Genomic DNA, 72089 nt, shown 5'->3' with positions numbered 1-72089 from the left:
TTTTAGTTTTTTACCTTTTTTTAGTTTTTTTAGTTTTTTTAGTTTTTTAGCTTTTTTAGTTTTTTTTTGTAGTTTTTACCTTTTTTAGTTTTTTTCTTCTTTTGTATTAGTGTGAAATAATTCAGACGTCATATGCGGACAAACATGACGTCACCTGATCCACAGATCCACACACAGACAACTTATTTTTATATATATAGATATATCTATCTGTATAAAAATAAGTTGTCTGTGGATCTGTGGATCAGGTGACGTAAAAAACGTAAAAAAAGGTAAAAAACTAAAAACTAAAAAAAAACTGAAAAAACTAAAAAAAGGCAAAAACTACAAAAAAACTAAAAACTAATAAAAAAAAAAAAAAGCTAAAAAACTAAAAAACTAAAAAAACTAAAAAACTAAAAACTAAAAAAAAACCTAAACTAAAAACTAAAAAAAAAACTTAAAAAAAGGAAAAAACTGAAAAATAGAAGAGAAAAAGAAAACTAATAAAATTAATAAAAATAAAAAAAAATAAAAAAGGAAAAAAACTAAAAAAGTAAAAAGAAAAAACGAAAAAAAACTGAAAAAGCTAAAAAAAAGGTAAAAACCAATAAAAAACTAAAAAGAAAAAAAGGAAAAAAACTAAAAAAATTTTCATCTAAAAAACTAAAAAAAATAAAAAAGGTAAAAACTAAAAGAACTAAAAAAGAAAAAAAAACTAAAAAAAGGAAAAAAACTGAAAAATAAAGGAGAAAAAGAAAACTAAAAAAATATAAATAAAAATAACAAAAATTAAAATAGAAAAACTTCCAAAAAAACTAAAAAGAAAAAATAAAAAAGCTAAAAAACCTAAAAAAAGGTCAAAACCAATAAAAAAAAACTAAAAGGAAAAAAAGAGAAAAAATTAAAAATTTATTTCATCATACACCAATTCAAAAACGAATGTATACCGGCATGACGACCGGGACACAGGGAATATAAATGACGACCGGGACGCAGGGCTACAACTACAACGGTGACGCCGGGGGCACAGGGGGGACATAAATGACGACGGGGACACAGGCAATGTTCGATTAGCAATCACCATCAACAAAGCTCAAGGGGCAACAAAGCTCACCATCAAACAAAGACGAACGGGACGCTCAAAGAGAAATTACAGACTGGAACACTGGGACACAAATGACGACCAGGATACTGGGAATATAAATGACGACCGGGACACAGGGAATGTTCAATTAGCAATCACCATCAACAAAGCTCAAGGGCAATCATTAGAATCATGAGGTATAGGTCTGAATATGGATTGTTTTTCCCATGGACAATTATATGTTGCATGTTCAAGAGTCGGTAAACCTGACAATCTAAATAAATGACGACACTCAAAGAGAAAGCGACCGGGACAAAAGGAATGTTCGATTAGCAATCAACAAAGCACCGGGACACAGGGAGTATAAATGACGACCAGGACATAAGTAAAAAAAAACTAAAAAAACTAAAAAAAAGGTAAAAACTACAAAAAAACTAAAAATCTATCTATATAAAAATAAGTTGTCTGTGGATCTGTGGATCTGTGGATCAGGTGACGTAAAAAACGTAAAAAAAGGTAAAAAACTAAAAAAAAAACTGAAAAAACTAAAAAAAGGCAAAAACTACAAAAAAAAACTAAAAACTAATAAAAAAAATAAAAAAGCTAAAAAACTAAAAAAACTAAAAAAACTAAAAAACTAAAAACTAAAAAAAAACCTAAACTAAAAACTAAAAAAAAAACTTAAAAAAAAGGAAAAAACTGAAAAATAGAAGAGAAAAAGAAAACTAATAAAATTAATAAAAATAAAAAAAAATAAAAAAGATAAAAACTAAAAAAGTAAAAAGAAAAAACGAAAAAAAACTGAAAAAGCTAAAAAAAAGGTAAAAACCAATAAAAAACTAAAAAGAAAAAAAGGAAAAAAACTAAAAAAATTTTCATCTAAAAAACTAAAAAAAACTAAAAAAGGTAAAAACTAAAAGAACTAAAAAGAAAAAAAAAAACTAAAAAAAGGAAAAAAACTGAAAAATAAAGGAGAAAAAGAAAACTAAAAAAATATAAATAAAAATAAAAGAAATTAAAAAGATGAAAACTTCAAAAAAAAACTAAAAAGAAAAAATAAAAAAGCTAAAAAACCTAAAAAAAGGTCAAAACCAATAAAAAAAAACTAAAAGGAAAAAAAGGGAAAAAATTAAAGATTTATTTCATCATATACCAATTCAAAAACGAATGTATACCGGGATGACGACCGGGACACAGGGAATATAAATGACGACCGGGACGCAGGGCTACAACTACAACGGTGACGCCGGGGGCACAGGGGGGACATAAATGACGACGGGGACACAGGCAATGTTCGATTAGCAATCACCATCAACAAAGCTCAAGGGGCAACAAAGCTCACCATCAAACAAAGACGAACGGGACGCTCAAAGAGAAATTACAGACTGGAACACTGGGACACAAATGACGACCGGGATACTGGGAATATAAATGACGACCGGGACACAGGGAATGTTCAATTAGCAATCACCATCAACAAAGCTCAAGGGCAATCATTAGAATCATGAGGTATAGGTCTGAATATGGATTGTTTTTCCCATGGACAATTATATGTTGCATGTTCAAGAGTCGGTAAACCTGACAATCTAAATAAATGACGACACTCAAAGAGAAAGCGACCGGGACAAAAGGAATGTTCGATTAGCAATCAACAAAGCACCGGGACACAGGGAGTATAAATGACGACCAGGACATAAGTAAAAAAAAACTAAAAAAACTAAAAAAAAGGTAAAAACTACAAAAAAACTAAAAATCTATCTATATACAAATAAGTTGTCTGTGGATCTGTGGATCTGTGGATCAGGTGACGTAAAAAACGTAAAAAAAGGTAAAAAACTAAAAACTAAAAAAAAACTGAAAAAACTAAAAAAAGGCAAAAACTACAAAAAAAACTAAAAACTAATAAAAAAAATAAAAAAGCTAAAAAACTAAAAAAACTAAAAAAACTAAAAAACTAAAAACTAAAAAAAACCTAAACTAAAAACTAAAAAAAAAACTTAAAAAAAAGGAAAAAACTGAAAAATAGAAGAGAAAAAGAAAACTAATAAAATTAATAAAAATAAAAAAAAGATAAAAACTAAAAAAGTAAAAAGAAAAAACGAAAAAAAACTGAAAAAGCTAAAAAAAAGGTAAAAACCAATAAAAAACTAAAAAGAAAAAAGGAAAAAAACTAAAAAAATTTTCATCTAAAAAACTAAAAAAAACTAAAAAAGGTAAAAACTAAAAGAACTAAAAAAGAAAAAAAAACTAAAAAAAGGAAAAAAACTGAAAAATAAAGGAGAAAAAGAAAACTAAAAAAATATAAATAAAACTAAAAAAAATTAAAAAGATAAAAACTTCAAAAAAAACTAAAAAGAAAAAATAAAAAAGCTAAAAAACCTAAAAAAAGGTCAAAACCAATAAAAAAAAACTAAAAGGAAAAAAGGGAAAAAATTAAAAATTTATTTCATCATATACCAATTCAAAAACGAATGTATACCGGGATGACGACCGGGAAACAGGGAATATAAATGACGACCGGGACGCAGGGCTACAACTACAACGGTGACGCCGGGGGCACAGGGGGGACATAAATGACGACGGGGACACAGGCAATGTTCGATTAGCAATCACCATCAACAAAGCTCAAGGGGCAACAAAGCTCACCATCAAACAAAGACGAACGGGACGCTCAAAGAGAAATTACAGACTGGAACACTGGGACACAAATGACGACCGGGATACTGGGAATATAAATGACGACCGGGACACAGGGAATGTTCAATTAGCAATCACCATCAACAAAGCTCAAGGGCAATCATTAGAATCATGAGGTATAGGTCTGAATATGGATTGTTTTTCCCATGGACAATTATATGTTGCATGTTCAAGAGTCGGTAAACCTGACAATCTAAATAAATGACGACACTCAAAGAGAAAGCGACCGGGACAAAAGGAATGTTCGATTAGCAATCAACAAAGCACCGGGACACAGGGAGTATAAATGACGACCAGGACATAAGTAAAAAAAAACTAAAAAAACTAAAAAAAAGGTAAAAACTACAAAAAAACTAAAAAGAAAAAAATATATAAAATACGATGGATATATAAATGACGATGGCGACTCAGGGAATGGTCGATTAGCAATCACCATCAACAAAGCTCAAGGGCAATCATTAGAATCATGAGGTATAGATCTGAATACGGATTGTTTTTTCCATGGACCATTATATGTTGCATGTTCAAGAGTCGGTATACCTGACAATCTATTTATATGCACAGACAATGGGACATTATATTTTTCAGGCAAGCATTCATTTCGTCTGCAGGAGTTAAACTACGTAAAAATTGCGAATATACAACATTCTTGGCTTTCCCATTGTTTGTGCATATACAAAGCAATATTAATATTGCTTGCGGGAGATTTCAGGCAAACATTACCTATAATAATACCCAGATCAACTCCTGCAGACGAAATGAATGCTTGCCTGAAAAATTCTAATTTATGGGCACACGTAAAAATATTAAAATTAACTACAAATATGCGTGTCCGATTGCAAAACGATGACTCTGGTCAAACATTTTCAGATCAATTGCTGGCAATTGGAAACGGAAAGCTCCCAGTAGACTCAATTTCAGGACGTATACAACTACCTGCTGATTTCTGTAATTTAGTGACGTCCAAAAATGAATTGATTGAAAAAGTATTTCCGAATATTCTAAAAAATTATAAAAATAATAAATGGCTAAGTGAAAGAGCGATTCTCGCACCCAAAAATATAGACGTCCACGAAATCAACAATGTTGTTTTGACCAAGATTCGAGACCAGGCAGTCCTTTACAAGTCAGTCGACACAGTTTTGGAACCAAATGAAGCGGTTAATTATCCATCTGAATTTTTAAATTCCATAGATCTTTCAGGGTTTCCACCATACGTGCTACAACTAAAAATAGGCGTACCAATAATACTTTTAAGAAATATCAACCCACCAAAGCTTTGCAATGGCACGCGACTTGCCGTAAAAAAAAAACAATGGAAAACCTAATAGAGGCCACAATCTTGACAGGGCCTTTTGAGGGTGAGGCTGTTCTTATTCCTCGCATTCCCATGATTCCAACGGATATGCCTTTTCAATTCAAAAGATTGCAATTCCCAATTCGATTACCATTTGCAATCACCATTAACAAAGCTCAAGGTCAATCATTAGAAAAATGTGGTATAGATCTTAATACTGATTGTTTTTCCCATGGACAATTGTACGTTGCATGTTCGAGGGTCGGTAAACCTGACAATCTATTTATATGTAGTGACAATTTGACAGCGAAGAATGTTGTATATTCGCAAGTTTTACTCAGTTAATTTGTATTGTATCTATCTATCTATCTATCTATATAAAAACGAGTTGTGTTTATGCATGTTTGTTTGTTTGTAAAAACATATATATCTACCTATATGCACAGGTGGGACACAAGGACACAACTACAATGGCACGTAACTAATATGGCGCGTAACGACTTACGTGCGCTGGGGGATTTCAGATAGGATTGGTCAATTTGGCACTTAAGGTATCCATTTTCGAGCATCTACAATTCAATTATCGTAATTGTTCAAGTAATAACACTTCAACGCCAAAAATTTCCAATTTATATTTCATATATATATATTTAGGTAAAAGTAATAAAAAAATAAGTGTGTTTATCAAACAGTTCGTGGTAACGAACTGTAGTAAGGAGCGACCCGGCTCAATAGTAACCAAAACTCTAAAAAATTGAATTTTGATATCAATAGCTACATCAAAAGAATCGCATTTTAATGCTGGTTTTAAATATATAAATTTTAGTCTTAAATATCATCAAGTTTAGTCTTAAATATCAAAAGTTACGAGCTTGAGAAAATTTGCCTTATTTAGGAAAATAGGGGGAAACGCCCCCTAAAATTTGTAGGATCTTAGCGAAAATGACATTATCTGATTCAGCGTATCAGAGAACCCTACTGTAGAAGTTTCAAGCTCCTATCTACAAAAATGTGGAATTTTGTATTTTTTGCCAGAAGACAAATCACGGGTGCGTGTTTATTTGTTTTTGTTTTTTGTTTTTTTTTTTCCCCAAGGGTCATCGTATCGACCAAGTGGTCCTAGAATGTCGCAAGAGGGCCCATTCTAACGGAAATGATAAGTTCTAGTGCCCTTTTTAAGTGACCAAAAAAATTGGAGGGCATCTAGGCCCCCTCCCAGGCTCATTTTTTTCCCAAAGTCAATGAATCAAAATTTTGAGATTGCCATTTTGTTCAACATAGTCGAAAACCATAATAACTATATCTTTGGGGATGACTTACTCCCCCACAATCCCTGGGGGAGGGACTGCAAGTTACAAACTTTGACCAGTGTTTACATATAGTAATGGTTATTGGGAAGTGTGCAGACGTTTTCAGGGGGATAGTATTTTGTTTGGGGGTGGCGCTGAGGAGAGGGGGCTATGTTGGAGGATCTTTCCTTGGAGGAATCTGTCATGGGGGAAGAAAAATTCAATGAAAAGGGCGCAGGATTCTCTAGCATTACTATAAGAAAACAATGAAAAATAAACATGAAAACGTTTTTTCAAATGAAAGGAAGAAGTAGCATTGAAACTTAAAACGAACAGAGATTATTGTGCATATGAGGGGTTCTAAAAATACTTTAGCATAAAGAGTGAGGTATTTAGGAGGAGATAAATACCTCGCTCTTTATGCTATAGTATTTTTAGTAATTTCAACTATTTTTTCTACGGCCTTTCCGATTCAGGGGTCATTCTTAAAGAATTGGGACAAAACTTACGATTTAGTGTAAAGAAGGAGGTATTAACGAGGGTACAAACCCCCTCATATACATATTAAAATTAAAGAATATAAAAGTTTGTTACGTAAGTTAATTCTAAAGTTACGTATATTTTTTGCTAATAAAAAAAATTCATTAAAATTAAAATTAATAGTTGCCTTTTTATGTAACCGAAAAATTGCATGGCAACAAGGCCTTCTTCCCCATCCGATATTTCTCAAAATCGTATGATCAAAACTAAGAGAAAGCCATTTAGCCAAAAAAGGAATTAATATGCAAATTTCATTTGAATAGTTTTACGTGTGGAGAGTCAAAATCAAACATGCATTAATTCAAAAACGTTCAGAAATTACATAAAAAAAACTAGTTTAAAACTTTTTTAAAAACGGAGTTTTTAAAAAAAAACTCCGCAATCCTTCGCTCTTTACGCTAAAGTTTGACTCTTTGCCACAATTCTGCTTTTTCAAACAATTATAAGCTTTAGCGTAAAGAGCGAGGCATTGCGGAGGGGACAATCCATTTCATATACGCAGTAATTTCTGTTCGTTTTGAGTTTTAATGTCACTCCTTACTTTCAGTTAAAAATACTAGTTTTTTTTTATGTAATACAAACAGAGTTCTAACGTTGTTCTGCATACTCTTTTGAAAATGCTTGGTTTTTATCTAATTCTGTAAGACTCATTTATGTTAGTTCTTTGCTAACATTGACGCATTCGTCTGTACCTCTGGGAGTTTCTCTTTATTTTATTGCGAGAAAACTGATCACTAAAAGCACAATCGTTGATGAAATGGAATTCTTGTTAGTTGCTCTCAAAGTGTTTTTGTAATTTCTCACGTTCCTCATTGAAGGAAAGGATCATTTTTGCAAGGTCCAGGGTAATTGCCTCAAAAGTTGGTCGGGCTCTCGGATTTTCCTCTACGCACTTCACTGCTAGGTCATGCAGAACTACTGCCTCTTTTGCAAGAATTAGGTTAAGGTGGAACTTCTTCATGTCAATCATTCCATCTTTATAGCTAACTTCCAGCCGGTATATGTCCTGACGCAGCATTTCGCAGAGGAGGACACCAAAGGAATAGACATCATTTTTTATCGATGTCCCCTTCAGAGATTCTGGCACATTGTACATAGAAACTGACTCGTAATCACCCTGAAAAATATTCCCGACTCCTGTATCTGTTACAACTGCAGTTCCGTTAAGATCTAGTGTAATGCAATTTGGAGATAATCTTTGATGAGTAACATTGTTTAGGTGTAAATAAGCCATAGCTGAAGCAATATTTTTGGCAAGTGATGCTACTTCTAAATAGCTAAAGGAGGACTTTTCCTTGAGTTTATTTGATAATTTAACTCCATCTACACACTGGAAAACAAGTTGTTTATTCGATTTTGATTGTTTGCATCTTGTGCACGACGTAACGCCCAAAAAACGTATAAGATTCAGATGATCTAGACGCTTTGTTATTTCTAATTCCCTTTCGAATGTTTCAAAATCCTCTGATATCAAAACTTTTATTATTACGTTTTTGCTCTTATGAGATGCACTGTATGAATCGTAAAAATGCCCATTTTTAATTAGCTTCACATCTTTTAATTCTTTTTCATTAACATGGAAGGTATAACCTTCTATTTGACTCAGTATATTACGGAAAGACGATTCAGAGGCAGGCGAAAAACATTCTTTCGCAATATAAGCTAAAAACCGGTTTTCGTCATTATCACAGAAACTATTTGCCTCCATAAGCTTATCTACGTTTGCTTTTCCTGTTATCAAATGAACCAAAAGCTTCCCATAAGAATTTAGATCTGACTTTTCTGGTTGCAGTTCTTTGTCAGGTTCCACCATCATAGCACTTTTAAAATTTGCAACAACGGAAGTGCCATCGTTTTTTATGAGAATATTTTCACTATTCAAAGCATTAAGTGTGATATTTTTTGAGTGTATATAACTCATGGCCCTAGCTACATCTCTTGCAATGAGTATTTGGCTTAGACAGCCGAGAGGCTTGCCAAGTTTTTCCTTTAGGTTTCCACCCGGATAGTACTTGAAAACCATCTGTTCTCTTATAGATGATGAGGGCAAGTCCTTAATATAAGTGATCCCCAGTAATTTCACTACATTTTCACTTTGGGAAGCACTAAGTATATTAAATTGCTTATAAAATTCTTCACTGCTTTTAACAGAAACATCGTTATATACAACTACATCTGATTTTTCATAAGTTCCTCTAAAAAAATTGCTTCCAGGCGTAAGAGCTGCAAGTTTGTTAAATCCTTTGGGATCAAGATATACTTTACAAAGATCAGTCATTTCTGAAGCTACAACTTTGAAAGAAGGTCTGTCATCAGGTCTTTCCTTTACGCATCGTTTTACAATTTCAATAAGCATTTTGGCAAACTCGTCGTTTGGTAAGATCCGTAAAAAGTGTTCAATCTTTACCTGACCATTTGGTAGATACTTACCATGCAATTCCTCTAAATTCTTTTGAAAAATCAATTCCAATAGCAACATTCCATATGAATAAACATCAGATGATGCGTCATATAATTCACCTCTAAATACTTCTGGGGCTGACCGAGGAAACCCGTCAATTTTGCCGTAATCATGCTTATCTCCAAGGTCATCAACAGCTAATCGAAAATCTGAAATCGCCACTGAGCCGTTGTTTTTCAGCATGACGTCATCAGCTATAATACTTCGGTGTATGATCTTTTTAGAATGAAGATATTCCATGCCAATGGCGATTTCTTTTGCAATAAGCATTCTTTCCCTACATGTCATTGGATCCTGGACAGCCTTAGTGATTCGTTGCTTAAGTGTACCCTTTGGTGCATATTCGAAGACAATCTGTTGATATTTTGTTGACTCTATTGAGCGAACGGATGTAACACCATAGCAAGCTAACACATTGTTGTGTTTTAAGCCATCCATCATAACAGCTTCGCGTCTAAAAGCCTCTAATTTGTAACCACAGAAATCCTTCAAAATGACTGTCTGACCTTTGTACGTAGCTTTATAAACGTTAGCGTGGGCACCATGACTAATAAGAGTAAAGTCACTAAATTGCTTGGGATCGATGTAACACTTATAACTCTCAAACGCTTGTTTTTCCATGTCGATAATAATTCATCTAGTGATCCAGATTTCTAAAGGCACAGTGTGCTCTGAGTCCTCTGCCACTAAATCTAGAAATTTTTTTTAACTTATTCAAAATCAGAAGAATTGGTAATATATTTTGGTGTTAATATTGACAGAATTTTTATTGTATTGTTGTAAATAGTGATAATTATTTCTGGTGATTTTTATGACCGATTGTTAAACTGTCGTAGTGGGAGAAAAGCGAAGCGCGATTTATAAGCAGTAGAATTAAATGAATCATTTGAATAACATTTTTTACAAAAATAACTTTGTATTTTTTGTTCAGTTAATATTTCGAATCAAATAAGTTGGGACTCGCCAAACAAGTTATGCAGATTTAAAGAGTTGTAAACATCCTTAGGAGCTGTTGTGGATATTCAGCAATTTAAAAAAAAAATATTGAAAGGAAACAGTTTTCACTGAAGGGTTCCAAAAAGATTTGGAGGTTTCGAACCAAAGCGTAGGAACAGTCGAGCTATAAAATTCCAAATAAAGGAAGGATTTTCGTCAATAACAAGGTTAGGTTTTTGTCTCAAACTATGGTGACTATGCCTCAATCAAGGGTCATTTTTAGGTTTGTGTTTAAACTGTCAAAATGCCGTGGACTTCGATGTCCTAAGGAATAGAAACTGTCTCTCATAGTTCGATATTTGATCGAGGAATGTTTTATTGCCGAAATATTTGATTTTACAATATCATAAAGAGGGTTCTTAGAGGCCAAATGAAAATACTGAAAAAAACACAGAAAATGTGTGTGTCGACTGACGTCATGTTTGTGTGTCGACTGTCGTCATGTTTGTCGACTGACGAAATTACAGACTGGGACACAAATGACGACCGGGACACAGGGAATATAAATGAACACCGGGACACTCAAAGAAATATTACAGACTGAGACACCGGGACACAAATAGCGACCGGGACACAGGGAGTATTAATGACGACTGGGACACAGGGAAACAACTACAGCGGGGACACCGGAGGGCCCAGGGGGGATACATAAATGACAACAGGGACACAGGAAATGTTTGATTAGCAATCACCATCAAACAAGCTTAAGGGCAATCATTAGTATAATGAGGTATAGATCTGAATACGGATTGTTTTTCCCATGGACAATTATATGTTGCATGCTCAAGAGTCGGTAAACCTGACAATCTATTTATATGTACAGACAATGGGACAGCGAAGAATACTGTATATTTGCAAGTTTTACGTAGTTAAAAACGTATATATATATATATATATATATATATATATATATATATATATACTAGCTGTTGTATAAATACAATACCTAGTTGGTGGGGCGCTTCACGCCCCCCAAGCCCCCCCCGCGCGCGTAAGTCGTTACGCGCCATATTAGTTACACTCCATTGTAGCTGTGTCCCTGTGTCCCACCTGTGGAAAGAGATATACATATATATATCTATATATATAAAAATAAGTTGTCTGTCTGTGCATATGTGGATCAGGTGACGTCATGTTTTTGTGTAGACTGACGTCATGAAATTAGTTGTCGTCATTTTTGTTATGACGGTGACGTCATTAAAGATATTTAATCATGAAGTTAGTTTTCGTCATTTTTGCTATGACGGTGACGTCATTAAAGATATTTAAGACATATATGTTCTCGTAGAAATCTATTAATGTTTAAGTTTAAAATGACTGATGAACTTACAATGGCAAAAGCCGACGAAGATGCTCAAAGAGTCTATGCCAAAAAACTTGCTGCTGATAGAGAAAGTCAGAAAAGAAAGCGTGCCGAGGAATCAAAAGAACAGCAAGGAAACAGGCTTGAGGCTGATAGAGAAAGAAAGAACAGAAAGCTTGCCGAGGAATCAAAAGAACAGCAAGGAAACAGGCTTGAGGCTGATAGAGAAAGAAAGAACAGAAAGCGTGCCGAGGAACTACCAGAGCAACGCGAAAGCAGACTTGCTGCTAAAAGAGAAAGTGAAAAAAGAAGGCGTCCCGAGGAATCACAAGAACAGCAAGAAATCAGGCTTGCTGCTGATAGAGAAAGTAAGAAAAGAAAGCGTGCCGAGGAATCACAAGAACAGCAAGAAATCAGGCTTGCTGCTGATAGAGAAAGTAAGAAAAGAAAGCGTGCCGAGGAATCAGAGCAACCTGAAAGTTATCGCCTGGCATTCAGGTACAGCCCAGTCGATGATTATAGCTTGAGTAGATGTGTTCAAATCGGGACAATGTCTAAAATTTGTCCCTATTGCAAGGCCTTGAAATTCAATGGTGAAACAATGGGAATGTGTTGCGCCTCAGGAAAAGTTAAACTTCCTCTATTGGCTGCACCACCAGAACCATTGAAGACTTTCCTTACTGGAACTACGTCAGAATCTAAGCGTTTTTTTTCAAAAATCAGAAAATACAACTCATGTTTCCAAATGACGTCGTTTGGAGCCCAAATCGAAAATCCAGATCAATTTATGTCTACTTTCAAAGTAAAAGGGCAAATTTATCATAGAGCAGGGTCCCTTCTACCATTATCAGGCGAGAATCATAAATTTTTACAATTGTACTTCATCAGTGATAGAAATTCTGAATTGAATGCACGTTGCGAAATTTCTCCCAACGTTGAAAGGACAATCGTTTCCCAATTGCAACATCTTTTCCACGAAAATAATAATTTAGTGCGTCTGTTCAAAACAGCCATCGATTTGATGCCTACTGATACGCATAAAATTGTTATTTCCGCTGACAAAACGCCTCCTGGCCAACATGTGCGTAGATACAATGCTCCAACTATCGACGAAGTGGCAATTGTTATGGTCGGTGATCAGTTTTTACCTCGAGATATTATTCTTCATAAGCGAAACGCTCAGTTGTTAAGAATTGCTGAAACTCATCGATGCTACGATGCCCTACGATATCCTATCATTTTTTGGGATGGAGCCGACGGCTATCACTTTAATATTAAATTGATGAATCCAGCCACTAACAAAGAAATGAATAAAAAATGCAGTGCAATGCATTATTATTCCTATACACTAATGATTCGGCAGGATGAAGAAAATTATATTTTAAAATGCCTTGAATTGTTTCACCAATTTGTCGTTGATATGTATGCTAAAATTGAATCAGAACGTTTGCTATATATCCGCCTGAATCAGACCAAGCTCCGCTCTGAACATTACATTCATTTGCGAGATGCAGTTATAAATGACGGTAATACCACAAACGTTGGAAGATTAACAATTTTACCTTCGTCATATGCTGGCAGTCCCCGTCATATGCATGAATATGCTCAAGATGCTATTGCGTATGTTCGTCTCTATGGTCGTCCAGATTTATTTATTACATTTACATGTAATCAATCTTGGGACGAGATACTGCAGCTTTTACTTCAAGGACAATCGGCGGTTCATAGGCATGACATTACGGCCCGTGTCTTCCGGCAAAAGTTGAAATCACTGATAAACTACATAGTAAAACTTGAAGTGTTTGGGTCAGTGCGATGCTGGATGTACTCAGTGGAATGGCAAAAACGAGGTTTGCCACACGCACATATACTAATCTGGCTACATAAAAAAATTACTTCGAACGAAATTGATGATGTGATTTCCGCTGAAATACCTGATAAAAATGTCGATAAGGGGTTACATGATATTATTGTAAAAAATATGATACAAAGCAATATCCTTGACTTTTAGTATCAAACACAATTACTGGCAATGATGGTTACCCACAATATAGAAGAAGATCTACTGAAGATGGCGGTAAAACAGCAATAATAAAGAAGCGTAACGGTACCACCATCGAAGTAGATAACCAGTGGGTTGTTCCATATTCCCCATTATTATCAAAAACATTTAATGCACACATAAACGTTGAATACTGTAATTCCGTAAAGGCAATCAAATACATATGTAAATACGTCAACAAAGGCAGTGACATGGCAGTTTTTGGCTTGCAGCCCGAAATCAAAGATTTCGACGAAATCGTACAATATCAGGCTGGAAGATACATAAGCAGTAATGAAGCTGTTTGGCGAATTCTTTCATTTCCGATACATGAACGTAGTCCAGCTGTTGTTCACTTAGCGGTACATTTACAGAATGGTCAACGTGTTTATTTCACGGAAACCAACGTGCAACAAAGAGCCCTGAATCCACCGGATACAACATTAACAGCTTTTTTTTCGCTTTGCAAAAATGATTCTTTTGCAAAAAAACTGCTGTATACTGAAGTGCCTTCGTATTACACGTGGAATACTAAAAATAAAGTATTTGAACGTCGAAAACAGGGTAAGTCAGTCGACGGCCAACCTACCATCTTCAAAGATACCACGATAGGAAGACTCTACACCGTTCACCCCAATCAACATGAATGCTTCTTTCTACGCCTGCTTTTGGTGAATGTACCCGGTCCGACATCCTTTGAGTATTTGTGAACTGTAAACGGTACTATACATGACACTTACCGTAGTGCATGCCAAGCTCTGAATTTATTGGAGAATGACCAACACTGGGATAACTGCATCAATGACGCGTGCGAAACTTCAACCCAAAGTCAAATTCGTGCATTGTTTGGCATCATTTTAACAACTTGCTCTCCATCAGCTCCTACAGAGTTAAGGGAAAAATATAAGTCAAAAATGTCCGAAGATATATTCCATCGAAAACAGTTAGAGACGTCAGATATGACTTTTGATTTTACATCAGAAATTTATAACTACACTTTAGTTATTATAGAAGATTTGCGCGTACGTATGGCAAACAAACCTCTTCAGGATTTGGGAATGCCTTCACCTAACCGTATCGCTGCTGTTTCGACATGTGTAGAATTGGATCATGAACAAAGTTACAGTACGAGTGATCTATTGTCGTATGTACAAAATAACATTTCCAAGTTAACATCGAAACAAAAAGACATTTATGATACGATAATGCATTGTGTCGATAACAAGGTTGGAGAAATTTTCTTTTTGGATGCGCCAGGAGGTACTGGTAAAACGTTTGTGATAAAACTGATTCTGGCATCAATTCGATCAAAAAATGATATAGCGTTGGCAATTGCGTCGTCCGGAATAGCCGCAACATTGCTGCCTGGTGGAAGAACTGCTCATTCCGCTTTGAAATTGCTTCTGAATTTGCATTCTACAGAACCTCCCACGTGCAATATTTCCAAATCATCTGGGATGGGTGAAGTATTGCAGCAATGCAAACTTATTATTTGGGATGAGTGCACAATGGCTCACAAAAAATCGCTCGAGGCTCTGGATCAATGCTTGAAAGATTTGAGAGGGAAGTCACACATTAATATTGCTTGCGGGAGATTTCAGGCACACATTACCTATAATACCTAGATTAACTCCTGCCGACGAAATGAATGCTTGCCTGAAAAATTCTAATTTATGGGCACACGTAAAAATATTAAAATTAACTACAAATATGCGTGTCAGATTGCAAAACGATGACTCTGGTCAAACATTTTCAGATCAATTGCTGGCAATTGGAAACGGAAAGCTCCCAGTAGACTCAATTTCAGGACGTATACAACTACCTGCTGATTTCTGTAATTTAGTGACGTCCAAAAATGAATTGATTGAAAAAGTATTTCCGAATATTCTAAAAAATTATAAAAATAATAAATGGCTAAGTGAAAGAGCGATTCTCGCACCCAAAAATATAGACGTCCACGAAATCAACAATATTGTTTTGACCAAGATTCGAGACCAGGCAGTCCTTTACAAGTCAGTCGACACAGTTTTGGAACCAAATGAAGCAGTTAATTATCCATCTGAATTTTTAAATTCCATAGATCTTTCAGGGTTTCCACCACACGTGCTACAACTAAAAATAGGCGTACCAATAATACTTTTAAGAAATATCAACCCACCAAAGCTTTGCAATGGCACGCGACTTGCCGTAAAAAAAACAATGGAAAACTTAATAGAGGCCAGAATCTTGACAGGGCCTTTTGAGGGTGAGGCTGTTCTTATTCCTCGCATTCCCATGATTCCAACGGATCTGCCTTTTCAATTTAAAAGATTGCAATTCCCAATTCGATTAGCATTTGCAATCACCATTAACAAAGCTCAAGGTCAATCATTAGAAAAATGTGGTATAGATCTTAATACTGATTGTTTTTCCCATGGACAATTGTACGTTGCATGTTCGAGGGTCGGTAAACCTGACAATCTATTTATATGCAGCGACAATTGGACAGCGAAGAATGTTGTATATTCGCAAGTTTTACGCAGTTAATTTGTATTGTATCCATCTATCTATCTATCTATATAAAAACGAGTTGTGTGTCCCAATTCGATTAGCATTTGCAATCACCATTAACAAAGCTCAAGGTCAATCATTAGAAAAATGTGGTATAGATCTTAATACTGATTGTTTTTCCCATGGACAATTGTACGTTGCGTGTTCGAGGGTCGGTAAACCTGACAATCTATTTATATGCAGCGACAATTGGACAGCGAAGAATGTTGTATATTATCAAGTTTTACGCAGTTAATTTGTATTGTATCTATCTATCTATCTATCTATATAAAAACGAGTTGTGTGTATGCATGTTTGTTTGTTTGTAAAAAGAGCGTTTGCATATGACGTCATTATTAGTACATACGGCTTTGTATATGCACAGACAATGGGAAAGCCAAGAATGTTGTATATTCGCAATTTTTACGTAGTTTGAAACACATATATAAATCTATCTATATTCACAGGTGGGACACAGGGACACAACTACAATGGCGCGTAACTAATATGGCGCGTAACGACTTACGTGCGCGGGGGGGCTTGGGGGGGCGCGAAGCGCCCCACCAACTAGGTGTTGGGGTGGCGCGAAGCGCCACCCCAACAGCTAGTATATATATATATATATATCTATATATATAAAAATATGTTGTCTGTCTGTCTGTCTGTGGATCAGGTGACGTCATGTTTCTGTGTTGACTGACGTCATGTTTTCGACTGACGAAATTACAGACCGGGACATCGGGACGGAAATGACGACCGGGACACCGGCACATAGGAAATATAAATGACGACACTCAAAGAAAGCGACCGGGACACAAGGAATGTTCGATTAGCAATCACCATCAACAAAGCACCGGGACACAAATGACGACCGGGACACAGGGAGCATAAATGACGACCAGGATATAAGTAAAAAATAAGTAAAAAAACTAAAAAAAAGGTAAAAACTACAAAAAAACTAAAAAGAAAAAAAAACTAAAAACTAATAAAAAAACTAAAAAAGCTAAAAAACTATAAAAAACTAAAAAAGAAAAAAAAAGAAAAATGGGAAAAAATGAAAAATAAAGGAGAAAAACAAAACTAAAAAACGAATGTATGTACAGACCGGGACACCGGGATGCAAATGACGACCGGGACACAGGGAATATAAATGACGACCGGGACACAGGGACACAACTACAACGGGGACGCCGGGGCGCACAGGGGGATATATAAATGACGAGGGCAATTATTAGAATCATGAGGTATAGATCTGAATACGGATTGTTTTCCCATGGACCATTATATGTTGCACGTTCAAGAGTAGGTAAACCTGACAATCTATTTATATGCACAGACAATGGGACAGCGAAGAATGTTGTATATTCGCAAGTTTTACGTAGTTAAAAACATATATATATATATACTAGCTGTTGGGGTGGCGCTTCGCGCCACCCCAACACCTAGTTGGTGGGGCGCTTCGCGCCCCCCCAAGCCCCCCCGCGCGCGTAAGTCGTTACGCGCCATATTAGTTACGCGCCATTGTAGTTGTGTCCCTGTGTCCCACCTGTGAATAGAGATAGATGTGAATATATTTTTTTAACTACGTAAAACATGCGAATATACAACATTCTTCGCTGTCCCATTGTCTGTGCATATAAATAGATTGTCAGGTTTACTGACTCTTGAACATGCAACATATAATTGTCCATGGGAAAAACAATCCGTATTCAGATCTATACCTCATTATTCTAATGATGTGTCCCTGTGTCCCGGTCGTCATTTATATTCCCTGTGTCCCGGTCGTCATTTGTGTCCCGGTGTCCCAGTTTGTAATTTCTCTTTGAGTGTCCCGGTCGTCATTTATATTCCCTGTGTCCCGGTCGTCATTTGTGTCCCGGTGTCCCGGTCTGTAATTTCTATTCGAACAATCCCTGTGTCCCGGTCGTCATTTATATATCCCGCCTGTGCCCCCGGCGTCCCCGTTGTAGTTGTGTCCCTGTGTCCCGGTCGTCATTTATATTCCCTGTGTCCCGGTCGTGATTTGTGTCCGGGTGTCCCAGTCTGTAATTTCTCTTTGAGGTTCCCGGTCGTCACTTATATTCCCTCTGTCTCGGTCGTCATTTGTGTCCCGGTCTGTAATTTCTCTTTGAGTGTTTTTTCTTTTTAGTTTTTTTTAGTTTTTTACCTTTTTTCTTTTTTCAGTTTTCTTTTTCTTCTTTATTTTTCAGCGTCACTATGAAGTACATATCGACGAACCTTTGTTTTTTTAACTTAAATCTGGTAGGCATTGATGACCCTATCCAAGTCAAAATCCCAAACCCAATCATCATCGCTATCATTTTCAGTTTTGATATGTTTTGACTCTCGCTGTCCAGGTGGGTTTTCATCTAACTGCGCGGTTTTGCGTTCTTTAGCCGCAAGCCTGTTTCCTTGCTGTTCTTGTGATTCCTCGGAACGCTTTCTTTTCTTACTTTCTCTATCAGCAGCAAGTTTTTTGGCATACACTCTTTGAGCAGCTTCCTCGGCTGTTGCCATTGTAGGTTTACAATTAAACATTTTTCCGTGAACAAATGTCTTAAATACCATTAATGACGTCACCGTCATAGCAAAAATTACAACAACTAATTTCATGACGTCAGTCGACACAGAAACATGACGTCACCTGATCCACAGACAGACAGACAACTTATTTTTATATATATATAGATAGATGTAGGTACAGTTTCATTTCAGTTTTTTTTTCTTTTTTAGTTTTTTCTTTTCTTAGTTTTTTTCTTTTTTAGTTTTTCTTTTTTAAGTTTCTTCTTTTTATTGATTTGTTTTCTTCAATTTGTCAATGTTCATTCTAACATTGACACTTGGAAGAATCTTTACGTGCCAAGCAAGCTAAAGCTCCAACAATTTATAATAAACCTCAAAACTTTGGGTATCTGTTTTAAGGTTTTCGAATTACCTCAATCTTTTGTCAAAATATATTGAAATATTTGTGCAATTCCCAGTTTTTTTTTAGTTTTTTCTTTTTTTAGTTGTTTAGCTTTTTTTAGTTTTTTTTTCTTTTTAGTTTTTTACCTTTTTATTTTTTTTTACATTTTTTCTTCTTTCAGTTTTTTCTTTTTTAGTTTTTTTTTTGTCTTTTCTTTTTAGTTTTTTTTTAGTTTTTTACCATTTTTCTTTTTTCAGTTTTCTTTTTCTTCTTTATTTTTCAGACGTCATATGCAAGCCCTCAATACAAAATACATACAATTTATTTTTATATATAGATAAGATATAATCTGGCGTAACAGACATAGTGTAACAGACATAAAAGACAGACAACTTATTTTTATATATATAGATTTTTATATATATAGATACAGTTTCTTCTTTAGTTTTTTTTTCTTTTTTAGTTTTTTCTTTTTTTTAGTTTCTTCTTTTTATTGATTTGTTTTTTTCAATTTGTCAATGTTCATTCTAACATTGACACTTGGAAAAATCTTTAAGTGCCAAGCATGCTAAAGCTCCAACAGTTTATATTAAACCTCAAAATTTGGGGTATCTGTTTTAAGGTTTTCGAATTACTTTAATCTATTGTCAAAATATGTTGAAATATTTGTGCAATTCCCAGTTTTTTAGTTTTTTAGGTTTTTTAGTTTTTTTTTTAGTTTTTTAGCTTTTTTATTTTTTTACGTTTTTTCTTTTTAGGTTTTTTCTTTTTTTAATTTTTTTAATTTTTTTTTTTTTAGTTTTTTCTCTTAGTTTTTTACCATTTTTCTTTTTCGAATTACTTTAATCTATTGTCAAAATATTTCGAAATATTTATGCAATTTCCAGTTTTTACATTCTAGTTTGTTTTCTTTTATATATATAGAAGATATAATCTGGCGTAACGGACAGACAACTTATTTTTATATATATAGATATATATATATATATATATATATATATATATATATATATATATATATATATATATATATATATATATATATATATATATATATATATATATATATATATATATTCACAGGTGGGACTTAGGGACACAACTACAATGGCGCGTAACTAATATGGCGCGTAGCGACTTACGCGCGCGGGGGGGCTTGGGGGAACGCAAAAAACTTGCTGCTGATAGAGAAAGTAAGAAAAGAAATCGTGCCGAGGAATCACAAGAACAGCAAGAAAACAGGCTTGCAGCTGATAGAGAAAATAAGAAAAGAAAGTGTGCCGAGGAATCACAAGAAAACAGGCTTGCGGCTAAAGAACGCAAAACCGCGCAGTTAGATGAAAATCCACCTGGAAAGCGAGAGTCAAAACATATCAAAACTGAAAATGATAGCGATGATGATTGGGTTTGGGATTTTGACTTGGATAAGGTCATCAATGCCTACCAGATTTAAGTTAAAAAACAAAGGTTCGGCGATATGTACTTCATAGTGACGCTGAAAAATAAAGAAGAAAAAAAAAACTGAAAAAATGTAAAAAACTAAAAAGAAAAAACACTCAAAGATAAATTACAGACCGGGACACAAATGACGACCGACACAGAGGGAATATAAATGACGACCAGGAACCTCAAAGAAAAATTACAGACTGGGACACCCGGACACAAATCACGACCGGGAATATAAATGACGACCGGGAGGCAGGGACACAACAAAAACGGGGACGCCGGGGGCACAGACGGGATATATAATTGACGACCGAGACACAGGGATTGTTTGAATAGAAATTACAGACCGGGACACCGGGACACAAATGACGACCGGGACACTGGGACAGAGGGAATATAAATGACGACTGGGACACTCAAAGAGAAAATACAAACTGGGACACCAGGACACAAATGATGACCGGGACACAGGGAATATAAATGCTATTTATATGCACAGAATGTTGTACATTCGCATGTTTTACGTAGTTAAAAATATATATTTATATCTATCTCTATTCACAGGTGGGACACAGGGACACAGCTACAATGGCGCGTAACTAATATGGCGCGTAACGACTTACACGCGCGGGGGGGGCTTGTGGGGTGGGGGGGGGGGCGCGAAGCGCCCCACCAACTAGGTGTTGGGGTGGGGCGAAGCGCCACCCCAACAGCTAGTCTATATATATAAAAATAAGTTGTCTGTCTGTCTGTCTGTGGATCAGGTGACGTCATGTTTCTGTGTCGGCTGAAGTCATGTAATTAGTTGTCGTCATTTTTGCTTTGACGGTGACGTCATTCAGGATATTTAAGACATATGTTCACGTAGAAATCTATTAATGTTTAAGTTTACAATGACTGATGAACTTACCATGGCAAAAGCCGATGAAGATGCTCAAAGAGTCTATGCCAAAAAACTTGCTGCTGATAGAGAAAGTCAGAAAAGAAAGCGTGCCGAGGAATCAAAAGAACAGCAAGGGAACAGGCTTGAGGCTAAAGAACGCAAAACCGCGCAGTTAGATGAAGATCCACCTGGACAGCGAGAGTCAAAACATATCAAAACTGAAAATGATAGCGATGATGATTGGGTTTGGGATTGTGACTTGGATAAAGTCATCAATGCCTACCAGATTTTAGTTAAAAAAAACAATGGTTCGGCGATATGTATTTCATAGTGACGCTGAAAAATAAAGAAGAAAAAGAAAACTGAAAAAAAGAAAAAATGTAAAAAAACTAAAAAATACTAAAAAGAAAAAACACTCAAAGAGAAATTACAGACCGGGACACAAATGACGACCGGGACAGAGGGAATATAAATAACGACCGGGACACTCAAAGAAAAATTACAGACTGGGATACCGGGACACAAATATCGTGAACAAAGTTACAGTACGAGTGATCTATTGTTGTATGTACAAAATAACATTTCCAAATTAACGTCGGAACAAAAAGACATTTATGATACGATAGACTCAATTTCAGGACGTATACAACTACCTGCTGATTTCTGTAATTTAGTGACGTCCAAAAATGAATTGATTGAAAAAGTATTTCCAAATATTCTAAAAAATTATAAAAATAATAAATGGCTAAGTGAAAGAGCGATTCTCGCACCCAAAAATATAGACGTCCACGAAATCAACAATATTATTTTGACCAAGATTCGAGACCAGGCAGTCCTTTACAAGTCAGTCGACACAGTTTTGGAACCAAATGAAGCGGTTAATTATCCATCTGAATTTTAAAATTCCATAGATCTTTCAGGGTTTCCACCATACGTGCTACAATTAAAAATAGGCGTACCAATAATACTTTTAAGAAATATCAACCCACCAAAGCTTTGCAATGGCACGCGACTTGCCGTAAAAAAAAACAATGGAAAACCTAATAGAGGCCACAATCTTGACAGGGCCTTTGAGGGTGAGCCTGTTCTTATTCCTCGAATTCCCATGATTCCAACGGATCTGCGCCTTTTCAATTTAAAAGATTGCAATTCCCAATTCGATTAGCATTTGCAATCACCATTAACAAAGCTCAATATCAATCATTAGAAAAATGTGGTATAGATCTTAATACTGATTGTTTTTCCCATGGACACTTGAACGTTGCATGTTCGAGGGTTTGTAAACCTGACAATCTATTTATATGCAACGACAATTGGACAGCGAAGAATGTTGTATATTCGCGTTTTACGCAGTTAATTTGTATTGTATCTATCTATCTATCTATCTATATAAAAACGAGTTGTGTGTATGCATGTTTGTTTGTTTGTAAAAAGAGCGTTTGCATATGACGTCATTATTAGTGCATACGGCTTTGTATATGCACAGACAATGGGAAAGCCAAGAATGTTGTATATTTGCAATTTTCACGTAGTTTAACTCCTTCAGACGAAATGAATGCTTGCCTGAAAAATTCGAATTTATGGGCACACGTAAAAATATTAAAATTAACTACAAATATGCGTGTCCGATTGCAAACCGATGACTCTGGTCAAACATTTTCAGATCAATTGCTGGCAATTGGAAACGGAAAGCTCCCAGTAGTGGGAAAGCCAAAAATGTTGTATATTCGCAATTTTTACGTAGTTTGAAACACATATATAAATCTATCTATATTCACAGGTGAGACACAGGGACACAACTACAATGGCACGTAACTAATATGGCGCGTAACGACTTACGCGCGCGGGGGGGCTTGGGGGCGCGAAGCGCCCCACCAACTAGGTGTTGGGGTGGCGCGAAGCGCCACCCCAACAGCTTGTATATCTATATATATAAAAATAAGTTGTCTGTTATGTCTGTTACACTATGTCTGTTACGCCGGATTATATCTTTTATATATATAAACGAAAACAAACTAATATGTAAAAACTGGGAATCGCATAAATATTTCGAAATATTTTAACAATAGATTAAAGTAATTCGGAACCCTTAAAACAGATACTTAAAATTGAGGTTTATTAAAAACTTTTGAGCTTTAGCAAGCTAGGCACGTGAAGAGGAATTTTTAGTATAAATCTTAAAATGACAGAAGAAACAGCCAAGGAAGCTGCTCAAATAGTTAATTCAAAGAGAAATTTTAGTATAAATCCTACAATGGCAGAAGAAACAGCCATAGAATCTGCTCAAAAGGTTAATGTCAAAAGGCTTGCGGCTAAAGAACGCAAAGCCGCGCAGTTAGATGAAAATCCACCTGGACAGCAAGAGTCAAAACGTATCAAAACTGAAAATGATAGCAATGATGATTAGGTTTGGGATTTTGACTTGGATAAGGTCATCAATGCCTACTAGATTTTAGTATAAAAACAAAGGTTCGGCGATATGTATTTACGTCTGAAAAATAAAGAATAAAAAGAAAACTGAAAAGGAAAAATGGTAAAAAACTAAAAAAAAAACTAAAAAGAAAAAACTAAACAAACACAACTTAAAAATAAAAAAAAACAACTAAAAAATAAAAAAAATTAAAAAAAGAAAAAACCTAAAAAGAAAAAACGTAAAACAATACAAAACATAAAAAAGTTAAAAAACTAAAAAGAAAATAAAACTAAAAAAAGCTAAAAAACTAAAAAGAAAAAAAAACTAAAAAAAATAAAAAACTAAAAAAAAAGAAAAACTAAAAAAAAAATTGGGAATTGAACAAATATTTCAATATATTTTGACAATAGATTAAAATAATTCGAAAACCTTAAAACAGATACCCAAAATTTGAGTTTTATTATAAATTGTTGGAGCTATAGCATGCTTGGCACGTAAAGATTTTTCCAAGCGTCAATGTTAGAACCGGGACACTGGGCCACAAATGACGACCGGGACACATGGAATTTAAATGACAACCGGGACACTCAAAGAGAAATTACAGACCGGGACACCAGGACACAAATGACGACCTGGACATCGGGACAGAGGGAATATAAATGCCGACCGGGAAACTCAAAGAGAGATTACAGACTGGGATATCGGGACACAAATGACGACCAGGACAAGGGACACAACTACAACGGGGACGCCGGGGGCACAGGGGGATATATTAATGACGACAGGGACACAGGGAATGTTCGATTAGTAATCACCATCAAAAAAGCTCAAGGGAAATCGTTAGAAAAATGCGGTATAGATCTGAATACGGATTGTTTTCCCATGGACAATTATTACGTCGCATGTTCAAGAGTTTGTCTGTGGGTCTGTGTGTCGAGTGACGTCATGTTTGTGTGTTGACTGACGTCATGTTTGTCGACTGACGAAATTACAGACCGGGACATCTGGACACAAATGACGACCGGGACACCGGGACATAGTGAATATAAATGACGACCGGGACACAAGGAATGTTCGATTAGCAATCACCATCAACAAAGCACCGGGACAAAAATGACGACCGGGACACAGGGAATATAAATGACGACCAGGACACTCACAGAGAAATTACAGACCGGGACACCTGAACACAAATGACGACCGAGACAAAAATGACGACTGGGACACCGGGACACAGGGAATAAAAATGACGACCGCGACATTCAAAGATATTCAAGATTTTTCCCATGGACAATTATATGTTGCATGTTCAAGAGTCGGTAAACCTGACAATCTACTTATATGCACAGACAATGGAACAGCCAAGAATGCTGTATATTCGCATATTTTACATAGTTAAAAATATACATATATCTATATATATATATATATTCACAGGTGGGACACAGGGACACAACTACAATGGCGCGTAACTAATATGGCGCGTAACGACTTGCGCGCACGGGGGGGCTTAGGGGGGTGGCATGAAGCGCCCCATAAACTAGGTGTTGTATATATACAACAGCTAGTATATATATATATATATATATATATATATATATATATATATATATATATATATATATATATATATATATATATATATATATACTAGCTGTTGGGGTGGCGCTTCGCGCCACCCCAACACCTAGTTGGTGGGGGCGCTTCGCGCCCCCCCCAACCCCCCCCGCGCGCGTAAGTCGTTACGCGCCATATTAGTTACGCGCCATTGTAGTTGTGTCCCTATGTCCCACCTGTGAATATAGATAGATATATATATATATATATATATATATATATATATATATATATATATATATATATATATATATATATATATATATATATATGTTTTTAACTACGTAAAACTTGCGAATATATAGTTTTTAGTTTTTTTTTGTTTTTTACCTTTTTTTAGTTTTTTTAGTTTTTTTAGTTTTTTAGCTTTTTTAGTTTTTTTATTAGTTTTTAGTTTTTTTTTAGTTTTTGCCTTTTTTTAGTTTTTTCAGTTTTTTTTAGTTTTTAGTTTTTTACCTTTTTTTAGTTTTTTTTAGTTTTTTAGCTTTTTTAGTTTTTTTTCTTTTTAGTTTTTTTTGTAGTTTTTACCTTTTTTAGTTTTTTTTTCTACTTTTGTATTAGTGTGAAATAATTCAGACGTCATATGCGGACAAACACGACGTCACTCGACAGACAGACAGACAGACATAACCCACAAACAATTTATTTTTATATATGTTTATTCATATTTTTTTAGTTTTCTTTTTCTCTTTTATTTTTCAGTTTTTTCCTTTTTTTTAGTTTTTTTCTTTTTTAGTTTTTAGTTTTTTTAAGTTATTTACCTTTTTTTAGTTTTTTTTTAGTTTTTTTAGTTTTTTAGCTTTTTTAGTTTTTTTATTAGTTTTTATTTTTTTTGTAGTTTTTGCCTTTTTTTATTTTTTTCAGTTTTTTTTTAGTTATTAAATTTTTACCTTTTTTTAGTTTTTTTTAGTTTTTTAGCTTTTTTAGTTTTTTTTTCTTTTTAGTTTTTTTTGTAGTTTTTACCTTTTTTAGTTTTTTTCTTCTTTTGTATTAGTGTGAAATAATTCAGACGTCATATGCGGACAAACATGACGTCACCTGATCCACAGATCCACAGATCCACAGACAACTTATTTTTATATATATAGATATATATATATATATATATATATATATATATATATATATATATATATATATATATATATATATCTATATTCACAGGTGGGACATAGGGACACAACTACAATGGTGCGTAACTAATATGGCGCGTAACGACTTACACGCGCAGGGGGGCTTGGGGGGGGGGCGAAGCGCCCCCACCAACTAGGTGTTGGGGTGGCGCGAAGCACCACCCCAACAGCTAGTATATAATAAAAATAAGTTGTATGTGTGTTATCTCTGTCGAGTGACGTCATGTCATCATGTCGTCATGAAGTTAGTTGTCGTCATGTTTGTTATGACGATGACGTCATTAAAGTTATTTAAGAAATTCGTTCAAAGACAAATTTCTAATTGTAAGAAGATCGTGGACGGAAAAATGTTTAATTGTAAAATGACTGAAGAACCTACAATGGCAACAGCCGAGGAAGCTGCTCAAAGAGTCTATGCCAAAAAACTTGCTGCTGATAGAGAAAGTAAGAAAAGAAAGCGTGCCGAGGAATCACAAGAACAGCAAGACAACAGGCTTGCGGCTGATAGAGAAAGTAAGAACAGAAAGCGTGCCGAGGAATCATAAGAGCAACGTGAAAACAGGCTTGCCGCTTCAAGAGATAATGCCAGATTAGGAATGTGCAATTTCCATCAACGAAGGCTTGTCGAGGAACTACCAGAGCACCGCGAAACCAGACTTGCTGCTAAAAGAGAAAGCGAAAAAAGAAGGCGTGCCGAGGAATCACAAGAGCAACGTGAAAACAGGCTTGCGGCTTCAAGAGATAATGCCAAAAGAAAGCGTGCCGAGGAATCACAAGAGCAACGTGAAAATTATCGCATGGCATTCAGGTACAACCCAGTCGATGATTATAGTAGATGTGTTGAAATCGGGACTATGTCTAAAATTTGTCCCTACTGCAAGGCCTTGAAATTTAATGGTGAAACAATGGGAATGTGTTGCGCCTCAGGAAAAGTTAAGCTTCCTCAACTGGCTGCACCCCCAGAGCCATTTAAGACTTTGCTTACTGGAACTACGTCAGAATCTAAGCGTTTTTTATCAAAAATCAGAAAATATAACTCATATTTCCAAATGACGTCATTGGGTGCCCAAATCGAAAATCCAGATCAATTTATGCCTAATTTCAAAGTAAAAGGGCAAATTTATCATAGAGCAGGGTCCCTTCTAGCATTCTCAGGCGAGAATAATAAATTTTTACAATTGTACTTCATCAGTGATAGAAATTCTGAATTGAATGCACGTTGCGAAATTTCTCCCGACGTTGAAAGGACAATCGTTTTCCAATTGCAACATCTTTTCCACGAAAATAATAATTTTGTGCATCTCTTCAAAAGAGCCATCGATTTGATGCCTACTGATACGCATAAAATTGTGATTTCCGCTGACAAAACGCCTCATAGTAAAACCTGAAGTGTTTGGGTCAGTGCGATGCTGGATGTACTCAGAGGAATGGCAAAAACGAGGATTGCCACACTCACATATACTAATCTGGCTACATTATAAAACTACTTCTAATGAAATTGATGATGTGATTTGCGCTGAAATACCTGATGAAAATGTCGATAAGGGGTTATATGATATTGTTGTAAAAAATATGATACATGGACCTTTCGGTGCACTGAACGAAAATTCACCATGCATGGCCAAAGGAAGGTGCACAAAGCAATATCCTCGACTTTTAGTACCCAACACAATTACTGGCAATGATGGTTACCCACAATATAGAAGAAGATCTAATGAAGATGGCGGTAAAACAGCAATAATAAAGAAGCGTAACGGTACCACCATCGAAGTAGATAACCTTTGGGTTGTTCCATATTCCCCATTATTATCAAAAACATTTAATGCACACATAAACGTTGAATACTGTAACTCCGTAAAGGCAATCAAATACATATGTAAATACGTCAACAAAGGCAATGACATGGCAGTTTTTGGCTTGCAGTCCGAAATCAAAGATATCGATGAAATCGTACAATATCAGGCTGGAAGATACATAAGCAGTAATGAAGCTGTTTGGAGAATTCTTTCATTTCCGATACATGAACGTAGTCCAGCTGTTGTTCACTTCGCGGTTTATTTACAGAATGGTCAACGTGTTTATTTTCCAGAATCCAACGTGCAACAAAAAGCCCTGAATCCACCGGATACAAAGTTAACTGCTTTCTTTTCGCTATGCAAAAATTATTCTTTTGCAAAAAAACTGCTGTATACTGAAGTGCCTTCGTATTACACGTGAAATACTAAAAATAAAGTTTTTGAACGTCGAAAACAGGGTAAGTCAGTCGACGGCCAACCTACCATCTTCAAAGATACCACGATAGGAAGACTGTACACCGTTCACCCAAATCAACATGAATGCTTCTTTCTACGCCTGCTTTTGGTGAATGTACCCGGTCCAACGTCCTTTGAGTATTTGAGAACTGTAAACGGTATTCGAGAACTGTAAACGGTAATGTCCAAAGATATACTCCAACGAAAACGGTTAGAAACGTCAGATATGACTTTTGATTTTACATCAGAAATGTATAACTACACTTTAGTTATTATAGAAGATTTGTGCGTATGTATGGCAAACAAACCTCTTCAGGATTTGGGAATGCCTTCACCTAATCGTACCGCCGCAGTTTCGACATGAGTAGAATTGGATCGTGAACAAAGTTACAGTACGAGTGATGTATTGTCGTATGTACAAAATAACATTTCCAAGTTAACGCAGGAACAAAAAGACATTTATGATACGATAATGCATTGTGTCGATACTAACGTTGGAGAAATTTTCTTTTTGGATGCGCTAGGAGGTACTGGTAAAACGTTTGAGATAAAACTGATTCTGGCATCAATTCGATCAAAAAATGATATAGCGTTGTTAATTGCGTCGTCCGGAATAGCCGCAACGTTGCTGCCTGGTGGAAGAACTTCTCATTCCGCTTTGAAATTGCCTCTGAATTTGCATTCTACAGAAACTCCCACGTGCAATATTTCCAAATCATCCGGGATGGGTAAAGTATTGCAGCAATGCAACCTTATTATTTGGGACGAGAGCACAATGGCACATAAAAAATCGCTCGAGGCTCTGGATCAATATTTGAATGATTTGCGAGGGAATTCGAAACCCTTTGGCAGCACATTAATATTGCTTGCGGGAGATTTCACGCAAACATTACCTATAATACCTAGATCAACCCCTGCAGACGAAATGAATGCTTGCCTGAAAAATTCTAATTTATGGGCACACGTAAAGACATTAAAATTAACTACAAATATGCGTGTCCGATTGCAAAACGATGACTCTGGTCAAACATTTTCAGATCAATTGCTGGCAATTGGAAACGGAAAGCTCCCAGTAGACTCAATTTCAGGACGTATACCTGACGTCCAAAAATGAATTGATTGAAAAAGTATTTCCGAATATTCTAAACAATTATAAAAATAATAAATGGCTAAGTGAAAGAGCGATTCTTGCACCCGAAAATATAGACGTCCACGAAATCAACAATATTATTTTGACCAAGATTCGAGACCAGGCAGTCCTTTACAAGTCAGTCGACACAGTTTTGGAACCAAATGAGGCGGTTAATTATCCGTCTGAATTTTTAAATTCCGTGGATCTTTCAGGGTTTCCACCACACGTGCTACAACTAAAAATAGGCGTACCAATAATATTGTTACGTAACGCAGTTAATTTGTATTGTATCTATCTATCTATCTATCTATATAAAAACGAGTTATGTGTATGTATGTTTGTTTGTTTGTAAAAAGAGCGTTTGCACATGACGTCATTATAAGTACATAAGGCTTTGTATATGCACAGACAATGGGAAAGCCAAGAATGTTGTATATTCGCAAGTTTTACGTAGTTCAAAACACATATATAAATCTATCTATATCCATAGGTGGTACACAGGGACACAACTACAATGGCGCGTAACTAATATGGCGCGTAACGACTTACGCGCGCGGGGGTGCTTGGGGTGGGGGTGGGGGTTTTGGTCGCGAAGTGCCCCCACCAACTAGGTTTTGGGAACCAAGATTCGAACCAAGATTCGAGACCAGTCCTTTACAAGTCAGTCGACATAGTTTTGGAACCAAATGAGGCGGTTAATTATCCATCTGAATTTTTAAATTCCGTGGATCTTTCAGGGTTTCCACCACACGTGCTACAACTAAACATAGGCGTACCAATAAAATGGTTACGTAACGCAGTTAATTTGTATTGTATCTATCTATCTATATAAAAACGAGTTGTGTGTATGCATGTTTGTTTGTTTGTAAAAAGAGCGTTTGCATATGACGTCATTATAAGTACATAAGGCTTTGTATACGCACAGACAATGGGAAAGCCAAGAATGTTGTATATTCGCAAGTTTTACGTAGTTCAAAACACATATATAAATCTATATTCATAGGTGGTACACAGGGACACAACTACCATGGCGCGTAACAACTTACGCGCGCGGGGGGGGGGGGCTTGGGGGGGGGGGTGCGAAGCGCCCCCACCAACTAGGTGTTGGGGTGGCGCGAAGCGCCACCCCAACAGCTAGTATATATATATATATATATATAAAAATAAGTTGTTTGTTTGTCTGTCTGTCGACTGACGTCATGTTTGTGTGTCGACTGACGTCATGTTTGTCGACTGCAGTCATTATGAGGATTGAGCATTATTACGTCATGAAGTAGTTTGTCGACTGACGAAATTACAGATCGGGACAACGGAACACAAATGAAGACCGGGACACAGGGGATATAAATGACGACCGGGACACTCAAAGAGAAATTACAGACTGGGACACCGGGACACAAATAACGACCGGGACAAATGGGACAGCGTAGAATGTTGTATATTCGCAAGATATGCACAGGTGGGACACAGGGACACAATTACAATGGCGTGTAACTAATATGGCGTGTAACGACTTACGCACGCGGGGGGCTTGGGGGGCGGGGCGAAGCGCCTTTTATTGAGAGTGAATAGATATAAAATTATTTAACAGGATATTTCGAACACATATACAGTGTTCATCATCAGCAGTAAAACTCCTTATTGACAGTGAATAGATATAAAATTATTTAACTGGATATTTCGAACACATATACAGTGTTTATCATCAGCAGTTTTACTGCTGATGATGAACACTGTATATGTGTTCGAAATATCCAGTTAAATAATTTTATATCTATTCACTGTCAATAAAAAGGTATCATCCCTATTTTGAACTGTTTTACTTTCGTCATGGAAAGGCAGTGTGGTCTTCGAAGTTATCTACGTCGAATGTATTCAAGCCGAAGTAGCTGAGTTGGTAAAGCGTAATGTTCCAGGTTCTAGGTCCGAGAGGTTCCAGGTTCGAACCTTGGCTTTAGCATTAATACAAAAGAAGAAAAAAAAACTAAAAAAGGTAAAAACTACAAAAAAACTAAAAAGAAAATACTAAAAAAAAAACTAAAAAAAAATAAAAAAAGGTAAAAAACTAAAAACTAAAAAAGAAAAAAACCAAAAAAAAACTAAAAAAGGTAAAAAGCAAAAAAACTGAAAAATAAAGGAGAAAAAGAAAACAAAAAAAATAAAAATAAAAAATAACTAAAAAAGGTAAATGTATTCAAGCTGAAGTAGCTGAGTTGGTAAAGCGTTATGTTCCAGGTTCTAGGTCCGAGAGGTTCCAGGTTCGAACCTTGGCTTTAGCATTAATACAAAAGAAGAAAAAAAACTAAAAAAGGTAAAAACTACAAAAAAGAACTAAAAAGAAAATACTAAAAAGCTAAAAAACTAAAAAAAATAAAAAAAGGTAAAAAACTAAAAACTAATAAAAAACTAAAAAAAAACTAAAAGAAAAAAAACTAAAAAAAAGGAAAAAACTGAAAAATAAAGGAGAAAAAGAAAATTAAAAAAAAAATAAACTAAAAAAGGTAAAAACTACAAAAAAACTAAAAAGAAAAAAAAACTAAAAAAGCTAATAAAAAAAAGGGTAAAAACCAAAAAAAACTAAAAAGAAAAAAAGGAAAAAAACTAAAAAATGATTTCATCATATACCAATTCAAAAACGAATGTATATACAGACCGGGACACAGGGAATAAAAAAAAAATAAAAAGAAAATACTAAAAAAAACTAAACAAGCTAAAAAACTAAAACAAAACTAAAAAAAGGTAAAAAACTAAATAGTAAAAAAGAAAAACTGAAAAGAAATAAAAATAGGTAAAAACTACAAAAAAACTAAAAAGAAAAAAACTAAAAACTAATAAAAAACTAAAAACATTAAAAAAACTAAAAACTGAAAAAGAAAAAAACTAAAAAAAGGAAAAAAACTGAAAAATAAAGGAGAAAAAGAAAACAAAAAAAAATAAAATAAAAATAAAAACAAAATAAAAAAGGTAAATGTATTCAAGCCGAAGTAGCTGAGTTGGTAAAGCGTTATGTTCCAGGTTCTAGGTCCGAGAGGCTCCAGGTTGGAACCTTGGCTTTAGCATTAATACAAAAGAAGAAGAAAAACTAAAAAAGGTAAAAACTAAAAAAAAAAACTAAAAAGAAAATACTAAAAAAACTAAAAACGCTCAAAAACTAAAGAAAAACTAAAAAAGAGGTAAAAAACTAAAAACTAGAAAAGAAAAAAACTAAAAAAAAACTAAAAAAGGTAAAAACTACAAAAAAAACTAAAAACTAATAAAAAAAACTAAAAAAACTAAAAACTGAAAAAGAAAAAAAACTAAAAAAAGGAAAAAACTGAAAAATAAAGGAGAAAAACAAAACTAAAAAAAATAAAAATAAAAATAAAAAACTAAAAAAGGTAAAAACTATAAAAAAAATTAAAAAAAAAGAAAAAAAAAACTAAAAAAGCTAAAAAAAAGGTAAAAACCAAAAAAAACTAAAAAGAAAAAAAGGAAAAAAACAAAAATTTATTTCATCATATACCAATTCAAAAAAAAATGTATATACAGACCAGGACACGGAATATAAATGACGACCGGGACACTCAAAGAGAAATTACAGACTGGGACACCGGGACACAAATGACGACTGGGACGTGTGTGTCGACTGACGTCATGTTTGTGTGTCGACTGACGTCATGTTTGTGTGTCGACTAACGTCATGTTTGTCGACTATAAATGACGACTGGGACACAGGGACACAACTACAACGGGAACGCCGGGGGGCACAGGGGGGATATATAAATGACGATGGGGACACAGGGAATGTTTGATTAGCAATCACCATCAACAAAGCTCAAGGGGAATCATTAGAATAATGAGGTATAGATCTGAATACGGATTGTTTTTCCCATGGACAATTATAAGTTGCATGTTCAAGAGTCGGTAAACCTGACAATCTATTTATATGTACAGACAATAGGACAGCGAAGAATGTCGTATATCCACAAGTTTTACGTAGTTAAAAACATATATATATATATATATATATATATATATATATATATATATATATATATATATATATATATATATATATATATATATATATATATATATATATATATATATATATATATATATATATATATATATATATATATATATATATATATATATATATATATATATATATATATATATATATATATATATATATATATATATATATATATATATATATATATATATATATATATATATATATATATATATATATATATATATATATATTCACAGGTGGGACACGGGGACAAAACTATAATGGCACGTAACTAATATGGCGCGTAACGACTTACGCGCGCGGGGAGCTTGGGGGAGGGGGGCGAATCGCCCCCACCAACTAGGTGTTGGGGTGGCGCTTTGCGCCACCCCAACAGCTAGTTTTTATATATATAGATAGATACTGTCAAGGAATCTCTCAGATAGCCCCTGCCTGTTTATTCCCTCATAGTCGTAATACCAATTTTTCAGTGATTATGTATTTTCTCTCATATTTTTTTTATAATTGCACCCAACCATTATAATCTTTGCGCGCGTGAGGGTTAGAAATCAATAAATAATGGGTTGAGTGAGGTGTCAAAATAGGAAACACTTTCCTTGATATCAATTAAAAAACCTTCAATGGGTCTAGATAGATTGTGAATTGTCAACTGATACCCCAGCTGTTGCAAGAGAAGCAGCTCGTTATTCAGTATAATATCAGTTGCCTTTTCTTTGTCCCCTCTGAGATTGGTCACAGTGGGTTGGATGAGGTGTCAAAATAGGTAACACTTACCTTGATATCAATTAAAAAACCTTCAATGGGTCTATATGGATTATGAATTGTCAACTGATATCCCAATTGTTGCATAAGAAGCAGCTCGTTATTCAATATAATACCAGATGCCTTTTCTTGGTCCCCTCTGAGATTGGCCACAAAACTTCCAATTGACACATTAAATTCATCCACTTTTGCGGCGAGATAAACACAAGTAGCCCTAAAAAAGCAACACCAATAGCAACGTAGCGTTTAAGCTGATTGAACATTAGAGTCCAAGCCGACAACTATTCTAGGCAGAAATTTTGAATACATTAAGCCTGCTAAACTATTCACAGCAACGAATAATCAAGAGGTCAAATAAAAGATAACAACTCATATCAATAAATATCAATTCAACCATAACTTTCAAAACTAAAAAAATAAAAACTTCCTTTGCGCTCTTCTGTGATTGAATCAGTCTTTTTTTTAATAATACAAACAAGTGTACAAGTTGTAGTTAAAGCATTAGCTAGAATCTTGTAAAGAGCAAACTACATCCAATAGTAGCAAAAAAAATGATATTAAAAAAGGTTTCAAATATAAAAGAGTGCAATGACGAAAACAAATTTATAGGAAATTTGAAAGAGCTCGAAAACGGCAACATTGAAACGGTAACGAATAGAACCTATAACATTGAAATTCCCTTGTCTGAAAATCCTTGAAAGGAATTTTTCAGTCCCCGCTTTGAAAACCTGAGAAAGTTTAATTCAGTCAATACAACCATTTTAGAATATCCTTTTTTCCGGTAGCTGGATAGTGATACATTTTAATAGGTGTTTAAGTAGTTAATGAAAGCCAGTCCTTATACCTATGTATTTTTTGACTTATAAATTGGTCTTCATAGCAGTGAAGTAAAATGCAACTTTTCGCAAAAACACTGCGTCTTTGGGGCCATTTCCACATTACAATATGACGTCATGACATCGCGCTAGAATGTCTCTATATATAAAGCGAATTCTTAACCAAAGAATTAATGGCGAATTTTTCTCAATCAGCTTTTTTCAAATCATTTTTTGTTGAGCTTGTGGTTTTTGTGGCTTCTGGTGGCTCTTTGCAATGTTGAAAATCTCTGTAAAATTCGCTAAAGATACTGGGTTTCAGTGATAGCTGAATGAACTGCCTTTCTATTGGCCAACTTACGAGCAGGTATGGCTTTATAATCATAAAGCTCCAAAACTGGATTAGCAAAATTTCTAATGTAATCTTTGGTCATCATATCACCTAATGTATTGCAGTATTGCATTAAATATTCACTTTATGTAGGTTTTACGCTTAAACCCAACTATTTCCACCACTTCCAACATGTGCTTGGACCCAAACCCAAAGTGTATCGTTTCTCAAAATTCCATAGAGCCAATAGTTTTTTTTAATACTGTGTATTATCCTTACAACTTGGGTTATGTTCATTCACCAGGTGTCTTATGGCTAATGAAGCTGCGGAGCAAATTATTCAACTCTGAGTAGGTCTTTTTGACAGATTCAATCCAGTGTCCTATAAATCTAGTAGTCCTATAAATGGGTGTCATCTCAATGACAAAAAAAAGATAGGTCCCCTTGTAACTTAAAACTACAAGATATTGACCTACTGGGAATTACCACACCTCGACCAGCACCCTTTACCGAGACTTACGCTATTTCATGAATTGATGCTATGTCTAGACACCGGTTAAATAATAACTTGAGAGATCAGAGCTGCAGTATTCATTTCCTTAAATCAGTTTAGTCACTATTGAATGAAGCAGATGTAGTATGTATGCAACCTATAGATCTCCCAAGTGTATATGAAAAACTGCATCAAATCTTTTTAAATTTTCTGACTTGAATCACCATAAAAGTGGTAATGGTACTGTCAAATATGGTAGCGTCATCTTTAGTTTGATCACAAAAGGCACTTAAAATTTGCGCTTGAGTGAACCCATTCCCAAAAGCCTATGACAGCTGGTTCGAAACCATCAACCCAGAAAAAATAAACGCTTCAGTGACAATCTCTCTCGGAAAAAATGCAAAATTCAGTATCATACAAAGTGCAGCTAGAAACATCTGCTTAGACACAAAGACATGTTGAATTTCGCCGTATGAAGTTATGCTCAATGCCTTATTCAAAGATTATGCGAAATTTTCGAGGCTAATAACTTTCATGGTAAATTTAAAAGTAATGCATTTTACATGTTTAGGATTAGCATAAAGCCTCGGTGGCTCGGTAGGTAGAGCGTACGTTTAAAATAAGCATAAATAACAGATCTTTTTGTGTCTAAGAACTAAATCAAAGGACACTATGTACATCCTGGCTGTCAAAATGGTGCCTCAGCAATCAATCAGGAATGATTGAGGGAATTTAGTCAAAACTCTAAGGAAGTGCTGGGGGAATGTTGAACTAAATCAAAAGACACTATGTACAGACAGGTTTTCAAAAGGGCGATTCAGCAATATCTAAGGGACAGCCAAGGGTACTAAATTGAAAACTCCAGGGACTCTTGAGGGGAGGTGTTAAACGAAATCAAAAGAAAATGTATGCATCCAGGTGAAGGGCGTTTGTCCAGAAGAGCAGGAATGGCTGTGGGCATTAAGTTGAAACTTCCAAAAAAAGTGACAGGGCTGTTAGAACAAATCAAAAGGTAAAATGTACATAGAGTTTGCCAAAAACGTGTATCTAAAATATCTCTAATATGGCTGAGGGTATTTAGTTCAAACTTCTAAGAATGTTAATGGGGATAGCGAACTAAATCAAAAGACGCTATTTGCATCCAGCATATCCAAAATGATCTATCTGTAGTAGCAAAGGAACAGTTAGGTCAAAAATTTCATGAAATATTGAGAGAGATGTTGAACCCGATTGAAACACTATCTGTAGCAAACTTTGACTATGATTGCGATTTCTTGTGATAGCGAATACTTGCAACTGTAACTGCAACTACTTGCAACTGTGACTCTAATTACTTGTGCCTGCTACTGCATGTGACTGTGATTACTTGTGACTAGTATATTTCTACAAATATTACTATACTACTGCTGCTGTTAAGATTGAGCTTCCAGCCTTTTTTTTCAAAAGGAAACTGTGTTTCTAGGTTTTTCGAAAATGGCTAGACAAAGCAATCGTACTTAAAAGGATGCATAGGAGATTTGAAAAAAAAAGAAAAAAGAATTAACTGAATACTTTGATGAGGGAAAAAAATGATTATTTAAGTTTTCAATTCCTTTGTGTCAAGTCGAGAAATAAGAGGAATAGATAGCTATTGCAGCGATTATTACTTCATATAAAAAAGCTTGAATACTTTGAACAACAATAGGGAGGAACCTGTTAGGTTATTAGTGGTTGTTTCAGGTGGCCCAGAAAGATTACTATCAAGTTGATGTCGACATCTATCACATATAAAATCGCAATTCTGGTGCAAAGTTACAGTTTGGGTGGTAGTTCACCTTCCATTGACTAAATGATAGTTTTAACATATAACAGTTGTTTTTTACAAAAAAAAGTTGGTTTCTAAATAAAAAAAAGCAACGGAATCAAAAGTAAAACTGAAGTAAAAAAGCAAATGTTAAAATTTAACCTAAAGAGTGGGAGACTGAGGGGAGAGCAGCCCCATCCAAATATGCAGGATAATTTACGTTCAGTTTAAGCTTAAATCTTACTATTTAATTTCGTAAGGAAAACCAGTTTTTTTTTCTATTTGATTCTAACAAAGTTGACCACAAAAAAAAATACTTAGCCAATTTGCATTTAAGGTGAAAATGAAAGCCAGCGTTAATGATAGGCCTATACAAAATAGGCATTGGTTAATTTGTAACTAAAGAGGTCCTTTCAATGGAATAATTACAATAAACATCCATGAAGACAATACTTACAAAATATCTCTTGGATGGTAGTCCATTACAGAGTTCTTGAGATAGAATCTTTTAAAGTAATGAAATCCAGTGCCAACAACTGATGGTGGCATAGCAGGTTTGAAAATCTTGCACAGTTCAAAGAGTTTTTGTTCATAAAACATTAAAATCTCCTTTTCTTCATCGTAAGTCAAGAACTCAGTTGATCTTCCCTCAAGCTAAAAAGTAACAAAATTCGTAGACGTAATATTTCCTCTAGTTAAACTCTATTCTCATGTCAGATACCCTTTGAGAATCTTTTAGGCAAAAAAGGGAAGAAAATACCATTACTTTACAATAATGTTGTAAAATTACCTTAAAATAAAAACTCCGTCAGTAAAATTGGTAAATAAGGTAAAACTAGTAAAATAAGGTAAAATGTGGTAATCCCTAGGAAATATAGGGTAAAATTGTTGTTTTAGATTTGCCCTGTAGCTACAAGACCAGTTGAGCATTTCTTTTTAAGCAGTGCTTTTAGGCTTTAATGAGATTTTTGATGATCTGATTTTCTTGGGGTTAAAAATGGTAGGATCAAACCCGTGCCCCTCGGACAAAGGATTCCCAAACCAGCGTGCCAACCACTTTGCCAGTCGTTGTGTTTATATTCTTATCAACCAAATTTACAGTAACTTAAAATTAAAGGATTCAAAGAACATTTTATTGTTCACTTTGAATTAAGATCTCAATCCCTAATCAGAGAATTCTTGCCAAATCTAATTGGTTAATGGCTTTCATTTATTCTGGCTTGGTTTGTTTGATTCAGTCTTTCTTCTGCTCTGTTAAGAGTTATTTCAAAAGGCTAGTATTCTTTCCTTTTTTTAGCACTGAAAACTGCTGGGCAGAAGTCCCTGACGAAATATCTGCCTCGTCATTTTGCTTCTTTTCTGTCCACTGGCAGACATTACCCTCGGTTATTTGATTTATTATTTTTCTTTGTTTGTAATATGACAATCCTGCTTGTAGCCCTATCTGTCTTCAATAGCTCACAGAACTAATATAATTTATTTCAGATAATGTTTCACCATTTAAAATTATAATTACTTGTACTATAATACACTTTATCGTTCTAATAACAAGATATTTAATTAGACCTATACAAAAAATTAAATCATATTCAAACTTGTTACTGCCAACCTCTTTCCACTTTTTTTTATGTGAAAATTGTAAGCCCTCGTAAAATATGTCAACAAAATATAAAAGACACCGGTAAAATAGTTAAAATACCAATTTTAGGGGGGTCCATAAAATTATGGTAGAACGCGTAAAATACCCAATTTTACTGTGACCAATTTTAAAAGTTGTGACACTACGTTACAACCTATTGATACTATTTTCTAACGGAAATGTTTACGATTGGGATTTAGAAGGCCTTTTAACTTCGAGCGCCATCATGGCAAAACTTCCTTCAGAGTTCAGAGAGAAGCAGAAAAAACTATATCTACATGGCCTAGGTGGCCTGAAGTGTTGCAGCAGCCATTTGTGGGCTTCGTCAACAAAAGTGTTGCCGGAGCAACGCTTTTGTCAGACGTGAAAAAATATTACATCAACGTCGCAGCCAGTCGAACGCTAAATGTAGGCTATATATCTAATGTACCCTTAAATATGCTGAACATAAACAAGATATTTAAAATTGACATGAGTATTTGATCCCTTGTCTTGGTTTGTTTCTTCACTATCAGTTACTTGAATATACAAGGCTGCATACTCTCACTGGTCCTCTTTAAATATTTATCGATTAAACCCTCGACTATACCGTACGGAGATTGAAGGAATAATAGTTGGTAGAAATGTCAACTTGACAGACCTTGAATAAGCAGAAGACGCAATCTTTCTTGCGTCGAGCCAATACTCCGGCCAGCAAATGGTTGACGAAGTCACACATTTCTCAGCTTACCTCGACTCACGAATAAACAAGAAGAAAACAAAAGTTCTTGATATGAACATCACTACAGATTACCAACTAACCCTGAATGGTTTCCCACTTGAAAAGATTGACAGTTCTGTTTATCTAGGATCCGAGGTGGATTCGAAGGGAGGATGTGATCAAGATGTCAACAGAATAATATCTAAAGATCAAGCAGTTTTCAGTTAGCTTCCCAAACATATCTAGGTCCGTCGAGAAATTGGTTTGCGGACGAAGATAAGCATGTAAAAGTCGACAGTGAAGGCAGTACTACTCTATGGTTTTGAATCGTGGCCCGTCAAAGCAACTCACGGACGTAGTCTAGAGATTTTCAACCACCGTTGCCTATGTACAATTTTATGCTTCAAGACTCAAATTAAACTTTGGACAATATCGGCCAACATTGTTTTAGCATCGACAAAATCTCAAGCGTCATCAAGCTCCGTCGGCTTGGAAACATTTTGCGTTGCCGCAATGAAAGCCTCATTGAACAGATATTTGTCTGTCAGTTGAATAGCAGCCAGTTGAACTTATCTTTTTGTACCAGCACCTAATCACCAAAGATAACTATGGTGTAAAAAGGATTTATGAAAAATAAATATTGACTTTCTAGGCAGCTGAAGCTTGCCTTTTCAATCGTCGGCATTGTTAAGGATTAAAACTTACAATATCATATTATACAACCTAACTAGCATTATGTACGATATATATATATATATATATATATATATATATATATATATATATATATATATATATATATATATATATATATATATATATATATATATATACATATATATATATATATATATATATATATATATATATATATATATATATATATATATATATATATATTAGAAGAAAGTGTAAACGAAAAACTGTTGTGTGTACGCCTTAGCCCAAAGTCGATAGCTAGCTATACCATGGACGGTCGTGAATGGCCCACTGTATAAAAAACATTGAGGCTAAGGCTATAAACAATCCAATCATATTCTTCAGAAATATATCCCATAATAATCCCATAAGTATATACCCCATAACCCCATAAGTATAATCCCATAAGATAATCCCAAATAAGTGACTATTGGCGACGACTGGAAAATAACACCATTGCCGCAATCGAGAGTCACCCTGACATTATCCTCTGAACAATTTACAAAAAAATGACATTTTTCAAAACTGATAGACGGCCCAAACCTTTTAAACAATTAGTTAAAGTATTAAAATTAGAAATAAAACTAGACTTGGACCGGCTTAGAAGGATAATGTCATCAGCATATGCAATGTAAGACAGATTTCGAGATAATGAAACAAAAGAGCAGGAAAGAGAATTAAGGGCAGTAGCTAAACATGAATTGAATATATAAGGAGAAATAATTCCTCCTTGTCTAATTCCTCTACCCACTTGAATTAATTTAGACTGAGATGAAGACGAACTCGGACAAATACGGATCTTTAATCCAGAATACCAAGAGCGAAGGACTCGAATGACAGCTAGGGGCAATCCAGCATGGATTAAAGCGAGTAGTGCAGATGCATGAAAAATGTTACGTGCAGAAAATGTTACATGCAGAAAGTGCAGAAAATGTAAAATGTTAAATGGACGCTATGCCATTGTGGTGCATTTTTATTCATAATCACTAGGGACCCCTTGGAGGCAAATTTCCTTATCCTCAAATAAACTCTTCTTGTAAGAAGACTCTTCTTGTAACTCTCCCTCGTCCTTCTCTGCAGCTGACATTCCTGTCTTTTTTATGAATCTGATTTTGCTGCTCCTGACAAGCAAATTGAACTCATTTACGAAACTGAGTTAGAGAAATTCCTTCCTACGATTCCCGATAGACAGTTTGTTGTTAGCTCATAGATGTCATCAGACAATTAAAGCAATAAGTGAAGGTAAAAAGTTGACGTTGGGTAGCGAGAACATCAATCAAGTGGACAGCTTCACTTATCTAGGCAGTATTATTTGCAAGGACAGTGGGGGATAGCCAAGGCCCAGGGTGTTTTTTTAATGCTGAAAAGTTTGAAGAATAGGAAGATAAGTTTGTGAACCAAGATTAAAATATTGGAAGCTACATTGATAACATTGATGGAGCATGTTATGAAGCGATGACACTCCAAAAGACAGAAAAGGATTGCTAGATTTTTCCGGAGATATTGCATATGGGTTGTTTTGGGTAACCATCGGACTGATCATGTCTCTAACAGTTAGTTGCACGAAAGATTAAGTCTAATTCCTCTACCTACTTGAATTAATTTGGACTGAGATGAAGACGAACTCGGATAAATACGGATCTTTAATCCAGAATACCAGGAGCGAAGGACTCGAATGACAGCTAGGGGCAATCCGGCATGAATTAAAGCGAGCAGTGCAGATGCATAAAAAATGTTGTCAAAGGCCCCTTTGATATCAACCAAGAGGGCGTATAGCGGTTGAAGCAACTTGAACTCATTTACGAAACTGAGTTAGAGAAATTCCTTCTTACGATTCCCGATAGACAGTTTGTTGTTAGCTCATAGATGTCGTCAGACAATTAAAGCAATAAGTGAAGGTGAAAAGTTGATGTTGAGTAGCGAGAATATCAATCAGGTAGCGAGAATGACACTCCAAAAGACAGAAAACGATTGCTAAATTTTTTCCGGAGATATTGCATATAGTTGTTTTGGGTACCCATCGGACTGATCATGTCTCTAAGAGTTAGTTGCACGAAAAATATGGTTCGCTTTCCAGCACTATAATGAGAGAAAGGTTGAGATGGCTAGAACATATTTTGTGGAAGAAGGATGACAGATTGGCAAAGATCAACCTTGTCCAGCCAACCATGCAGGACCAAACGAAAAGCAGGTAGTCCTTAATTGGGGTGGGAGGATGTTGTAAGGAAAGATTTAAGGAAATCGGAATTTCGTAGGAAGATTTAAATAGGAAGGCTTTGAATGAATTGGGATGGATAGAGGAGCACGCGTAGTTGTGCTGGCCTCAGGTGGCCTGGTGCTACAGTGAATAGTTATTAGTAGTAATTTACTAAAACTGATCGTTTGAAAGTCTAGTTTGTTTTTTCTTTGGTTTGCTAAATAATTACTTCAGCAGTCAACTTGCCATCGGAATTCTCCATTAATTAGAAAATTTAAAATCACTTACCTTGATCTTGTGATTCCTAAATTAATCACCAAGCATAAGCGAAAACCTAGTTCTTCACGGGATGATTGGTACCATGTTAGCATTCAATAGCGTTTAGTATCTTTATACATCTTTTTTATGACCATATTTAGTGCATTAACATTTAAATTTATTTTATATCTATGGTTTATTTCTATCATTGTATTTTGTTCTTATGCCCATATTTGATGCATTAATTTGTTTCCTATTTATGTGACATTTTTTTTCCTTTTTCCTTTACTCCATCTTATCGTGTTAAGTGCATGATAGATATTTAATAAATGAACAAAAGCTTATCAGGAGCCAGTAAAAGGTACACCAACTAGGAAAAGTAGCAATTCCATTACCAACAAAGGTTTCCATGGTCTAAGGGTCGAATATTATCTTTAAGTCTAAACCACCCAGACTTTTGATCTGAATTCTTTCTTTCAACGTGTACATTAAAACTGAAGTATTTAACCCATCGAAACTTGTTGAATGGCAAATCTCGTGAAAAAGCTCAAAACTTACAATACAATTTTATTGACCCTAGTTGGTACCATAAAACTGTCTGTCGCTTTTTATAATCAAAAGAATATGGACAGACCCTGCTAAAAGATAGACACCAGTACTAGAAGTGCAAAGTCCCTCATCCCTGAAGACTACCGTGATCTGACCTACGATTTTTTTTTCTTAAAACCCCCTCGTTTGTCTTTGAATTCTGTTTTGATGGTTTCCTAGATAAAACGAAAGGTAAAGTAATTTGCAGAGGTTTCTAACTATTTAACCAAGAAGGTAACCATACTGTAACAGCCTATTCTTACTTGCACTTCCCTGTCTGTAGTGAAAATAGAAGCAAATTTTGTTTAGCCCAAACACATCATAGGCAATAAATTGGTTAACCAACTAGCAAAAGATGTCAACCGCTCATTTCAGATATGACCAAGACCAAACAGCCTATTGTTACTTACAAGTTCTAAAAATTAGAACTAGATTATTTTTCATGGGTAGCAAAACACTGACATTTACAATTCCTCAAATTTTTTAGTGCATCATATTAACAATAACAATGATTTCAGTGCTAATCAACATGGTGGATCCCTATAGGGTCCAAACAATCTGTTAAGTTTAGAGTCCGGATACATCAGGAGACTAATTCAGAAACATAAAACATTTGAACTTATAATGAAAAAATAGGGTGAACTTGGGTAAGTCCGACCCCTTATCGAGTTTTGTTCAGCTGAATTTGGTCCCGAAACTGTTTGACGTTGCTCTTGGTTATTCTAGTAATATTCTTCCCAATCCAGAGAGTTTGCAACTTTTGTTGTTACCGTGAGTTGCTACACCTAAGTAACCTATCTCAGGAAGGGCAGACTTACCCCCTAGTCTCAGGTAAATCTGACACCCCCAGGTAAATCCTATACTTGCAGAGATAAAAAATTATATCACCCTAAGACATGATACAGGATACTTCTATGTACAGAAAAACTATGCAAAACAAAAACTATCTTTAATAGTTTTCATGTACCACAGTAGAACACAGGTTTTCTGTTTACCATGGGGTAATTGAGACAGTGCCATTCTTACCCTCTACATAGAAAAAGTATCTGAGAATGGCTTTTTTTCAAATTTTTATTGTAAATACGGAAAGGGAACACCACACTTCAAATAATAGGAGAAAATTATAGTTTCAATAGGTATCAGTGAAAAAATAATTATTTTTTTTTTACTTTTATTGAAAAAAGGGATTTTTATTTTAAAAAAGTAACTTCAATTAGTATCAGAGAGAGTCGAGAAAGCAACCTTTTGATCCCTTGCAGGCACTAGTGTGCTTCTTGTACATAATGATGACGTGCCGAATTTGGAATGATGATAAAGTGAAGGGGCAAGCTCCAGAGAGCTCCAATAGTCCGGCAAAGATGTTTTCTTCAACTTCGTCAATTTCATCTTTTTGGGATCAGTTAGGCTAGGCTCAGACAGTGAAGATATTTTATACAAACAAGATTTTCATCAGTAGAATCAAGCACCCTTCCGATTTTGGAGCCTTATCGACCACGTTTGTAATCGTATGCTAAAGTATAGCACTCATTTAACTGTATTTTTAGCTTCTTTTCTTCTTATTCTTCTTCATTCTCACTGCCAACGATATAACAGATGTCCATCTGGTCAATTTTGGAACCCAGTGAGACATCAAAGTCTTCACTGGAAAGATTATTTTTCCTTTTCATTTTTGGCTTAAGCAAATTCCGTTTTATTTTCTCTTTTTTGTTTTCGAGTTTTTTTTTCTCTTTTTCTATTTGTTCAAGCCCTCTCAAAACCTGTAAAAATGTGATTATTTCGGCTTCCCGAGCAACTGCTCGGGAAGCCGAAATAATCACATACGAAATAATCAATAATCACACTATGCCTGCCGAATGTCCTAAGTGCTGAGGCATCAAGAGAAGGGCACCGGCCTGAGTCCAAAAGAAATTCTTCAAATAATTTCACATGTGCATGAATCTTTTTTGGACTAACCAAGATTGAATTAGTTGTGGCATTCACTGTAGTTGTCGTTCTTGTTAAAGTCCGAATGTCTGATGTCTTTGTCTTAACATATTGTTTTAACTTGGCTGGACCAAACTTCGCAATGTAAATCGTGCTGCGGTTGATACGTGCTGGAATAGCGGAATCATTAATTCCTGTCGTTAAAATTATTCTTAATCAGTGAAGGGGTATGGTAAGTCTCCCAGAACTGACATAAATTTTCATGAGTCCTTCTTTTGGTAAAACGTCGTCTGGGTATGCTCGTTGCCAGTTCACGAGCTCATGCTCATACGATGATTTCATCCCTTTGGAAATAACCCTGACAAGGGACTCCAGGACATGAGATGCATGGGCTGACAACTTGAGGATAGTAACAATCTTTTCTGAAGCAAGTTCCACAAGTGCCAAAAATAAATGGGAGCCATGGCCGTCAAGAATAAGAAGTGTATTTTCTTTCGCCTGATGCAGGAAAACATCATTAAACCAGATATAGAAGAGGTCTGCTGTTTTTCATCCTTTCTTAGTAGCTAAAAAATATGCATCATGATAGTCTTTGATCGGCAGTCATGAACTCCAACTATTTTTCCCCGAGGATATTACCAGTAGAGGCAATTTCTCATCTGATGCACTAATACACGTGGGAACAGGTGTGTTATCACACCCATTGCCACCAGTTCACCGCTTTGCTGGTGATCCTTTTGCATCAGCGATTTTAAGGCTATCAGGATCGCAAGAAAACGAAGCTTCATCCAAGTTGTACCAACATTCTGGTTTGTCTAAGATGTCAAGCTCTTCTGCTGTTTGTTGTAGGAGGTTATAAAATCATAAAATGATCAAAGGATCTGCTTAATACACATCTCTCAGGGTTTTCAAGTCGCTCAGTTTCCTTAAGCGACATTTTCTTTCTTTTCTTAAACCCAAACTATCATTTTTCATTTCGCCGATTCTTTGTGAAATGAGCAGTAATTTTGCTATCGTTTATATATTTTTCACTTCGTATAGGAGCTGTTATTCGGTAAGCATCATACCAAACACCAAAAACAAGAAGAACAATAGGGAATTCTTTTCGCAAGACAGTGGGAAACAAATTAGAATAAATATTTCGGCCCTATGTCTATGGGCCGTCCTCAGCAAGGCATTAATATACAAGAAAAAGAAATTTACAACAGGATAAAATCATTAGAGCTAATTTTTTTTTTCAAAACAGTCCTAGCATCCTTACCTCAGTGAAGTTCAATCAGGACTGATAAATAAATTGTGATGAAACGAGGCAATTCATTGAAATTAAAGAGAACGATTTAAATACACATTTTAATGTTAATCTTGCTTTTTTGGTTGCTGATCCCGTAGGTCTATTTGTGACAGGTTCTGTGTTAATATCTATTGGTTTTTATAATATTTTGTAAGATTGTTATTAATTAAATTGGTATAGAGCATTTAGTGAATATTCTCCCAAGTGCCTATTTTAGGATATATTATTATTAATCTTAAGTCTGATTTCAATTGCTTCTCGAACTACTTGCTTTATGCCTAGGTCATTGCTAATAAGGGCAGATTCTTCAAGAAGTATTTTGTGGCTAGGATTTTCTAACACATGACTGCTTAAAGAAGAGTCAAAAGAGGCAGAAACAATATTAGAATTTAGAGCTTTGGTGATATCATTTTTATGCTGTTGTAGGCGTTTCTCTAAATTCTGGTGAGTTCTCCCTGCATAGAATTTGTCATAGCCACATGGTATTTGATAGACACCTCGTTGGCGAGTAACTGGAGTTTTATCTTCACCAGAATTTAGGAGATTTGTGATTTTCAAATTATTGGTAACTAAAAGATACAGATTATTCTGTGTGCATATTTTTTTCAGATTCCTAGTGATCTTTGGGATATATGGGAGGTAAATTATGTTTGAGGGCTTATCGAGTTTCTCAGATAGTAAATTATCGTTGATTTTACGGGAGTGTCTTTTCAGTCTACGGTTAATTGTTTTATTAATAAATAAAAGAGGGTACCTATTTCCAAAAAGTATGTCCCCAATAAAGTCTAGTTCTGCTGTGATGTAGGAATCAGGACAAATGTTTAGGGTACGATCGACAAGAGAAATTACGAGAGCCCTTTTTAACCTGTGTGGGGTGGTTTAATTTAAGATATAAATATCTATTGTTTTGTGTTTATTTTCTGTAAATAGTAAAATTTACAACAATTTAGAGAAATTTACACAAATTTTAAGCCCGTCGCTATTTAAGACCCATACCCCACTTTTCCATGACCTTCAGCAAATTTGTCATACTCTGTACAACATAGTTGGGCACTTCCAGATTTTCTCCAAGAGTAACAGCGGGCAAATCGGGGAAATCTCTGCTTCTTTGTCTGACCAATTAGTATAATGTAAATTATGTATAGCATGTATTGTTAACATCGTAAATAGTTGACAAATACACTGAAATATAGGCTAGAATTTCCAAAACCTAGCCACTTGAATACACGGGGTAAGCCCGAACCCCCGTGTTGGAATTTACCCCATATGGGGTAAGTCGGACATGTCGGATTTACCCCAAATTGGGGTTTTTCTGGGGTAAATCCGACATTTTTTGTATCTCCTGACTGGTTTGAGAATAAAATACTAATAAATAACAGTAATTACTTAAACTATCCCATCACCTTATCAGCTATTTAGAATATTTTTATCTCTCTATTTTTCTGCACCATCACTTAAAATTTACTACCTACCTCGTGGCCAACAAAAATGCCCTCCCCGAAATTTTGAAATTGCTTTATTACAAGAGGAATTGAAAATGGCAGAAAAATTAAATACCGTTGTCAAGTACCCAAGCTAAAGGAAGAAGATGACATACGGAAGCAAAGACATTTGTCATCACTGAGCCAAATAAGAGGGGTGTTGGAGTTACCCTGTTTTGGATTTACCCAAGTTCGTCCTACCCCAGAAAATATGGACAATGTTGTGTTTAAAATGTCAGTTATATCATGTGCCACGTTAGTGTAAATTTTCTGGAGTAGACGCAGTCTGCTACTTGGCATAAAAGTCATCCGAAATATCTACTTGCATGTCTTTAGGTAGTAGACTGCTTGGCTTCATAGAGCCTGGAAACCAGAAAACATGTTTTCCATATCAAGTACCAAAGCCTAAAGAAGTATTACAGCAACAATTACACATAGGTCAAAGTCGCACAACAACATAAGCAACGCTGTCTACTGAATTAGGTTGGACATGGATGAAAAAAAAAGTAGCGCTTTCCTCTTAGACGTTTAATCAAGCATGGTAACCCAAACCATGACTGCAGGTGTTTACTAGGTTTTATTGAACATAATCCATCAGCCTGACTGTTATAAAGGCTAATTAAAGCCGATTTGATACCTTAACCTCCCCCCAAAGTGGTGAGATAAAGTATGGACCATAATAAAGAGACAAATAGGAGCCTAACTCTTACTTAATAGCATATGTGGTTAAGAGCCAACATCCCACTCTGGTAGAGGTATTTATGAATGGAATTAGGAGACTGCCATCTTTTCTTATTCTTTAACAGAGTAAATATATATATACAATATTGTTGACTAGATTTATTTGAAACTCAGAAGACCATTTGGGAAGATGCCTTGGAGGTGAGAAAATAGCTATCACTAATCCCCCTAACCAATGGAGGTTATGTTGGCAATGGAGCCTTGAAAAGAAAAACTAAATCTCATTGCTTGCCAAATTTTGCTGAGATCTCACAACTAATTTTGATTGATATCACTATTACTAGAATTGCAAGAACTCTCCAATTTGTTACCTAGGCAGGATTGGCTCCTGACCACACAAAAAAGAAAAGAAAAATACTAGCACAAATATACTAGCTATCACAACCCAACAAAGGTTATTGATATCTGGCTGCCCATTATGGTAAATGTTCTGATGGAAAGGATAGAGCTATCCACAAAGACTGGAAAAAGAACAGGCCCCAGAAGACCATGCCAAGGACCAGTTGAAATTCAAGTGTTATGAGGGAGTTTATTTAACCATAAGCTTTCTAGATACTTACCATGCATAAAACTAGCAGAAATTATCACAAACAGGAGTAGATAATACACACAATCTAAACTTTCTAAAGACCGGAGAATTATTTGTGCTCGACACTATGACCTTTAGAAAGTTTGTTTGGCATTATCTTTAGTCCTATTTGTGTTGATTTCTGTCCATTTTATGTTCAACTTGATTAATCACTGTAATTTAAGTTTGTTTCACTTCTCATTTATTCAATGATAAAAATTTCTGTTCATTTAAGTTTGAATTATTCCATGAATTTATTTCTGCTCATCTTTGGTTTAATATAGCTCATCAAATTTGAGGTAATTTTATGGCCTTTAATTGTAATCAGACCAGCACACAGAAAAAAACAAAATTGTGCAAAGAATCAATAGCTGGTTACTTCTGCATGAAGACCGACCCTTTAAAAGAGAGGCAATTTTTCCTTTTAGGAATAAATTCCACAAATTTGAGTCATTAATAAGACGAGCTTATTCGATTTCAAAAAAGTATCAACACCTTTCAAAAGGAAGAAATAGATCTGATAAAACATTACAGTATTGATTCTAAGTTCAATGTGAAAACATCTGTCTAGAATTAGATATCATTAGTTATCAAACCAGTAAGCTTTTCAGTGAATTTTAATCCCTGCGAAGCCAGTCAGATTTCGCTATACCTGGCAAAGGATTAAAATTCCTGACCTGACTAAAATTGTTACTCAGCATTTCATTAAGTGAGAGATAATCCTATGGTAATAATTATCAAATTATTTAGACTCATTAATTGTTTTTGCGAATTTTTACTAATAAGCGAGTGGAAGAGAGGAGGGGGGGTTTATGTAGCAAGCGTCGTCGTACCTGCCGGGAGTGGTGTCTCCCTTAAATTGCGGAGAACAGATAGCAGGAGCCTACGCTTCCCTCGCTTATTGGCATTTCAAGTTTCTGAAATTTAGCGAACTGCCATTCAGCTATCGTGCTGTTAAGACGTATTTTGCTCTGGCTTATGTTTTTGACTCGGAATTGGATTAACGGACTTTTTGCATGACAGTGGACTCTGATTCGGATACGGACTGCTTTGTTTATGCCCCGGTTCTGAAATTTATGCAGTACAATAATGAAAAAGGTGTCGAAGCTGCAGTGATCTTAAAATTAGCAGTCGAATTTTTCGTATCAAGTGATATTGCCAAATCGAAGAAAATCCTGTGAGATTCCCTGCCGAAATTGACCAGGCCCTTTCCAAGGCGCACGGGTTCAAACGCAGCTCTGAATCATTTGAAAGACATGTTAGAACTTCTTCAAAATCAGAGTGCTTCCGAGGACATGTCTGTCTTTGTTATCCGTTCACCAACCGAAGTTCCCGGTATTCCAGCAGTTGCTTACTCCAGGATAACTTCTAAGCTTAACGGAATTCAACAGACTCTTTCGTAAGTCAATGAGAAAATGTCAACTTACGATCTGAATTTCTCCAGCCTTCCGAGCAGTGCCACTGGCAGTCATAAGCAAAGTCACTGTTATTATCACGAATGTACCGCGTGATCTCGATCATGCATCCTTGCGGAAGGAAAGAATTGACTGTATTTCTGATCACGAGTGCATTGATACTGTGCGCGCCTCTGGTGATAATTGATTGTGAAGATAGACAGCGGTGCCGCTGCTGACTTTTGTAAATCTGCGCGTTCGGTTTTTCGTGATTGTGAAGCGAAAATGGTGGAGAAAAAGTTTTTTGGTATAATAAAAGGCGTTACACAAGATCTTGATTTTGCGCATCTCAAAGCTTGCCGGGGTGTTCGAGACGCTCCGAGAATCGGGAGCTCAAATTGTATGAAAATTACGTTCGAAGACGAATTTTCTCTTTCCTCGGCCGTTAAATCTGGATTGAAGATCTATGAACTGTTCCGAGTGTATGAATATTGGCGAATTCCTGGGAGCTGCAGGAAATGTCAATCTCCTGACCACCATGCTGCAAACTGTCCCGATCAAAACTACAAATGCTCACGGTGCTCTAGCCCCCATATGAACTCCAGTGACTCACCTTGCAGTAACACCCCCAAGTGGGCAAATTGTAGTGGAGATCATGTTGCTTACAGTTTTCGTTGCTCCAGGCTAAAGGCTCTTGCTAATTCCAAAGTTCCACGACCTTCTCACTTGCAATCATGAATGAGTATAAAGTCTCAGTGTGCTCTTTCAACATAATGGGACAAAGGATAAATTGTTAGGCCTTGATGAGAGACTAGCAAATCATGATGTTGTTCTCTTACAAGAACACCTCCTCCCAAGCTGCAGTGTAAACTTTTTAAGGCGAAGTTTTCAACATGCTGCTTTTAGCACGAATGCCCGTCGTACCTGAGGCAGGCCTTCTCGCAGTCTTGCCTTTACAATTAAGCGATTTTTGCCTAGCTATTTGTCTCCTAGCTGCTACCAATCTTCTGAACACTATCTTGAAATCCGGCTTGCAGACGTGATCCTAATCAACACCTACTTGCCCCATGATAGAAGATCTGTTTCTTCCTTCTCCAGTTATGCGAATGCCTGCAACAAATTCAAGACACTCATATCTGGTACTTAGTGTTTGGGATACAAATGGATGCTTATAGGTGACCTAAACTGTGATATTACCGTTTCCTCGACAAGTAAGGAAGTTCTTTTTCAGTGTCTACCCTCAGCATTTAAGGTCCAAACAAAAGACCTCAGTTTTACATATATACAATGTAGTGGTTCTGTTTCAAATTTGGACAATTGTATCATCTCTCCTTCATTATAAAATTCAGCAGGACATGTCGATGAAGATGAGAGATTATGATCAATTACCTCAGTATTTTGATATTACGGTTACTTCTGACATATACTCAGGTAACCATCACTGTCGCATAAATGGTTCGAAAAACGTGATTGGTCTAGTGCAAACATGCCTCTTTACCTTGCTACACTTGGAACTCTACTGTCCACCGTGCGTGTCCCTTTCCATCTTCTTTGCACAAACGCGTACCCCACTATTGACTATGCTCGTACTGATTTGAATCGCTATTACCGTGAAATCATCTCATGTATAAAGCAAGCTGAAGATGTGGCAGTCCCACTGATCCGTGTCAAGCGGAATACCCAAAAACCAATCTGGAAGTGTGATCATATGCTGAAAAGAGTCAAGAAAAAGGCCAAATTCTGGTTAAAAATCTGGTCTACTTGTGGTTGACCTTCTCGGGGTACTGTGTTAGATCTAAAACAAAAGACGAGACTCGAATATAAGAGCCATCTTCGGGCCTTTCGTTACTCCGGTGAAACTTTTCCGAAAAGTAATAGTGAGTGGCGAAAAGTGATAAATTCTGCCCAATTTTCCTGATACAAGTTCTAGTGATATTATACCTTGTCCATCTTTAATCGAACATTATTCGAAAATATTTTCGAAAGTTAATTATGCAGTGAATAAGCGTTTCTCACGTATGCTCGAAAAAAAATTTGCCGTCAGATTTATGTCAGACATGTGATTCCAGTTGAAAAGTCGGTTATTGTTAAAAATATTAAATAAAATCAAAATCTTTAGATCTTGATGGGATTAGTGTTTCGAATCTCGTTTCTATTTCTTTTGAACTGATATCTCATCTCCAACTGTTTTTTTCAATTGTGTTATAGTAGTTCGTGTGCGTCCGATTCGTTCTTATGCGGTAGCGTCACGTCACTTCTTAAAAAAAAGGAAAAGACCGGTCTTCTTCTGCTAATTTCTTTGTTTCCCATCCAATAGCCATATCTAATATACCTTTCCAGATTATAACCTGGTTCTGCATTTGACAGTGTTTGTCATACTCAAGCATGGACAGCGTTATGCCAGAGAGGAATAAATCCGTCGGTAATTCACGTGCTTCGTTTTTGGTACTCCCATTTTTACCTTCGCCTTAAGTCATTAGATAATTCCAATTTTGGTCAGATCCCTGTTCGTTGCTGAGTAAGACAAGGAGGAGTTCTTTCTCCGTATATTTTTAATGCTTGTATTGAAGATGTGTCATGAAAAATATCGACTACGTGCCTATTAGAACCATTTGATATCTCATATTTGGCTTATGCGGATGACCTTCTTCTGATTAGTCAAACATGAATCTGGTCTTTCCCGTTCAGTGAAGTCAGATATCTTCTGCTTTCCGTGATATCTAGACTGTACCTAAATATTTACAAGTGCGAGTTTCATGTTTTCAATGGTAATAATTGTTCTGAATCACTATACTGCGGTGGTTTTAGTATTCCCCATGTTGAATTCTTTCGTTGGCTTGGCATAACAGTTTGCGATTCTATGAATGCTCTCCAGTCTCGTGTTGTCAAAGATATTAGTGATAAGCTGAGGCTTGATTACTCTAAGATTGTGGCAAATCGTGGACACAATAGGAGAAGAGCGCTAACTCTGCTTTACTCAAATTTTTGTGATCATTCGGTATTCTTCTGTACTGGTATTCGGCCTCTTCTGTTGACCGGTGATCTAAAACGTATTCGTATAAATTATTACCGGTACTGCAAATTTCTTTTATATCTACCTCGTTCTTACCGGAATACTAAAACTGGTTAAAAAGTATTGTGCGACAGATATTATTGGTGTTTTCAAAAAATTATGTGCCAAGCTAGCTGTTGAAGCGCCTTATAGCCTAAGGTGTTTTCATCGCCTTATCCGTCTTTTTTCTGTACGTGATTAACTTTGTTTCTTGTTTTTCTTTTGCTGTTTGTTCGTTTATATTTACTCCACTTAACCTCTGTTTTGTAAAGTGGGTGATAAATAAATTATTTATTATTGTTAAAAATTTGTCTTAGTTAATAGTTTGCCAGCTAAAATATGAACAACCTGCTCAATGTGGCATTTTATGGTCTTTCTAAATACACTAATTGCTACTACTGCAAATTCCATTTTGAGGCCTTAAAGTGACACCTTGTTCTATTTTTTGCAGGTAGAAACAGGTTAAAAAAAAGTCCAACAGTAAGCTGATATTTCATATCAAATATTACGTATGCATGGATTTATCCAGTTATTAAGTAATAAAAACAAGTTTTTTTCAGCTGGAAGTAAGAAGCAACGATAAATTGTCTCTTCCTTAGAACTAATTATGGGTACTTCCGTATTATATGGTGCACAGTCCAGATTTTTTATCGCGAAGATCACACAATAACCGGTTTTCGCGGTCTTTGTGCCAGACAATTAGCATTGGCTTGATGGAAAACTACATTGTTGCTATATTTTAATTAAATATTTAGTTGGTATTTTGGTTAGGTTAGATTACGTATTTAATATAAATTGGTCTCTCCCCCCCCCCCCCGTTCCACAATTCTTTGTTGTAGTTTCCATAGTTTTGTTAGTCAACTATTATATTATATATATATAGTCAACTATTATATTAGCAACATCTTTTGTTTTATTTCAGTAACATTTACCAAAATTCACTGCTCGAGTGTGTACCATATATTATGGAAGTACCTAATTATCTATTTATGTGAAGATTCTTTCAAAACAACTGCTGAAACACAAGGGTTGTTAAGCTAGAATAAGAATTTCTTAAAGACACTGTAGTCGAAAACAACTCCTTTGGTAGCAATAGGTTGAAATGCAGGCTAAGTCTTAGAGAGAGCACTAGAACTGTCAATTTCCAATTAACTAAGCCCCTTCCAAAGTTAATTTAACCACCCTTATACATAAAGTGCCTTTCGAAAAAAATAAATGAGCAAACATTAATACATTGAATTTTCAAAGGTCTTTACTATGGGTAATGCTATACAATTGCCCCTGACCTAAACAAGAGAATAGAAATTTCAATTTCCCTTTTAATTAAGATCCAGAATTATTCAAGGGGAAAATAGGGTGATTCGAACCCTGGCGTGGCCAGTTATTTGGTTTGGGAAAGGGTCAGTGGCGTGAGTCAATCCAGCTTTAAATGGGTACCTGGTAAAACCTGGGGAAGGTAAGCAATAAAGATGTGTAAAAGCAAAAGATGGCGAAGGAAGAGCTCCATTAAGCAAAACATGGTCAGAAAATAAAGTAAAATAATCTTCCATGCGTAAAACTACCACAAATCACTATTAATAAAAAAAAATGAAACTCAAAACAAACAGAAATTAGAATAAATAGCCAAGTCAAACTAAAAAACGAGCAAAAATTAACATTAGTAGGGCTGACAAACCAGAACACAATTTAGGCTTTACTGAAAAAAACAAATGACCTTGGATTGTCAGTTTAATATAAATATATATATATATATATATATATATATATATATATATATATATATATATATATATATATATATATATATATATATATATATATATATATATATATATATATATAAGTCACTAAGGCTAGGAATAAGTGAAAATGAACAGGAGACACATTAGATAACGAAAATATTGATCAGGTTGGGAGCTTCAGTTACCTTGGTAGTATTATTAGTAAAGATGGTGGGAGCAGTGAAGATGTTAAAAGTAGAATAGCTAAAGCTCAGGGTGTTTTTTCACAGTTAAAAAAAGTTTGGAAGAATAGAAAGATAAGTCTACAAACCAAGATTAGAATATTGGAAGCTACAGTGATGACAGTGGTCAAATATGGCTCTGAAGCATGGGCACTCCGAAAAGCAGATGAAAATTTACTAGATGTTTTCCAGAGAAATTGCCTACGGGTTGTTCTGGGTACCCGGCTGACTGACCGTATTTCAAACAGTAGGTTGTACGAAAAGTGTGGTTCAATCCCGCTTTCTGGGGCTATAATGAAAGAAAGGTTGAGATGGCTAGGCCACGTTCTACAGATGAAGGATGACAGATTACCGAAGATTGTCCTTTTTGGCCAACCGTCTGGGGCTACACGCAAAGCAGGTCGTCCTTGTCTGGGTTGAGAGGATGTCATAAATAAAGATTTAAAGGAAATGGGAACTTCCTGGGAGGGTGTAAAGAGGGAGGCTTTAAATAGATTAGGTTGCAGGAGGAGCGTGCGTAGTTGTGTTGGCCTCAGGCGGCTTGGTGCTGCAGTGAGTTATTAGTAGTAGTAGTAGTAGTAGTAGTAGTAGTAGTAGTAGCAGTAGTAGTAGTAGTAGTAGTAGTAGTAGTAGTAGTAGTAGTAGTAGTATATATATATATATATATATATATATATATATATATATATATATATATATATATATATATATATATATACATATATATATATATATATATATATATATATATATATATCTATATATCTATATATATATATATATGTGTGTGTGTGTGTATATATATAATTTATATATATATATATATATATATATATATATATATATATATATATATATATTAAACTGACAATCCAAGGTCATTTTTTTTTTTAGTAAAGCCTAAATTGTGTTCTGGTTTGTCAGCCCTACTAATGTTAATTTTTGCTCGTTTTTTAGTTTGACTTGGCTATTTATTCATAATAGCCAATATATATATATATATATATATATATATATATATATATATATATATATATATATATATATATATATATATATATATATATATATATAAAATTTTTCTATTTATTTAACTTAAAAAATTGAAAACATAGAAGACATATTTCATTGTTAGTAAAGGTAAGTCCAGGAAGTCCACACGTTCATAGTTTGTTTTGATTTAGTTCAATGTCCAACAGTTCAATATTACTTATATTTGATTACTGAAGACATTGTTAAATGCTCTTTGGACTATTGGTTACAAAATGACTATCTTGTAATTTCGATTGAATGCGATTGGGGAAAAGAGGGTGTCCGGGAGGGGGGGGGCTATTTTCCCTCCATCATGTTTTATTCTTAATGTGGAACTAGAACTACACATTTCAAATCAAATGAGCCTCCTCTGAAGTTCACAAGACCACCCCTTCAATCAAAATCTTACATGCCCTTGGGCATAGCTCGCAACCCTTTCCCCCAGACTCTGGGGGTTGTGCCAACTCCAAAGGTCGTGTTATGTGATCTTTGGACTATTTTTAACAAATGGCTATCTCAAAATTTATATTAAACACATTTGGGGGAAAATGACGTAGGGGGATAGCTGCCCTCTGATAAATTTGACTCTTAAAAGGGCACTTAAACTACCAATTTCCGCTCCAGTGAGCCCCATCCAAATTTTATACGACCATCCTTTCCGTAAAAACCTTATATGCCCTTGGAGCATAATATACAACCGCTGCCCAGAGGGCTGGGGATGGGGAGGGGTCTCGTCCTCAAAGACATAATTTCCGGACTTTTAAACTATGTCAAAAAAAATATTATCTTAAAATTTTGATTGGAAGTGTTTGGGGAAATGATGGGCATGGGGGGGACTGTTTGCCCTTCAATCACTTTTGATTATGAAAGACGGCACTAGCCCTTTCAATTTCCAACTGAACGAGCCCTTTCAATGTTACTACAAAAACAAATGGCCATCTTAAAGTTTCTATCAGATACATTTTGGGAAAATACAACACGTGAATGTCTGTTCAGGGGCGGGTATCTGCCCTCTGATACCTTTGACTCTGAAAAAGAGCGATTGCCAATCCAATGAGCCCTCTCTGAAGTTTATACGACCCCCTTATATGCCCCAGGGCTTAACCCTTGCTCTGAGGGTTATGGGGAGGGGGGTTATCCTCAAAGACATGATTTCTAGACCTTTCAACTATACTGCACAAAATGGCTATCTAAAAAAATTGGACGAGTTTTGGGAAATGATTGGTGTATGGGGGGGGGGGCTGGTTGACCTTTAATCACTTTTGACTGTCAAAAAGGACACTCGAACTTCTGATTACCAATCCAATGAGCCCCCTCCAAGGTTTATACAACCACCTTTTCTATAAAAAAAAACATAAAACAAAAATACATTGTACCCACATCACTCTTTACTTAGGCAGCACTATTGCGCTGCCTATGACATTTTTATTTTGAGATGTCTATTATACAGCATTGCAAGTGCCGAAAAGACAGGAAAGGCCCCCCCCCCCCATAAAATTCAGCTTATGGGCACCCCTGCGGGATGGTTGGAAAAAATTAAAAAATACATTAAAGGCTTATGGCCCTTTTAGGAAAGATGAATGACACAAAATAGTCCATTTTTTGTAGTTTTCAGCAAGAAAATTATCTATTAGTAATTGCACATGCATACAATTTGTATTACATTAAGAAATTTTGATTTGAAGCCAACTGTAGTTTTGATGAACCAAGATGCGTGTAGCTTTTGGATGCTGATTTAATAGTTACTTTTTCCTTTGAATGGTCACACAAATCTGAAGATGCTAAGTCTGTAATATTTTGCTTCGTCATTGAGTGCATTCTGATTTTCTTTCCCATATCATTTTTCTTCAGCTAATTTTTTCCGTCTGGACAATCTTATATATAAACATTTGAACAGCACCAAAAAAAATGACCTATACATACTTGCACCTGTTGATGGCTGTAAAATCATTCAAAGTTCAAAACATCAATGAAGATCTCTCCTGCTATGCTTAACTGCTTATAAATTTTAGCTGGAAGTTCAATTTTTTGGTTTGCCCCCCAAATAAGTACTATTCTGAACTCATCCCCACCTCCAAAGAAACATCTGGCACAAAATGGGTTTAAATTTGCAATAGGGGTTTTCTGGAATAGCAGAGTTATGACCAAGGATTTTGTTACTTCTTGACTTCAAAAGATAGCTTATATGGAAATAATTATCTAAAAAAAAAAATTAGGCGAAAAATAATAATGCACTTAATGATGGAGCAAAATATTACAGACCTAGCACCTTACCTTAATCACCATCACCTTACTCCATCAGATAGCTTTGACTGTCAGTCAAATCTCCACTTCCCCTTCTCCCACTCCTTATCAAGTTGTTTTTTGAAGGACTGGATGGAGGGAGCCATGACAGTTGAATCTTTCAGTTGATTCCAGTGGTTTATGACTCTTCTCAAAAAGAATGATTGGTAAGTTCTTAATCAGGAGCTTGACTTTGGTAGCTTCTTGGAGTGTCCTCTTGAGTTATGCTGGCTGGAACTGAGATATCTGCCAAAAATTGCTGACTTTTCATTCTGCAGCTTGTAAGTAAGAATCATATCCCTGCGCAAGCATCTGTAAACTAAAATGGGTACTTTTTAGTACCTGAGGTGGTCATCATATGAGGTTGATGTGAGACTTCTTATGCATTTTGTTGCTCATCTCTGTGCATTTTCGATGAGCCTCACATCTTGTTGGTAAGAAGGACCAGCAAGACACATGCCAAAATCGAGATGGGGTCTGACAAGAGCTTTATATAGTTTTATAAATATAGATCCCTATCTGCTATTAATAGTCCATTTTAGTAATCCAAGACTGGAGCTTGCACATGTTGAACATGGCTATGAAATTTAAACTTATCATCAATGATGACACCAAGATCCCTTTCTTCTGCTCTGCTCTCTAATTGTTCTCTTACTTTTGTGGTGGGGTTACAGATGGTGTAGTTAGCCTTTGGGTTATTAGGTTTAAATTGTAATACATAGCATTTGCCAATGTTGAATTGGAGAAGCCATTCTTGGGTCTAATCTTGTAGCTCGTATGTCATGCTGGATGCTTTGGGGGCATTAGAAAGAGAGTTGGACCCAGTACAGTACCCTGTGGAACTCTACTCATTACTTTGGCCTTGTCAGAGTAAATTGGTTGGCCATCTGCAGCAAATATGCAAATTTTCTGCTTACAATTTGTAAGAAAGTTCATTAACCAGTCTATAACAGCCTGATTGATGCAGACAGCCTGATTTTGGAGTGCAGTTGACTGTGAGAAACCTTGTCAAAGTTCAGCAACAGCAGGCCAACTGGATGTCCATGGTCAATTAAATCTGTGATTTCCTTGTATGATTCCAAAAGGTTTGTTTCAATTGATTTCCCTGACTGTAAGCCATGCTGCTTGGGTGACAAGATCTTTTTGGAGGCCAAATGCTTAAGGATTGAATAATTGATAATGCACTCAAGTATTTTGACAACAACTGAGGTCAGGCTAATAGGCCAATAATTTTCAGACTTTTAACAGTTACCTTTCTTGAAAACCTGTGTAATATTGGCTATTTTCTAGACTGCTGGTAGATCTCTAGAAGCAAGTGATTTCTAGAAAATTTTCCTAAGCAGTTCTGCTATGATTGCTGTGGTTTCTTTTAATAGTCTGGGATGTAGGTTATCAGGTCCAGGTGACTTATTAGTATGTAACATCCAAGAACCTCTGTGAGCAATAGAGTGATGCTATCCATTAGGGTTTTTACAATGTATTCTGGTGAAGGAGGTAAGGGAAGGAGGTGAGTTTGTAAGCTTGTTGATGTCAGTCATCTCTTCACCTTCATCTGTTACCAGTTTCCTGATGCCTTGTCTATTATGGTCTTGGCTAGAGACATATTGCTGAAATTTCTTTGAGTTTGTTGTAGCTTCATCTGCAAGCTTAGATTCAAAGCTTGTATACAAATTGCATGTCAAATTTTCAAGTTTTTTCCTGCTTTTTGAGAATTATTCTTTGTTTTCTGGGGATGGATGCTTCTTGTACTTCTTCCATTCTCTGTTGATTTCCTTCTGAATACCTTTCATCATTGTTGTTTGTGTTTGTGGTTTTGGAATCAGCTTGCTCAAAGTGTACTGTTCAGCTTTGCTTAGCAGTATTCTTTTGAAGCATTACCATTGCTGTTCTAAGGAACCAATTAGGACATAATCCCAGGAGATGTTGCTGAGATCTATTCTAATCTTCTCAGTTTTTGAAGGTCCTTTTTTAAATTTTTGTGACAATTTAACAGAAAAATACCAATTAGATCATTTTTATGGATTAACAAGCATCTTTGTTGAGCTGTAAAGTGTGAACTCTACTTGACTTCATTGCTTTGGGCTCCAACTTTGCCCCCCCCCCCCAGACTTTGATGAAATTACACAATTACAGGGTAAATGTTTAGTCTTGTTACTTACAAATGCTAATTCTAGAAGTGCATCCATTTCTGGTTGACCCTCCTCCTATATGGGGCAAACTAAAAATGCATAAAGTAGGCAGGGTTTTGAAGCTGAGGGAAATGTTGGGGTTGTACAATATGAATAAAAATTACATTTGAAATACTATTTCCAGTCATCACTGGTAATTTCTGTGTAGTAGTAAGTCAAAAGATAATCAAAAAACTTATGTATCCATTAATGGTAATTATCCACTATCACTTTCCATTTGAAACTGGCCAGTGAACCCGTGAATCAGAGCAATTGGTTTAATATTACATTTATGTCATGTTGACTTGAAGAAATGCCTTCTGATGCAATGGGGATTATACAGTTTTTTCAGTTCAAGATTAAATTTATTTTAAAAGATTCTTTGGCTATGGGAAGGCCTTGGTGAAACAAATTTGGTTGAATAGTGATTCTTGAGACTGAATATTACCTATAGAGTAAAGCAAATTAGTTAATGAGCCCTGTGGGCAGCAGGACAAGGTCTGTATACTATACTTATTGAATAATTGTTTGGCCTGAAGTCTGAAAGAGCAAACAAAAAGTAGGTCATAAATATGAACTAACAATTCAACCAATCAGAATAGAGACCTTGCCCTGCTACCTGCAGGGCTCATGGACTAATTTGATTTGCTCTATAGTTAATATTCACTCTCAAGAATCACTATTCAACCAAATTTGTTTCACCAGGGTCTTCCCATAGCCAAAGAATCTTTTTTTTCTTTCTTCTCTTTTTTTCAAATGTATACAAAACACTTTGCAGCACCTACTAAGAAAGCCCCAAAGGTTTGTTAGCAGCATGTAGTAGACTTCTCTACTCTACATAGTACTAAATACAAAAATATAAACTACATACATTCAGTAGGTAAAAGATCAGCATGATTGATTTGTGGTGGGTTTGGATGCTAATCATAGTTTATACCTACCTATGATGTAATTTAGTTTGTGGTGCCACATACGTTGTATATATTTAGTTAATGCGGATTTATTGGTTTATGTATTTAGGCTAATGTGGATCTGTTACTTTTTTTCTTGCTTTCTTGTTTGTTTTCTTGTTTCTTTTTGTTGTTATTTTATACTCCATTTAAGACAATTTTTTTCTACAAATGGGAAATAAATTTATCATCATCATCATCATGCATGCATACTATTCTTGTGCAAGGAAAAATCTCTTAACTGCAGCCTTGAAGGATGTCAGATGACTTGAATTTTGTATTTCAATTGGAATAATATCCTATAGAGAGGAAGGCAAAATTTCTAATTACAAAAGTAGCTCTAATTGCATCAGAAGGCATTTCTTCAAACCAACACAGCATAAACATAATATTTAACTAATTGCTCTGATTCATGGGTTCACTAGCTAGTTTCAACCAGAAAGTGAAAGGGGATAATTAGCATTAATAGATGCATAAGTTTTTTAAATTATCTTTTGACTTCCTACTATAAAGAAATTACCAGTGATGACTGGAATTAGTATTTCAAATGTAATTTCATTCATATTGTACAACCCCAACATTTCCTTCAGCTTCAAAACCCTGCCCACTTTACTCATTTTTAGTTTGTTGAAGGAGGATTTTAGAAATCTAAAAAATGAATGCACTTCTAGAATTAGCATTTGTAAGTGTTCTAAACTGGAAACTATGCTGCAAAGCAGCATAGTTAGAGCTTGTGATGAAACTAAACATTTACCAATTAGAGTAAAAAAAATATGAATAACAATGAAAGTAGACATTATAGCATGGACAAAATCAATAAAAAACATACAGTAGGACCTATTAGTATGCAGTTGGGTCTTCTCAGAAGGAAACAATACACAATCCTGAAAAATTTGAAAAACCCCAAAAATGCTTACTAATATTATTTTTCAAAGCATTTTCCTTTACTTTACCCCTCTTCTCTGTAAGTTTTAGCGATAGCCTATAGGATATACATAAATGGGTTGGGGATAAAGCAAAATGAAGGGCTTTAAGAAGTGATAGGTGTTTAAACATTTTCTCAAGTCGTTTTCAGCATTTTATCTTCCTTCTGAGTAGGCCAAATTTTATACTCATGCTAAACATATTGCATATTATGAAGTAAAATGTTGCTTTTTTAATCTTGTAAAAACCAATATCCTAGAACTATATATGTGACTATATGGGGGGGGGATCATTTGAGAGTGAGAGTCTAGTGTACAATCAATCCTCTTCAGAAGGAACACTGTAAAATTCTCAGACTAACTTATAAAAATTCTAAGAAACTTACCTAGGCAATATCATTCCTATAAACACTTCACTCTACTCTTACCTCACCGACCTGAACTTACCTGATGTAAAGGCTTTTGTCTTGAAATAAAATTCTCATTTGAAACTTTTCTCTGATTCTTAATAGATTCCTCATTGGCAAACATCCAGTTTTTCAGCTGAGAACTAGAGTGGAACATGTTAGGAAATTCAATTTTTTATCTTTCCAGAGCCATCTATCAAAGAATCAGCACTATTGTCATTTAGTGTGCATTCCCTGTCAGAATCATAATTTGTTGACAATAATTTTTTTTTTGCTGACATTTGTACCACGTCGCCGAGTCTAAAAATTCTGCCCCGTGAATTAACAAAAAAAAAATTGTAACTAAAGTTTGACTAAACTAGAACGATCTTCATTAATTATGGTTAAAACCCAACTTTTTGTGATGCTCATTTGTAAAATTTTAATTGAGGGGCTCTTTGCTAGGCCAAAACTTAATTTCGAAACAATAAGTTACATGAAGATAGGCTATTTGTTAAGCCTAATCTTTTAAATCTTGAGTATTTCACATTACTTGGCTTAGTACAATAGGAACACACTGCTCAAAATTTGGATTAACTGGACCCAATTAATTGGGTCGTAGATAACTTCTCGTTTTCAAAGACCTTATGGTTACCAGTGTTTTGAATTTTTAAAAGGCAAACTCAATTGGGACATTCCCTGCCTAGACTGTATTTAGCGATGATTAAGCACAAAAAAATGTCACGAAGCCATACCTCTTATTATAATTAATTATAATTATCGGACTTGGAAGGCTCGTCCCGATTATTTTCAATGATGCCACATTTTTTACTGAAGCTTGTACTGAGTCACCGAATTAAAAAAAAAATCATCCCCTGCTCATTAGTAATTTCTGTTCTGCACTTGTAAAATAATTAGCTATTTTTAGTTGGGACTGTTCTAGTCTGTTCATATTCTGTTGCTAGTTTTAGAGTTTATTTGATACAATGCGTGTAAGAAAATTTAATAAGCCCAAACTCTGAAAAATAATATTAATACTAGATTTTGCGTTGACGCACTGCTCATTATTGGATGAGCTGTTAATTTTGATAAGACCAACCAATATGATCAGCGCAATGTGAGTAAATAACCAATTGCCACTTTTAAGTTTGCACTTGTGAAACAACAAGTTTTCACTAATTTCCCTTTTGTTTCTTGTTGTCTTTTAGCAATCTTTTAAGAGCAAACTTCTTACTTATACTCTTCCATCAATATCAACAGAAATTCAAAGATTCTCGGGATGATAAAAAATACACATTTCTGTGAATGACAGGATTAATTATTTTAAGTACCCTATCAGGCAGCTCCAGGGGCGGATCCTGCCTTTCGTTCTAGGGGGGGGGGGATTCTTACCGAAAAGAGTGGGGGTGGGGTCTTTTTTGTCGGCCACGAGGCTGACTTTATTTTTCACGTTTTAAGTTTCCCTGGCGTCTCTTGTTTAACGAAAATGTGGTTTTCATATATTACAATAATGATTACAAAAACTGTACTTGATCAACTGACAGCTGTTTACAAGCAAAATTCAAGCTTCCTGGCTCAACTGTTCGCAAACCTGTCAATTACTCTGTCAATGCTGATATCGATGTCGCGGTGCATATTAAGGAGGGCCAAACCACTGAGTCTAGTTTGCCCCATCTGTGCTCTGAGCCAGGTTTTCAGTTGGCGTAAAGTTGAGAAGCTACGCTCGGCAGATGCCACACTCACCGGAAGAGATATAAAAATATCAAGAAGTGAGCTGACATAAGGATATAGGTGCCTGTCACATTCCTTGGCAGTTTCTTCCACTGAACTAGGAAAAATACCTCCTTCTCTCTTAACTCGAAGCCATCTACTTCTCCACACATGCACCTCTCCCAGAATAAGTGTTGCCCTGGTAGACGGCATGGTTAAGCCAAGTAGTTGACCGTACATGCTAGAGATCTCTTTGACGGAAGATTGCAGGAGCAGCAGTACGGTTAACCGGAAAGAGTTCAGCGTGTCTCTTGACAATCGGCTCTTTAAGTCACTTATGACTGAGTCGAGCATAGGTATAAAAACAACACGTCGATAATATTCTTCAGGCGTAGTATGAGGAGGATTATTTCGATAAACCTGTCTTTGTGTAATCCTCGGAACTTCAACAGCCAATTGAATTTTATCTGACAATTCTTTTACTTGCTCGAATACTAATGCGAACTCCTCGTCACACATTTCCCGTCGCTTTGCTAGAACATCCAAAAGATCGAAAACGTGGCGGCAGCGCCCAAGTCCAAAGTCTTCTTCTGGAATAGCCGACTAAGAGGCAGTGACAAGCGTCTTTGCCTTCGGACCGGTCACTGATTCACTCCAGTGACTAATGTGTTCCAAAGCCTGGATGATTTTTGGAAGTTCGGACACAAACTGCATAAGTGACTCGTGTCGCTCGATCCACCTCGTCTCGCCGATTCCCGTGAGCTGAGCTTTTAGAACCTTATTCAAGACGAAATTTCTCTTCACAGATGCATTAAAAAATGCAACAACTTCTTTTATAATGCCTATGGCATTTCTAATGCTCGAAACAGCTGAACTTCTTGACAAATAAAGGTTCAGGGCGTGGTTAAAGCAGGGACAACGAGACGCATTTTTAGCTTTTTTCTGAATTTCGCCTACAGCACCACAGTTATTTGATACCATCATTGCACACCCATCCGTCCCGATTCCAACACAGTCGAGTAAATTCAAACCCCTTTCTTCTAAAAGGCTCAGAACTAGCTGGCCAACCACTTTTCCGTTGACAGTCGGCTCTTTGTCTGCAGTGGAAGGTTCAAACGTGGCATGATGAACGTCAACAAAACCGATGAGGTCCTTGGGTCTATGGTTATCGAAGGCATAGCAGAGAGCTGAACTAAGTTGCGAGGAATGTGACACATCTGTTGTCTCATCAAAAATGATGCTGTAATACCTTGCTGACTTTACTCTTTCTAGAATGACACCTATAACTTCTTTCGCACAACTGTCAATCAACTGGTTTTGAGTTGTTTTGCTGATGTAGGTAGCATTTTTTCCTGATGTTTTCAGTTGTTCCTTTAATTTACTGTCGCCACTTTCAGCACGATAACGTAGTAGTTCTCGGAAGTTTCCTTCATTGGAAAGCGGCATGTCATCCAAGTTTAAGCTGCCATCATCCCGATGGCCCCTCAGTGGAATATTCTGCCTTCCTAGAAATATGATTGATTCCAGAATCAGCTTAAGCCTCTCTCGGTTTTCTGTTACTTGCTTCATTCGCTGTTCGTTGACGCGATTATTTACAGATTCCTGCGGAGAATGGTAGACTCTTAGAAACGACTTTCCAGCCTCTACTGCGTCATGATGGTACTGGGAAGTATCATGTACTGTCAGGTCTCCATCTTTTCCCAGCAACTTAGCAAATTTTGTGACATGCTTTGTGACCAGCTTTTGTAGGGGAACCTGTCTGTTTGAGCCCCCCTAGCCCCAGTTACAAAAAGAGGGCATTATTTGCAAAAAAGGCCTTTCTGGGCAGCAGAATATACAAGCCAGTGGAAACTCTGCAAACGAGAATCGTCTTTTCCCTGCTTTAAATGAACAGAATATGGCATTTGGCATCCAATCGGGAGTTTCCATTGCCTCTCCAGAAGCTCGCACTTTATTCGGTCGTCAATGGCATGTATTTTACCGATGTGGATCCCAATATCGTTTTCTGGAAACAGGGTAGGGGGTGGGGTTGTTGCAGGATGATCACTCTGAACGGTAACGGGGTTAACAGAAGATTGCAAAGTGTTAGGAATTTGCCCGTGTTCGCCACTTCTAACAGAACTAATTGAAGAGCTACTTGCAGTTACAGTTACACTATCCATTCTGCGAGACTTTGATATAAAAAAAGCTGTCAAGCGTCTTTTGTCCGCGTTTTCCCGACACCAGTATCGTTTAAACGACGAAAATCCTCGTGACACATACACATTCAAATTTCATTATACACTGGAACGAAATGTTTCTTTTGACACTTCAGATCCGGTTGCGTTGCGCAACCCCACCCACTCCCAATTTTTACATCGAACAGGGAGGCGAGAACTAGCTAAAATTTACCGGGTGAATTGTTGCTATGCTATGAGGTGACAAAAAATACTCGAGGCTAGCTTGATAGTGGAAAAACTGTGGAATGAACGTAATGTAAAAAGGTTTAATAGTCTATTAACAGTAGTTAGAACATGCGTTAATGCAGACTTCCGTAAGTGCAGTAAAAAAAATTACAGTCCGTCTAGGGGGGGGGGATCGCCCCCTGGATCCGCCCCTGGGCAACTCTCTTGAGTTCCGTATTTATTTAAACGCGTGAGCTACTCCAAACTCTGTCCTGTGGCGGCCCAGTGAGTTTGAACTCAGCTTAGTCATGCGAGACCTTGAGAACAAACTCAGTTGTAGCAACAGACTTCAGGGCCTACGAAAGGACCTTAGTAGAAAAGAAGAGTCGCTAATCTGATATAGCGTAGTACAATACTTAAAAATATAGAGTACTGGTGCATATATCTTCATAATACAGCAGACAAGCAGTTTATTTCTGTCAGAAGGTTTTACTTCAGATATATATAATCTTAAGATCTTATTTGTACAAGTTCACCACCACCAAGAATTACAAGAGGGGAAGCGTCTTTCACAGTAAGATCTTACGCATAGTTTTCTCTTTTGACTGCTAGATAATATTAAGTAAAAACTGTTGATCAATGATGTTCAAAATACTTTGAAAAAGTATCGCAGATACAAATGTAAAATGCTTAGGTTCAAAATTCCTTAAATACGCATTTGAAATAACTGGCCTAAAATGCAGTTTTTATTTAAATACTTTTGAATTGAGCATTTCAAAATCCACAAATACATAGCTTGAAAAATCTAAAAGTAGGAAATCAAACGTAACTAACATTGCTCCAGCGTTTGTTCGTGAAAAATAAACAGATTGTTCTTTTAACATTGTAGTAGAAGCAGAGGAGTATCCGCAAGGTATAAGTAAATTTATAAGGGGATATTAGAAAATACTTTTACTGGCCATAAGCAAAAGCGACTTTCCGTACCTTTTGCCTTCCAGCTTATTTCTTTTACAAGTGAGGATCGAACTGCCGACTGAGAAGAGACACTCAACCGGTGCAGATGACCCAATACATGCGTTATACTTTTCAAGAGCCTTTAATACTGATTGCGTCTATCACCAATGAATTGCAACATATCGATTTCCAAAGCCAAGTTACTCAAATCGTCTGGTTCCAAGTTCTGGCTCTCGACTCCCGTGAATGAGAAAAGATCACCATTGTTTGGTTACTGTATGGTTCAAGCCGCTAGAGGGCATGGTGGGGTTTTGCTGGCAGTTATTTCTTGATCTCCAACAGGAATTCTCATTTTTACCAGAATAACATCCATTAGCACACTTTTCTCATCCTCAGGCACCCATCTTGCTTTGAAAGCTAGATGAGTACCTCTGGAATTGGCGAACTTTCTGAAGGTGTCAGTATTAAAGCCTAGCAAGAAAAGACATCGGAATATTTCTTGGGGCCAGGTAGAATTGTGTCTACAAGAGTATTTGCATGTTTCATGCAGAGGCTCAGATAAGATTAGAGAATTAATGGGCCAGGAAGCTTGAATTTTTGCTTGTTTTTCTAACTTAACTTCTGAACGTTTTTGAATCAATGCATGTTTTGATGTTGGCTCACCGTACATGAATAATTAAAACGAAATTTGTAGATTAATATTTCTTTGGCTAAATGCCTTTCTCATAGTTTTGATCGGACGAGTTTGACAAAAAAAAGGGGTGGAGCAGGACGCCTAGTTGCCCTCCAATTTTTGGTTACTTAAAAAGACAAGTAGAACTTTAATTTTTTTAAGAACGTTTTTATTAGTAAAAAATATACGTAGCTTACGAATTAATTTACGTAACAAAATTCTATATTTGTATATTTTTATTATGTATATGAAGGAGGTCGCCCACTCGTCAATACCTCACTCTTTACGCTAAAGCTTGGATTTTGTCCCAATTCATTAAGAATGACCCCTGAATCACAAAGGCCGTAGAATAAATAGTTTAAATTACTAAAAACATTTTAGCGTAAAGAGCAAGACATTGAGGGGGTGACAAATCCCCTTATATACGTCATAGTTTCTGTTCGTTTTAAGTTTTAATGCTGCTCCTTACTTCCAGTTGAAAAAATGTCTTTTTTTCTCACATTTTTTTTTTTGTTTAAAAAAAAATAGCGACGAAGACCATACTTCCTTTCCATGACAAACAAATACAAAGTAGAAACAATAGGGAAAATCTTTTGAAGACAGTGGAAATCAATTCGGCGGATATTTCGGCCCTATATCCAAGGGCTGTCTTCAGCACAATACGAGAAAGAATATATATATATATATACTAGCTGTTGGGGTGGCGCTTCGCGCCACCCCAACACCTAGTTGGTGGGGGCGCTTCGCGCCCCCCGCGCGCGTAAGTCGTTACGCGCCATATTAGTTACGCGCCATTGTAGTTGTGTCCCTATGTCCCACCTGTGAATATAGATATATATATATATATATATATATATATATGTTTTTAACTACGTAAAACTTGCGAATATACAACATTCTTTGCTGTCCCATTGTCTGTGCATATAAATAGAATGTCAGGTTTAACGACTCTTGAACATGCAACATATAATGGTCCATGGGAAAACAATCCGTATTCAGATCTATACCTCATGATTCTAATGATTGCCCTTGAGCTTTGTTGATGGTGATTGCTAATCGACGATTCCCTGTGTCGCCATCGTCATTTATATATCCCCCTGAGTCCCCGGCGTCCCTGTTGTAGTTGTGTCCCGGTCGTCATTTGTGTCCCGGTCTGTATATACATTCGTTTTTGAATTGGTATTTTTTTAGGTTTTAGTTTTTACCTTTTTTTCGTTTTTTTTTCTTTTTTTTAGTTTTGTTTTTCTCCTTTATTTTTCATTTTTTTTCCTTTTTCATTTTATTTTCTTTTTTAGTTTTTTTTTCTTTTTAGTTTTTTTGTACTTTTTACCTTTTTTTTAGTTTTTAATTTTTTTTTTACTTATGTCCTGGTCGTCATTTATACTCCCTGTGTCCCGGTCGTCATTTGTGTCCCGGTGCTTTGTTGATGGTGATTGCTAATCGAACATTCCTTGTGTCCCGGTCGTCATTTATATTCCCTATGTGCCGGTGTCCCGGTCGTCATTTGTGTCCCGATGTCCCGGTCTGTAATTTCGTCAGTCGAAAACATGACGTCAGTCGACACAGAAACATGACGTCACCTGACAGATCCACAGACAGACAACTTATTTATATATATATATATATATATATATATATATATATATATATATATATATATATATATATATATATATATATAAATATATATATATATCCACTGAATTGATTTCCACTATCTTGAAAAGATTTTCCCTATTGTTTCTACTTTGTGTTTGTTTGTTCATTTAAATAATACTAGAAAATCCTGCACCCCCTCCATGGAAATTATCCTCCCTCGTGATAAATGCCTCCATGGAAAGATCCTCCCACGTAAGAGGAGGGTTACCACTCGTAGTACGGGTTTACCACGTAGGCTGGGGCCTACGTGCTCTCCAATTTTTTGGTC

At 35.8% G+C, this 72089-nt stretch overlaps 2 protein-coding genes across 2 annotated transcripts; both read right to left on the bottom strand.

Moving 5' to 3' along the window:
* Positions 1-34690: 34690 nt before the first annotated feature.
* Positions 34691-64641, bottom strand: LOC136029350 (cyclin-H-like). The gene is made up of 3 exons (XM_065707652.1): positions 64503-64641; positions 38663-38859; positions 34691-34997 (listed from the first exon to the last, which is right to left on the bottom strand). Exons 1-3 carry the CDS (start codon positions 64617-64619, stop codon positions 34754-34756), a joined length of 558 nt encoding a protein of 185 aa, XP_065563724.1. The 5' UTR covers positions 64620-64641; the 3' UTR covers positions 34691-34753.
* A 2113-nt stretch (positions 64642-66754) lies between these two features.
* On the bottom strand, positions 66755-67720 carry LOC136029703 (52 kDa repressor of the inhibitor of the protein kinase-like). Its single transcript, XM_065708207.1, has one exon. The coding sequence runs from the start codon at positions 67718-67720 to the stop codon at positions 66755-66757; it is 966 nt and encodes a 321-aa protein (XP_065564279.1).
* Positions 67721-72089: the final 4369 nt, after the last annotated feature.

The sequence above is a fragment of the Artemia franciscana genome, chromosome 7 (genome assembly GCF_032884065.1).
Source record: "Artemia franciscana chromosome 7, ASM3288406v1, whole genome shotgun sequence".
Lineage (NCBI taxonomy): Eukaryota > Metazoa > Arthropoda > Branchiopoda > Anostraca > Artemiidae > Artemia > Artemia franciscana.
The sequence above is the reverse complement of the archived record's forward strand: the minus strand, read 5'-3'. Positions and strand labels throughout refer to the sequence as shown.

Excerpts from the sequence above, each read along its gene's own strand:
- LOC136029703 (XM_065708207.1), bottom strand. The coding sequence starts at position 67,720 with ATGAAGCAAGTAACAGAAAACCGAGAGAGGCTTAAGCTGATTCTGGAA.
- LOC136029350 (XM_065707652.1), bottom strand. The coding sequence starts at position 64,619 with ATGTTCCACTCTAGTTCTCAGCTGAAAAACTGGATGTTTGCCAATGAG. Across the intron at positions 38,860-64,502 it reads GACAAAAGCCTTTACATCAG|CTTGAGGGAAGATCAACTGA; the intron begins GTAAGTTCAGGT and ends GTTACTTTTTAG. Across the intron at positions 34,998-38,662 it reads TACCATCCAAGAGATATTTT|GGCTACTTGTGTTTATCTCG; the intron begins GTAAGTATTGTC and ends TTGCTTTTTTAG.